At 44.9% G+C, this 72,089-nt stretch overlaps 1 protein-coding gene across 1 annotated transcript; it reads left to right on the plus strand.

Moving 5' to 3' along the window:
* Nucleotides 1-4,260: 4,260 nt before the first annotated feature.
* LOC137418108 (tetraspanin-12-like) lies at nucleotides 4,261-40,102 on the plus strand. Its single transcript, XM_078786552.1, has 7 exons — nucleotides 4,261-4,355; nucleotides 11,730-11,812; nucleotides 17,634-17,766; nucleotides 21,066-21,134; nucleotides 24,733-24,840; nucleotides 30,794-30,934; nucleotides 39,329-40,102. The coding sequence occupies exons 1-7, from the start codon at nucleotides 4,275-4,277 to the stop codon at nucleotides 39,521-39,523; spliced, it is 810 nt and encodes a 269-aa protein (XP_078642678.1). The 5' UTR covers nucleotides 4,261-4,274; the 3' UTR covers nucleotides 39,524-40,102.
* The last annotated feature ends 31,987 nt before the right edge of the window (nucleotides 40,103-72,089 follow it).

Below are 72,089 nucleotides of genomic sequence, written 5' to 3' on the forward strand. Positions count from 1 at the left end.
ATTTTTTTATGATTATTATTTATTTATTTTCATTATTAATCATTTATTTATTTTCTTTCTCATTTGGCCAATATCTCAGGCACCTTTTGAGCTGGGAAGCTAATATTTGGACATAAGTGACCAAGTGATGTGGCTATCAAGGATATTTTTGATTTATTGATTAATCATTTCATCTATTAATTATTTATTGATTAATCGATTAATTATTTATTGAGTAATCAATTAATTATTTAATTTTTTATAAATGACTTATTTAATTAAATTTCTAAAAGATACATCTTCGGATGAAGCACTAGTGGTTTAGTTATGCGATTAGCCAATTGATTATGAAAATATTTTGTGATAATCTTTTATTGATTTTAATTATACAATTAATCAATCAATTAGTGTACACCTCTCCCTCCCAATGCAGCCTTAATGAGCTGCACTGCGGTATTGCCGGGCGCCGGAGGCGCCCCGGCAATGCCGCGCTGCAGCATATTTAATTATTTGGCATGGGGCGGTGTACTTTGAATGTATGTGTACTTGTTGTACACCGCTCCTTTCCTATGCCATCTCCAGGCATTGCAAATCGTCATTGCCGGGCACCAAAGGGGGCTCGGCAGTGACGCACGCTGAAAGAGAGTACTCAGTTTTCACTCTGGTTTCTTGTTGTACACCGCTCCTTTCCTATGCCATCTCCAGGCATTGCAAATCGTCATTGCCGGGCACCAAAGGGGGCTCGGCAGTGACGCACGCTGAAAGAGAGTACTCAGTTTTCACTCTGGTTTCTTGCTTTCTTTCTTGTTTTCTTGGTTGTCCGGGCGATATCTCAGCCATCCTTTGAGCTAGGAAGCTGAAATTTTGGCACAGTAGTGAGCAAGTCCTTTGTCAAATACGGTATTTTTTGTTTTTTGAATAATCAATTAATTGAGGAGTTATTTAATTATTAGCGTTTAATTAAGTACTTATTTAATTAATTAAATTTCATTTCTCTTCTGACCATTATTAACTCAGGCACCTTTTGAGTTAGGAAGCTGATATTTGGACATGCCAATGACCAGGTGATTTGGCTGCAAATTGATATTTTTGATTTATTAATTAATCAATTAATCGATTAATTATTTAATTATTCGATTAATGACAAAAAAATTTTTTTTTTTAAAGTTACAGATTCTGATGAAATAGTGGTAGTTTATGTGTTCTCTGACCAAATTGATTAATAATTTAATTTTTTTATGATTATTATTTATTTATTTTCATTATTAATCATTTATTTATTTTCTTTCTCATTTGGCCAATATCTCAGGCACCTTTTGAGCTGGGAAGCTAATATTTGGACATGAGTGACCAAGTGATGTGGCTATCAAGGATATTTTTGATTTATTGATTAATCATTTCATCTATTAATTATTTATTGATTAATCGATTAATTATTTATTGAGTAATCAATTAATTATTTAATTTTTTATAAATGACTTATTTAATTAAATTTCTAAAAGATACATCTTCGGATGAAGCACTAGTGGTTTAGTTATGCGATTAGCCAATTGATTATGAAAATATTTTGTGATAATCTTTTATTGATTTTAATTATACAATTAATCAATCAATTAGTGTACACCTCTCCCTCCCAATGCAGCCTCAATGAGCTGCACTGCGGTATTGCCGGGCGCCGGAGGCGCCCCGGCAATGCCGCGCTGCAGCATATTTAATTATTTGGCATGGGGCGGTGTACTTTGAATGTATGTGTACTTGTTTGTTTGTTTGTTTTCTTTCTTGGTTGTCCGGACGATATCTCAGCCATCCTTTGAGCTAGGAAGCTGAAATTTCGGCACAGTAGTGAGCAAGTCCTTTGTCAAATACGGTATTTTTTGTTTTTTGAATAATCAATTAATTGAGGAGTTATTTAATTATTAGCGTTTAATTAAGTACTTATTTAATTAATTAAATTTCATTTCTCTTCTGACCATTATTAACTCAGGCACCTTTTGAGTTAGGAAGCTGATATTTGGACATGCCAATGACCAGGTGATTTGGCTGCAAAGGATATTTTTGATTTATTAATTAATCAATTAATCGATTAATTATTTAATTATTCGATTAATGACAAAAAATTTTTTTTTTTTAAAGTTACAGATTCTGATGAAATAGTGGTAGTTTATGTGTTCTCTGACCAAATTGATTAATAATTTAATTTTTTTATGATTATTATTTATTTATTTTCATTATTAATCATTTATTTATTTTCTTTCTCATTTGGCCAATATCTCAGGCACCTTTTGAGCTGGGAAGCTAATATTTGGACATGAGTGACCAAGTGATGTGGCTATCAAGGATATTTTTGATTTATTGATTAATCATTTCATCTATTAAGTATTTATTGATTAATCGATTAATTATTTATTGAGTAATCAATTAATTATTTAATTTTTTATAAATGACTTATTTAATTAAATTTCTAAAAGATACATCTTCGGATGAAGCACTACTGGTTTAGTTATGCGATTAGCCAATTGATTATGAAAATACTTTGTGATAATCTTTTATTGATTTTAATTATACAATTAATCAATCAATTAGTGTACACCTCTCCCTCCCAATGCAGCCTCAATGAGCTGCACTGCGGTATTGCCGGGCGCCGGAGGCGCCCCGGCAATGCCGCGCTGCAGCATATTTAATTATTTGGCATGGGGCGGTGTACTTTGAATGTATTTGTACTTGTTTGTTTTCTTTCTTGGTTGTCCGGACGATATCTCAGCCATCCTTTGAGCTAGGAAGCTGAAATTTCGGCACAGTAGTGAGCAAGTCCTTTGTCAAATACGGTATTTTTTGTTTTTTGAATAATCAATTAATTGAGGAGTTATTTAATTATTAGCGTTTAATTAAGTACTTATTTAATTAATTAAATTTCATTTATCTTCTGACCATTATTAACTCAGGCACCTTTTGAGTTAGGAAGCTGATATTTGGACATGCCAATGACCAGGTGATTTGGCTGCAAAGGATATTTTTGATTTATTAATTAATCAATTAATCGATTAATTATTTAATTATTCGATTAATGACAAAAAATTTTTTTTTTTTAAAGTTACAGATTCTGATGAAATAGTGGTAGTTTATGTGTTCTCTGACCAAATTGATTAATAATTTAATTTTTTTATGATTATTATTTATTTATTTTCATTATTAATCATTTATTTATTTTCTTTCTCATTTGGCCAATATCTCAGGCACCTTTTGAGCTGGGAAGCTAATATTTGGACATGAGTGACCAAGTGATGTGGCTATCAAGGATATTTTTGATTTATTGATTAATCATTTCATCTATTAAGTATTTATTGATTAATCGATTAATTATTTATTGAGTAATCAATTAATTATTTAATTTTTTATAAATGACTTATTTAATTAAATTTCTAAAAGATACATCTTCGGATGAAGCACTACTGGTTTAGTTATGCGATTAGCCAATTGATTATGAAAATATTTTGTGATAATCTTTTATTGATTTTAATTATACAATTAATCAATCAATTAGTGTACACCTCTCCCTCCCAATGCAGCCTCAATGAGCTGCACTGCGGTATTGCCGGGCGCCGGAGGCGCCCCGGCAATGCCGCGCTGCAGCATATTTAATTATTTGGCATGGGGCGGTGTACTTTGAATGTATGTGTACTTGTTTTTGGATTTTTTCGATGAAAAGGTCAAGGTTGCATAAAACCATCAGTTTTCATATTGGATTTTTAAAAATGTTTTCGTTATTTTGAGCACACAGAAGAAGAAGAAGAATAAGAGGCAGAAGAAGAAGAAGGAGAAGAAGAAGACCAAGGAGAAGAAGAAGACGTATAAATACAAACGGACGTGGACGGGCTTTGCATTTTCTATTGCCTTATCACTCATATCAAAGTGATTCTGTTAATGGAAGAAAGGATGTTGACAGCATTTGCACAAAGCATCGGAGTTTTAACACAGGGGAGGATGCCACAGGTTCTGGACTCTCCTCTCTACTCCAATTGGCCTTCAGATAAAATACAGATCACCTGACTCCAACATTGGTACCTTTCGTGCTGGCTGAAAGATTTATTGAACAGATACAGTATGGTATAAACATTTTACATTTCAGATATGAGGCAGAATTGGTTTCACTGCATCTCTGATGAATGGTGTGTGTAAGATGGAAACTTCGAGCTAGGCCTTGATCAGCCGAACACAAATAGACGTTTATCTCTTGCTGCGTATACAGTATCCACCTGGCAGGTGTAATCCCCGCCCACTTGGAGCAAACCACGCCCATGTTGTTTTGGGTGATGGCTGCTGGTGACATCGAACGGTGTGTGCAGTACTTTCTGTGCGCCATCAATTTCTTGTTCTGGGTGAGTTAAGAACCTCATTCATGAACTTGTCATTGGATACCAGTATGTATATGCATTTTCCAGTATGTATATGCATGGCATATACATGCATATACATACCAGTATGTATATGCATTTTCACATTTTGGACCATTTCAAATGCTCTCCTTTTATTGAAGGTGTGATGTCCTTATGTGTATAACTTACAATGTTGGTAGTCCTCTTAGGGATATCTAATACTGTATTTGCCAATTAGTCCTTGAGCCAACCGGCCATTTTTTGAAGTGAATGCTCCGGGGGGGGGGGGGGGGGGGGGGGAGTAATTCTCATTATGATTTTCCATTAGACCAATGTCTCAAGTGTCAGAAAAGGTGTGATGGACATCTGAGAACGGTAGCTTAGTGCCCGGATGGACGCCATCTTTGAAACCACCCAGCTCGAAAATGCCCATTTGGTGGGGTACATTGTTGCACGTGTATCTGGACTTCTATACTAGCTATCGATGTGCGGTTGACGACTAAATATACGTCCGATGTGTACCGTCTAAATAAAAAGTAATATGAAGCATTTTGTTTTAGATTAATTATTATAAAAATCAATTATCGAAAAAAAATCATATATTTTTCAATATTTTATTATTAGACTTGTACTTTTTTTAGTGAAACAACACTGGTATGATTTTCCAAATTATGCATTGTGCTACACCGTTTATCTGTCTATAAAAATAACTCAAAAACTAAAACATATCATCCACCACGAGTGTACACAAAAAATATATGAAAAGGCATGCACTTTCCACAAACCGAAACTATGTCAGTTGGAATTTCCCGCCGATAAATCAACCCACAGAACCCAGTGCCGAAAGTGACGTCAGTCTATTCTATATCTATATTCTATATTCTATATCTCAGTCTGAGATTTGTTGCGGTGACCTGATTAATTTCTGAGGGGGGGGGGGGGGGGGGGGAAACCATGGGTTCGCTGGAACCATGCGACCAGACAATCAGTTCGTGGACTGGTTTCAACATCATGACTAGAGATCGTGTTCAGGTGACGGAAGATGTAGTTGGCTACCTGCCGACTATAAACGCGCCTGCCACAGATATGGCAACAGTGCAAGAAATCCTCAGAGAAGCTCTGAACATCATGTCATCACTTCAGCTTGAGCGTATACCGGTGGTGCTAGACCAGGCACTATTTGCTAAGGCGACCGAAATAGCATGGAAAGATGTCGATCGATATGGAAGAATCGTGCTCATGATGGGGAACTTCCATACCATCTGTAACTTCATGTCGAGCATTGGGAAAATGTTTGGAGATGCAGGCCTTCGGGATGTAGCTGTTGAGTCAGGAGTAATCGCTGAAGGTTCCATCAACAGGGTTCTGGAAGGCAAGCAATACAACCGTGCTGTGCGACTCCACAAGTTGATGTACGAGGCACTAATGCGCATCATTTGGAAGGGCTTCCAGGTGTGGATAGAAAGCAATCATCCTGACAAGGAACCCCAGATTCGAAGCACTGACCTCAAAATTCGCAGCATCAAGGAGGATGTTTGCCACGAGACTCTCGCTGCTGCTCTCGATGATGATTCATGTGTACAGAGCTTTGACATGTTCGCGAAATACCTACATTTTCTGCGAACCAAACATGGAGACCTGGCTCGCTTCTGGATGATGTATATTGATATGGTAGAGACCCTGCTGGGGTTGATTCGTGTGGATAGAGAAGGCGACTGGATGCTTCACTTGGCTTGTGTCAGAAGAGTGATCCCTTGGTGTTTCGCAATGAACAAGGTGAACTATGCTAGATATCTACCAGTGTACTATGCACAGATGACGCAACTCCACGAAACATGCCCCGAGTTGTACAGGCATTTCAATCAAGGCTACTTCTCCGTACAGCTTAGACCAGGGAATCCATTTGCCAGAATCGCTGTTGATCAGACAACAGAAGAAACAGTAAACAAAGATACGCAAACAGCTGGAGGAACACGAGGTTTTAGTCTTCGACAAGGGGCTGTGTCACGATACTATCTAACTGCAGAAAATCGGGCTACTGCACTGAGGCAACTACGAGAAACTATCCTTGTGAATGGCAGCGACACATCTCACGCCAAGCACCCTGACTTGTCTACTTCTCGCATCAAACGTGATGAGTCTGGCGTCACAGCTATCTGTGATCTACTGGAAAATGACTGGACCAATCCATTCGCCGATGATCCGTCATGTCTTCTCAGTATATCTACCGGAGCGGCTGCGAGGGAGGACGTTTCTAATGACCTACTCAACACCCTGCAAAAGGGGGAAGCGGCGTATCAAAGCTTCCAGAAACGTCTTGAAGAGGGAACAGGCTTTCATGACACATTGAACAAGCTAAACTTGAAGACCTTTGGTAAGATCAAGCAGAAAGTTGTGAAGGGCACAAACAAGGAGATCGTCCTGAGAGCTGACAGACAACTGTTTGCCACCATGATACTCATCGCCAAGACAAGGAACCTCGACATGCAACTTGTCCTTTGTCACCCACTAGGGCCGTTACCATGGTCTTTGGCAAACGTTGATGGGTCAATGAAAAAAACGAACAAAGCTGCACTTGCGAAACACATGGAAGGTCTTGTGGAACCAGCCGAGAACGTTGACAAGCGAAGTGCAACAATAATTGATGCGATGGCTCTCATACAAAAGATGCATGGCGAGAACGACACGTTCGAAGAACTATCTGACCGCATCCTTGCTGCAGCGCTTCACGCTGGTCAAGGCAGTGAGCGCATCGATGTTGTCTTTGACACATACACAGAAGAATCCATCAAAGCAGCTGAGCGTGTGAACCGCGGTTCAAATGAAGGCATCAGTTTCAGCGAGATCAGACCCGCACACAAAATCATGAACTGGCGGCGTCTCCTTGCTTGCAGCCAGACAAAGAAGAAACTGGTTGTGTTTCTGGCGGAGTCGTGGAAACATGAAACAAATCGCGAAAAGCTAGGCAACAGAACACTGTATGTCACCTGTGGTGAAAAATGTCTGGTACTGACCCGCGATAGGTGGAAGTTGGTGCAAGCACTCGAATGTAGCCACGAGGAAGCAGATACGCGTATGTTTCTCCACGCAAAGCACGCCGCTACCCACTACAAGACGATCATCTTAGTGGCAGATGACACCGACGTTCTGATCATCAGTCTTCATCTCAGCAGAACCATCGATAGTCAGCTCTTCATCAGACGAGGAACAAAGGTTCGAGTCAGAATGATCGACGTTGGAAAGTTGGCTGCGGTATTGGGGTCTGGAGTTTGCAGTGCATTGCCAGGGCTTCATGCATGGAGCGGGTGTGACACTGTGAGTGCTCTGGCTAGCCAAGGAAAGATAAAGGCTTTGAAGCTTGTGCAAGCGAATGAGCTGTATCTTCAAGCATTCACAGATCTGGGATCTTCGTGGAATGTACCAACAGACGTCTTCAATAGCATTCAGGCCTTCACGTGTCAGCTGTACGCCAAGAACACGAAGATCGTCGGTGTTAATTCGCTCCGTTATCACATGTTCTGTGCAAAGAAGGGCCAGATCGAATCTGGACAATTGCCGCCTTGTGAAGACTCCTTGATGCAGCATACGCTTAGGGCCAACTATCAGGCGGCTATCTGGTGACGCAGCCTTGAAAACCTACCAGACGTCCCAACACCATCAGCAGGACATGGTTGGGAACTCGATGATGGCGGTTCGCTCACAATCCGATGGATGGCGGGTCTACCAGCTCCAGATGTCGTCTTGAATCTCATCTCATGCACATGCAGAAGGACGTGTCGACCGTCAGATTGCTCCTGCATACTGAATGGGTTGAAGTGCACTGTTGTGTGTACGCTGCAGGGATGCTCCAACATGGTGCAGGATGATGCTATCGTGGCTCAGGATGCCAATGACTCTGATGGCGACTCTGATGATTAACTTTGTGTGCACTGTATATTGTATAGCATATGTTGTTCTCTATTATAATGCAGGCCAAATTGCCTGAAAATCTTTATAGACAGATAAACGGTTTAGCAAAATGTATAATTTGGAAGATCATACCGGTGTTATTTGACTAAAACATGACATGTTCAATGATACCTCCGCTTGCTTATTAGGAATATACATCGTATGGTGTTAAAATCAGCTCCATACGTCTTTCCAAACTCTAGTAATGAATAATTAATATAATTGGCGGCCATTTTGAAATCCAAGATGGCCACCAAAGTGCAGATTTCCTATGTAACAATTTCCGCCTGCTTATTAGATATCGTATGGTGTTAAAATCCTCTCCGTACGACATTCCTAACTTGCGTTATCGTCAGAATAGATAATGCCAGCGGCGGCCTAAGTCATTTTATGCCTCTTTACATTTATTTGTTGTAAACTCGTGGTGGATGATATGTTTTAGTTTTTGAGTTATTTTTATAGACAGATAAACGGTGTAGCACAATGCATAATTTGGAAAATCATACCAGTGTTGTTTCACTAAAAAAAGTACAAGTCTAATAATAAAATATTGAAAAATATATGATTTTTTTTCGATAATTGATTTTTATAATAATTAATCTAAAACAAAATGCTTCATATTATTTTTTATTTAGACGGTACACATCGGACGTATATTTAGTCGTCAACCGCACATCGATAGCTAGTATAGAAGTCCAGATACACGTGCAACAATGTACCCCACCAAATGGGCATTTTCGAGCTGGGTGGTTTCAAAGATGGCGTCCATCCGGGCACTAAGCTACCGTTCTCAGATGTCCATCACACCTTTTCTGACACTTGAGACATTGGTCTAATGGAAAATCATAATGAGAATTACTCCCCCCGCCGGAGCATTACTTTTGGTCTGGCTCAAGGACTAAATGAAAGGTGAGATAGATCAAATACTTGTCTGATAACGTTTCATCCCAGGTCGCCATGTTTGCACACTCGACTGTGTATCTCGTAATTCAAGCGACGCTTCTTATTGTGAGGTTTGTGCCTCACTAAGCAATGATTTGGAGAACATGTTGAAGTGTGGTCATGATTGGCTGGTAACTTTCAACGCCAAGAAGACTAAATTGCTGTCCTTGTCTTGTTCGGGAGACAGATATTTTCCTCCTGTGCACATGGATCCTTTGATCCTGCTAGAAACATCAGACCTGTGTCGACTTGGTCTTGATAGCTCCCCTAATCTCAGCTGGGAGAATTTTTTTTTTTTTTTTTTTGTATACAAGATCGAGGCTCGTGTAAATGACACATTAAACACAAAAAAACATAAATGGACACATAAAACAATAAAGAAAGGGGGAAACAAGATGGGAAGAGAGAGGGAAGCACACAAGCACAACAGTAGAGAACAGGGACATCGGGAGATCTGTGGATGGGAGAGGGGAGGGGTACACGGTATAAAACAAATTGACACTACAAGGAATTTCAGGAATGAAGTCGGAGATTGAAAGAGGTGGGTTTGGGGTGTATTAACGGGAGTAGAAAGGATCAAGGTTTTGGATGGGGGAAGACAAGAGATGGTGGTGAACAGTTGTTTTAAAGACCTGGAGGGAGGAGAAGGATTGAAGGGAGTGGGGGAGTTTGTTCCAGAGGGGGAAAAAAAGGGGAATGAAGGAGTGAAGGTGAGCAGAGAGTCTTGATTTTGGCAGTTTAACCAAAAGAGGGTTGCTGGCAGATCTTATGCGACCTGTAGGAATATTTGGAGGACAGAGCACAGAGAGAGCTGGGGGAGCAAGGCCGGAGAGGAGTCGGTAGAAGACGGAAAAACCACCAACCTGCCTGCGGTGAGTAAGTGAAAGGCCCTTGGAGTTAGCTTCATCGCGGGAGATTCCAATGATTCTGAACGCTTTGGTTTCAACAGCGTGAAGACGAGCTAGGTGTGAGGCAGGAGCACCAGCCCAGAGGGGAGAGCAGTACTCCATTGAGCTGCGGATGAAAGCCTTGTATGTGGTGAGGAGCTCAGGTGTGCCAAGGAAGGACTTCGCACGACGGAGGATGCCCAGTCGGCGACTGGCTTTGGAGGCCAGATTTGAAATGTGGTTTTCCCAGGAAAGCACACACTGTTTTGCCACTGTAGATGTGACCGTTGAATTCTTTCTTCTATTAGTTTTACATCATATGCTTGGCACTGCTGCTGCGGTTGAGTATATATCAGGTATTGCAAAAAGTGGTTGTATGCGAGTTGGTTATCTCTATCGAGCCCAGAAATATCTTCCTCCGGATGCTATCCTCTATATATATAAGACAACGAGACACCCCCTTATGGAGGACTGTTGTCACATTTGGGCTGGAGCGCCAGTCTGTTACCTGTCCTTATTTGACGGGCTCCAGAAGCGTGTAGTCAATTTGATTGGAGTAGAACTCAACTCATCTCCACAAAGCACTTTCACATTTTAGGTCTTTTGCTACTCTAAGTTTATTTTACAGATATTTTCACGGTGATTGCTCTGCTGTTCTGTCCAACTTGGTACCTTCTGTCAGGGTCTTTGGTCGGGAGACTCGTCTTGCCAACACTTCACACCTACACACTCTGGCCATACCTAGGTGTAGAACGAAGAGCTACACAAGTTGCTTTTTTCCACGTTCTGCATCAATTTGGAATTATTTTCCGGTCGCTTGCTTCCCCACATCTTACAATCCATTTTCTTTCAAGAATAATATGAATTTCTACCTACTTCATCTTTGATCTTTCTCCTTTATTTTTGTATCCCGACCCATTTAGTGGCTCTCAGTCTTGTTTAGGGTGAATTTCAATTGAAAAAACCCAACACCGATTGGCTGTGTGGCGCTGCGATCCAGCCACAGTGCGGGTTGATTGTGGTTGCTCACTGATTGTGGTTATTTACTGATTGTGGCTGCTCACTGTTTGAGGTTGCTCATTGATTGTGGCTGCTCACTGATTGTGGTTGCTCACCGATTGTGGCTGCTAACGGAGTGTGGTTGCTCACTGATTGTGGTTGCTCACTGATTGTGGCTGCTCACCGATTGTGGTTGCTCACTGATTGTGGCTGCTCACGGATTGTGGTTGCTCACGGATTGTGGTTGCTCACGGATTGTGGTTGCTCATTAAGTGTAGTTGCTCACGGATTGTGGTTGCTCACTGATTGTGGCTGCTCATGGATTGTGGTTGCTCAATGCTCACTGATTGTGGTTGATCACTGATTGTGGTTGAGCCTTATTCCTTCCCCTTGTTAAAGGAAACTGTTTTAAACTAATCTCGGTCCAATCATTTTCCTGCACTTTCCACTGAGAAAAATAAAGGTGTTATCAATATTTTAATGTGAATTGTCCCCACCTCCATCATGCTCTTAACTCTCCATGTCTTAGATGAATTGTTGTGGCACATCCTGTTTTGCCACTGTAGATGTGACCGTTGAATTCTTTCTACATTGGTGTTAGATAATATGCTTGGCCCTGCTGCTGCGGTTGAGAACATCCCAGCGACTGGACGAAAGCATGATGGCTCTAACCTATGGTTCCAGGTCAGATCATTAGTATTCATCAGCCCGTCCCCCGCGCAGCGGAGACGGGGTTTTGCAATCACTTCCGTGTGTATGTCTGTCTGTCTGTCTGTCTGTCCGGGCCATAACTTTTTTTACCATTTGAGCTTTTGTCATAAGATTTTCAACAAAGCTTTATTATGAGAATATGGAGAAGGCAAATTAATAATCTAGGTCAAAGGTCAGTGTCACATGAAATCGTCAATTTTCGTTTTTGTATTTTTTTAAAACTGTTTTTCGTCATGTTTAGCTTACGGAGGAAGAAGAAGATGTCTAAATACAAAGCAGACGTGGACGGGCATTGCATTTTCAGATCCTTTCTAGTTTTTTTTTCATTTATTTTTAATTATTTATTTGAATTCTAATATTTTAATTTAATTTATTTTAATTATTTATTTATTTTAATCTAGTTTATTTTTAATTAAAAAATAAAGGGAGTGCAAGGTAAACTTGGACTTTGTTTTATAAAATCAAAAAGTACAAGGAAGTTGATGAAACTGCCTACTTCTTAAGCTATTCACCTGTTTCACACACACAATTGCCCTATCTACATGCCAGCACGTTAATTTCGTCTGCTTATAAATCTTTGCGATGTGGTAGCAAGGCCATTGCAGAACCTGTTTTCACAACCTTTTGTTTTGTTTTATTTTTTGTATACAAGTTCAAGGCTTGTGGAAGAGCAAGAACACTGAACGGATCAGGACGCAACAGAACAAAAGGAAATTCAATGAGGGGTAAGTGACCTGCTCTGGTAGAAAGAGGGGGGAAAGACCAACAGCTGGACTGAAGGACAAAATAGGGAGAGACTTGGACAAATAATGGAAGTGGGGAAGAACGAGGGGCAGGAGAGGCTACATGGGGTGGGCAAGATGGATACAGACGCGGACTCTCAGGAAGGAAAAAATGGTAATTTGGAAGGAGGTGCGCTGGACGATGGGGGTAGAAAAGATCATCGTTTTGGATAGGGCATAATCTGAGATGGTGGTGAAAAGCTGTCATGAAAGATTGGATGGAAGAATGTCACTGAAGAGAATGTGCAGAGAATATAGGAACTAATGAGTGGATGTGATCAGTGATTCAGGATTTTGGGATTTTCACCAGAGGGTGTTGAAGGTGGAATGCATGCTGATGTGAAACTATGGATAATATCTTCGTGCCGTACACGCTCCTGAGAGTGGCAGGACGAGGGGAAGCGAAGAGGGGGTGGGACAATGGGAAGCTGAGAGGGGTGGGACGAGGGGAAACTGAGAGTAGCAGGACGACGGTAAGCTGAGAGGGGGTGGGACAAGGGGAAGCTGATAGGGGGTGGGACGAGGGGAAGCTGAGAGTAGCAGGACGACGGTAAGCTGAGAGGTGTGGGACAAGGGGAAGCTGAGAGGGGGTTGGACGAGGGGAAGCTGAGAGGAGCAGGATGAGGGGAAGCTGAGAGGGGGTGGGACAAGGGGAAGCTGAGAGGGGTGGGACAAGGGGAAGCTGAGAGGGGGTGGGACGAGGGGAAGCTGAGAGGGGGTGGGACAAGGGGAAGCTGAGAGGGGTGGGACAATGGGAAGCTGAGAGGGGTGGGACAAGGGGAAGCTGAGAGGGGTGGGACAAGGGGAAGCTGAGAGGGGGTGGGACGAGGGGAAGCTGAGAGGGGTGGGACAAGGGGAAGCTGAGAGGGGGTGGGACGAGGGGAAGCTGAGAGGGGTGGGACAAGGGGAAGCTGAGAGGGGGTGGGACGAGGGGAAGCTGAGAAGGGGTGGGACGAGGGGAAGCTGAGAGGGGTGGGACAAGGGGAAGCTGAGAGGGGTGGGACGAGGGGAAGCTGAGAGGGGGTGGGACGAGGGGAAGCTGAGAGGGGTGGGACAAGGGGAAGCTGAGAGGGGGTGGGACAAGCGGAAGCTGAGAGGGGTGGGACAAGGGGAAGCTGAGAGGGGGTGGGACGAGGGGAAGCTGAGAGGGGGTGGGACGAGGGGAAGCTGAGAGGGGTGGGACAAGGGGAAGCTGAGAGGGGGTGGGACGAGGGGAAGCTGAGAGGAAGGAAGATTTTTTCCATTGAGCAGTTTGGGAGATATAGAGATGTAACGTTTTTCCAAGATGGCGTCCATATCACGTGACATATGACGTCATAATTATGAATAAAAAAATTATACACTCTGAGGCGTTCCCATGGTAAAATTTCGTGTCAACCGGAACAACGGTTGCCGAGAAAATGAATTTTAAAAATGCAGACATTCACGCCACACGTATGCACGTATGGCCGAATGCCTAACCCTGATTTTCGCTTCGCGAGCGCAGGGTAATAAATAACTACCTAATTAACCCCTTCATTAACATCCAAGTCATTTTCCTAACAATAAATACATATAAAAGTTTCAAGCAATGCTTACCCATCTTTTAGATACATTGATTGCAATATGAGCATGTTATTATTCCAATATACATGATCATTTTGATGGGATTCATTTGATTCGAAATTTGCAATGTATGATACTTCTATGGCACATATTGGACTCAGGTGATTGATCTTACAGTTGTGCGATTATCTTGTGATTTTTCATGGTATCTTTGTACTTTGAAGCAAATTACACGCTCCATATACTGTCATGCTGTGTTTATGATACTCACTGCATTTGAACAATAAATGAGTGATTTAACCATTGAACTTCTGATAAGTGGAATGCTATGACAACACATTCAATAAAACATTTGCTGTAATTACTTTGTGGAGAAAAAAACATGGCTACAACATCTGTTAAAGCTGAAATTTAGCAACATCGGTTCTTGACTTGTCCTTTTTTTTTTCTTTTTTTTTGGATACAGAATTTGTAATTTGGATATCTTGGATTCGAGGCTCGTGTAAGAGCTAACACATTGAACATGAAAAACATGCACAGACACACAAAACATGCAATGAAGGGACCGGGAGACAAGAGTGGAAGAGAGGGAAGAACACAAGCACAACAACAGAAGAGAAGAGGGACGTCGGTAGATCTGTGGAAGGGGGAGGGCTAGGGGCGGAGGGAAGGAGTACACAGTAGAAAGCAAATAAACACTACTAGGAATTTCAGGAAAGAAGTTGGGGATTGAAAGAGGTGGCTTTGGGGTGTTTTAACGGGGGTAGAAAAGATCAAGGTTTTGGAATGTTTTTTTTTTTGTCTACAAGATCGAGGCTCGTGAAAGAGCGAACATTAATCACACAGAAAGACAAACCGACACATAAAACATATAACATCGGGAGCGGTAGACAAGATGGGGAGAGAGGGGGAAGGACACAAACACAACATTCGAGAGCAGGGACCGAGAGACATGGAGACATCGAGAGATCTGTGGGAGGAAGAGGGCTTTGGGGGTGGGCATGGGAAGGGCGCGGGGGGGGGGGGGGGGGTGGGAGAGGTATAAAACATATGGACACTGCCAGGACTTCCAGGAAAGAAGTTGGAATTTCAAACAAGGTGGATCTGGGGTGAATTAGCGGGGGTAGAAAAGATCAAGGTTTTGGATGGGGGAAGATAAGAGATGGTGGTGAACAGCTGTTTTAAAGACCTGGAGGGAGGAGTGGGATTGAAGGGAGTGTGGGAGTTTGTTCCAGAGGGGGAAAAAAAGAGGAATGAAAGAGTGAAGGTGAGCAGAGAGCCGATATTTCGGCAGTTTAACCATCAGAGGGTTGCTGGCAGATCTTGTGCGACCTGTCGGAATATTAGGGGGACAGAGCACAGAGAGAGCTGGGGGAGCAAGGCCGGAGAGGAGTCTGTAGAAGACAGAAAGACCACCTACCTGCCTGCGGTTGATGGGGGAAGATAAGAGATGGGGGGAGATAAGAGATGGTGGTAAACAGCTGTTTTAAAGACCTGGAGGGAGGAGTGGGATTGAAGAGAGTGAGGGAGTTTGTTCCAGAGGCGGGAGAAAAGGGGAATGAAGGAGTGAAGGTGAGCAGAGAGTCTTGATTTTGGCAGTTTCACCAGAAGAGAGTTGCTGGCAGATCTTGTGCATCCGGCAGGAATATTTGGGGGACAGAGCACAGACAGAGCAGGGAGAGCAAGGCCGGAGAGGAGTCTGTAGAAGACAGAAAGACCACCTACCTGCTTGCCGTGAGAGAGAGAGAAAGGCCCCCAGAATCAGCTTCATAGCGGGAAATTCCAATGACTGAGAATGCTTTGCTTTCAACAGCGTGAAGCAGAGCTAGGTGTTTGGCAGGAGCACCAGCTCAGAGGGGAGAGCAGTACTCCATCAAGCTGCAGATGAAAGCTTTGTATGTGGTGAGGAGCTCAGAAGTACCCAGAAAGGACTTCGCATGACTGAGGATGCCCAGTTGGAGACTGGCTTTGGAGGCCAGCTTGGAAATGTGGTTTTCCCAGGAAAGATCATGACAGATATTGAGACCCAAAAGCTTAAGTGACAGAACTTCTTCAAGAGGATTGTTGAGAAAGTAGATGGGAGGGTTGTCCAGATGGGCTTTTCAGAGAGACAAAGTGAGAGTGTGAGATTTGTCAAGATTGAAGGACATTAGCCTTGCGGGCCCCATGACAATCATGGTTCCCTGTTTGAGGCAATGTTTTTATGGCCAGATGCTCTTCCTGACGCCAACCCTTAGTCGCCTCTTACGATGCGCAGGGATATGGTGTACCTATTCTAAACCGGGGTACACACCGTGATCATTCATCCCAGCAAACTGGTACTCAATTTGCCGACCTCGGAAGGATGACAGGCTGAGTCAACCCCCCTGACGTTAATTCAGCGATCGATCGGGATTCGAACCCAGGATCCTCGGATCCCAAACCGGCACCCTAACCGCTCAGCCAACACCAGGCACCAACACCAGGAGAGATCATTGATGAAGACCAGAAAAAGCACAGGGCCCAGAACACTGCCTTGAGGAACTTCAGCCTGAACAGGAAGGGGAGAAGAGAGAATTCCATTCAGGGCCACACATTGACTGCGACCAGAAAGGAAGTCTGCAAGCCATACGTGGAGGTTACCATGAATACCATACGAGGAGAGTTTGGTGAGCATGGCTGGGTGTCAGACCCTATCGAAGGCACGAGATATGTCAAGGGAGACAGCTCTGATTTCCTGTTTGGCATTGAGGACCTCCATCCATTGTTGAGACAGCAGAAGCAGCATGTCCAGAGTAGAATGACCTGGCTTTTGTTCACTTTTGTCCTTTTGTTCACTTTTGTCCTTTTGTTCACTTTTGTCCTTTTGTTTGCTTTTGTCCTTTTGTTGGCTTTTGTTCCTTTGTTGGCTTTTTTCATTTTGTTGGCTTTTGTCCTTTTGTTCACTTTTGTCCTTTTGTTCACTTTTGTCCTTTTGTTTGCTTTTGTCCTTTTGTTGGCTTTTGTCCCTTTGTTGGCTTTTTTCATTTTGTTGGCTTTTGTCCTTTTGTTGGCTTTTGTGCTTTTGTTGGCTTTTGTTGGCTTTTGTCCTTTTGTTGGCTTTTGTCGTTTTGTTGGCTTTTGTCCTTTTGTTCACCTTGTCCTTTTGTTGGCTTTTGTCGTTTTGTTGGCTTTTGTCCTTTTGTTCACTTTTGTCGTTTTGTTGGCTTTTGTGCTTTTGTTGGCTTTTGTCCTTTTGTTGGCTTTTGTCGTTTTGTTGGCTTTTGTCCTTTTGTTCACCTTGTCCTTTTGTTGGCTTTTGTCGTTTTGTTGGCTTTTGTCCTTTTGTTCACTTTTGTAAGGAATTGCCATTTTTAATGACACTCGACCACATCAACTTTACAATGAGATGTGAGACTGTACAATATCTTACTAAAACTGACACTTTCTATAGATTTTGAGTGAACAATTCTAAGCAATGGAGCTCGTGGTGCTTTGTGTTTCTGCAGCCTTCCTGAGGTGTGGGTTAAGAAGTCATCTCTGTACCAGCCTGTTCTGGTTGCTGTGACTGCATTTCTGGCACTGGTGGCAGGTGCAGGCATGTGGGGAGCCGCACGTGGCAGCACCATCATACTTATCTTGGTGATTTTATAGGAAATTATGTATTGTGTGAATGTGGTGTTCCTGATTTGTCGATCTGTTGTTTTCCTGATGAATGGATAGGTTGCAAAGCGTCGCATAAACACCTCAATAAGGGGGGTATCTGCATAATAGGTATATTCTCTTTACTCTTCCCTTCACCTGCCCTTCTCATCTGCCATCTCCCCCTTCTCCCTTGAATATTCTCCAACAATCATTCTAATATCCCGGTCAATTGCTGAATTAACCCCAGGAGAGTTGACTCAGCCTGTCATCCTTCCGAGGTCGGCAAATTGAGCACCAGCTTGCTGGGATGAATGATCCCGGTGTGTACCCCGGTTTAGAATAGGTACACCGTATCCCTGCGCATCGTAAGAGGCGACTAAGGGTTGGCGTCAGGAAGGGCATCCGGCCATAAAAACTGCCTCAAAAAGGGAACCATGAGGTCATGGGGCCCGCAAGGCTAACCCCCGCTTTAGCGGGGGGAAATGGCCTCAAAACGATCATTCATTTCATTCATTCAATCATTCTAATATTCTTCCATTATCTTAAACTCTAATACCCTTTCATTCATTTTATTTTTTCTCAAATTCTCCCACCAACCTTTGTGGGCATATTGTTACGTTTGTAGGGGGTAGACAATATCTTAGTCCAGGTAGAATTGCATAGGTAGTGTGGTCCGACTTTCGAGAAGAAGAAGAAACCCCCATGTATCATAAGTAGGGATCCGGTAGACCGTATGTCGTGTAAGCTCATATCTTCGTTCCCATCACGAGGGGTGGGGTTATGTTAATTAGTTATGGATTATGGGTAATTAATCCCCTGTATGTAATGGCCTCTGTTATTTTTTCCTCTGTTCCTTATGACACCAGCAGCATGCACACATAGCAAGACGTCGTGCATTTATAGCACTAAATAAAAGTGACCGGAACCGGGACATTCAACTACCGCTGGTGCCGCAGCCGTCACATCGCAACACAAGCAGGCAGGTCCGAGAGGCCACGCCCCAAAGAGCAGTGATTGGTCTGGGATTGATTGGCACAAGGGCTGCTAAGATGGGACTATTGGATTGGTGGAGCAGGCATGGATGACGTCAGATCCTTGAGTATAAAATAACGCTCTCCCCGACATTTTGGCTCTTGGCTTACTCTAATTTTCAGGATTCGACGACTAACGGTCAAAGTTCACGACTCCTCTTGGCTGTACCTCTTGACTTCCTTGCATCTTCTGGCTTTGGTGGTGAACGGTTACGATTTCATATCTCGCTCTGCTTCGGGATTTCACGGCGAGCGGTCGGAGTTTGTAGCACTCCTGCGTGAGGGGAATTCATTGACGAGCGGGGGCGAGTGGAACGGGCGTGGCCTGCTGACTTTGCTCTCGGTGGCGAGAGATGCGGACTGCACAGGAGGCCTTGTTCCCGCTTGCGGCAGCACAGCCTGTGGTTCCTGCGAAGGACGTGAGAGGCCTGTGACGAACCGGGACGATACCTGATGAGGTTCAAGAGCAGCTCAGAGCTAAGTGCCCACAAAAATATTGTGCATTCTTTGTTACCAGCATTCTTCAATAAAGCCGGTATTTTTGTACATTTTAATTTCATGTCGGTTTGACTTAATTGATTATCCAGGTGCAAAGACGTCGGGTGGAAGCCATTCGGGTAAATTCGTCATCCTCCTTTCCCTCACATGTAACGAAGGTCTGCCATTGGATTGAACGCCTTGGAGTTGAAGCTCATTTGGTCATCCATGTCGCCCTGCAGTGTTCACTACAGGGCAGACACACGACAATATGTTGATGGCCCCAATTCTTCATCTGGTTTTATCCTATGTGAATTTGAGTGGTAGATGTAAAGGATCCCACAGGGCATTCTGAAAAAGGTAGCCATTGTTTACCAGTGCCCTGGCCAAATTTCTTACTGGCAGTATACAGCTATAATTGCATTTCCTTTGGTCGGAGTACATGGTTGTGTATATGGTGCAGGGAAAATTTGCCAATTTTCTCCTGTGTTTAAGTTTCCTTGTACTTATTTTTTCTTTCTTTTTTCAATAATCTTTCAGTATTGTTTAAAAAATGGAAATGCACACTTGGAGTACAAGGAAACCTAATATCACATATACAAATAATCAATAACAATGATAACCAGAACGGCACTTGGTAAAAGAGCATACCTCCGCCAGGCTGAACTATTTACGTTTTGTATCCAACTGATAGGTCAGATCTGGATTCGCGGACCTGAACCAAAATGGAATCGGCTTATTCTTGTCACCAAACCAACACATGCACCTCGCTTTGTCATAAGTCGTCCACAACTTTTTGAGATATCGTGCTCTATATTGATTTTGGCCCTCTCACTCAATGGTGAAGAATTCTTTTTAAAATTATATTATCTGGATACGCATCCGGTTCCTCACCAAAATCTAACCATTTCGTCCTTGTCATACACCCAACCCCTCCACCAAATTTCGTCTGAATCCATCCACAACTTTTTGAGATATCCTGTTTTACATTGTTTTTGGCCCCATCTCTCTCAATGGTGAAGAATCAGTTGAAAAATTCTCGTATCATTTTTGAAAAATTATTTTTGAGATATCCTGTTCACAAACAAACAGACAGCCAAATATGAAAACATAACCTCAGTTCATCTTCAGCGGTGGAGGTAACAATCCAATGTAAGGTATTTTGTAAAAACAATGGTCAGAGTAAAATGTAGTAATAATTTTTTTTAATGAAAAATACTTTTATTCTCTCCGATATATGTTTACAATAGCTTTAATTTAGAAAACAAAGTGGTCACTTTGTGAGTACAAATATTTACTGTATTCATGTAATCAAGTGTTATAAATACGGTAAATATCTCACGGTGTCTTCAATCATGAACAACACATCCGCACCCTCAGCCAATTATTGTAATCTCAGCCAGGTGCTGCATGCAATACAAAAAGAAGAAGATGTCTTAAATGAATAGTGGGTCAGGTATTGCAGGCACCCTGGTAAATTTCCAAATTGTTGCCCTCACCAGCTCGATTCTAACGTCAGACTTTGCCAGCTGGTTCGTGAAAGACTTTGACCAATCTAGCATGTTTTATGAGCTGCATTTGAGACACATATGGTCTTTAAGAAGAAGAAGAAGAAGAAGAGATTTATACTGCAAAGTGTCAGTATATGTAGTTTCACTGCTTCACGTGGCTAGTTGAATTTCATTGGCCGTATCTCAGATTCATTAAGTAGTTTTGAACCCATGAGCAATCATTATTAAATGTTCCCTGGGTGTTTCCAGCTTGTGATGGTGCTTGTGTTTGCTGCAGTATGGGGTTTCCTTGTTCATCATGCTGTGCACGGAAGTGGCCAGTGGAGCTTGGGACCTGGAAAACAAGGTGTGGTGAGGTATCTGTATTTCTGAGTCATTGTGTGTCTGTACTTTCGGGTTCCATGGTGTTAATGTAGCCATTTATTTATTGCATATTTTATTTTACTAAAACAAACATTAAACACGTCATTTGTTTACTCGTTCATAGCAGAACAATAGTACAAATATCTATTTGTACCATTGTTACTGTATATTGATACTTTTGTTAATTTTACACAATTAAAGTAGTGATCCTCGGTTCTGCATACCCTTTCAATAATCACATACACAATAGTAGTAAAGTTAGTTACCTAGTCGATTTAATTGGCAACCTGCCCTCCGTCGGCCATATCCATGGTATACTTCAAGTCACATGTGATCGAGTGGAACATTCCCATACATACAGCATGAACATTAACCATTACAATCCATTATTCCGTGCAAGACCATGGCATTACAATTAGGGCAGTTGTGGCCAGAACTCAGCAGAAGGAAGGCCCTAAAATGTGGTGGTACAGGTGTAGCAGTGTGTGTGTTCCCTTAGCGCAAGGTCCCGCTTTGATGAAAATCCTGGGCTCCCAATCAATTTTGTCCCAAATCACCACAACAGCTCCTTTTGCTGTGCACTCCGCAATAGGGGTTCAGCCAAATCTGACCCTCCTCTTGGCCAGTTTTCTATTCCTCGTCACTTGCTGGGTTACTGGGGCAAGGCATGGCAGAGCTAAGGGGTGCTGGTTGGGCGCCCCTTTCGCCGCTGCATGTCATGGTGGGGGCCGTCGGACATCTCAGCATTTGTCAGTCATTGGTTCCAATACTTATGCTTAACTAAAATGGGATGACTGAACATAAAAAGTGCTGTTGTTCTACAATGGTAAAATATATATGCAATATGCATAGAAATAACAAGAAACAAAAGGCAACCTTCTGTAATCTTGTCTTGTATTCATATTTTCATCTCAAAAAACAAACTTATTGAGTACTGTGTATAGCAATAATAACAGATTTCACTTCACTGTTCCAATACTCACCACCATCTCTTAGCTTACCCCATCCAAAACCTTGATCTTTTCTACCCCTGTTAATCCACCCTACATCCACTTTTTTGAAATACCCACTTCTTTCCTGGAAGTCGTAGCAGTGACCATGTGTTTTATACCTCTCCCCCCCAGCCCCCGCCTTCCCGTGCCTCCTCCTCCCAAGCCCCCTCCCTCCCACAGATCTCCCGATGTCCCTGTTCTCTACTATTGTACTTGTGTGCTTCCCTCTCTCTTCCCATCTTGTCTCTCGCTCCCTTTATTATATGTTTTATGTGTCCGTTTGTTTTTTTGTGATTAATGCTAGCTCTTACACGAGCCTCGATCTTGTATACAAAAAAACAAAACAAAAATAACTTATGGAGGGAATATTGTATATGAAAAACAAAGACCCACCCACATCTCTCACCTGTGAATGGAGGGAATAACCAATTAGCTCTCACCTAATCAATTACCCCAGGTTGCTAGGTTTAAATAAATAAATCGACACCTCCCATGCTTTTCTAGCTGAAGAAAGTTGCTTAAAGCAACCATGAAGGTTACACAAGGTAAGCCCTTTGCTGTTTCAAACTCTCCCCAGAGTTCCTCCACAGCTGTAACGACATTTACACATAGTACACACAAGAGAGTCCCAACGCTACACACCCCATCAACCGCCGGACCGGTTTCATCGCTTATTGACAAATCATCAGCGACAGCGCAGATAAACGCAAACTATCGAGTCTCCCAAGCATGTACCACGTGCAAACGTCAAGCAGTCAACATATAAATGAAAAAGAAAGACCCACTTACATCTCTCACCTGGGAATGGACCGGTAATATACAGACTTGGCATTTAATATGGAGTGTTTTTTTTGTGGGGGTGAACTTACTTTTCAAGATGACTTAGAACCAAAAGTTCATTGGAATTATGTTTTAATTATTCTAGATTTTGTTAATGTGACCTTTAAAAGAAACAAAAACCACATTTGACATTTCGAAGCAAATAAATTGATCCTTGAAAGTGATGTGAACTGATATCGAACTCAATTCATGGACAGTACTGTTAAACTTCTGTACATTTTCCAGAAGTATCTCTTTATTTTGCACATTAGCCAAAAAAAATTTCAACAAAAACAAAAGCTAAATTATGACTGGGATTACGGACAGTAAAATTACAGTTCAGTACTTCGTGTAAACCCCACGAGCATTCAGGGGAGCACGTACACGTCGTGGCATGCTGTTCACGAGATTTGCCAAGGTTTGGACAGGAATCGCTTGCCATGCAGTGACAATAGCCTGCTGCAATTCACGCACAGAGGTGGGCTGCTGGTCCAAGTTGTCGATTTGATGCGTTAATTCTGCCCACAAGTTCTCTATCGGATAAATATCCGGGACATGGCAGGCCACTCCATATGCTCTACACCACGGTCAGCAAGAAAGTGTTGGATCATGCAAGCACGATGAGGCCGTGCATTGTCATCTTGGAAGACAAGGTTTCCTCGAAAGGCTGCACGAGCAAATGGAAGCAATGTTTCTTCCAGAATGGCCCTGTACTTGAACTGGTTCAGGTCTCCATTCAGAACAACCAGGTCAGTTTTGCCCCCTGCATGAAAAGCAGCCCAAACGGTCACCCCACCACCTCCAGCTTGGACTCTTGGCACTATACAATCTTCGTTCTGGGCTTCATGCACTTGTCTGCGCACTCGGACGTGGCCATCTTGACGATAGACCAGAAATCTAGACTCGTCACTGAAGGTCACATGATTCCAGTGTCCTGGCTGCCATTGGCGGTGCTCTCTGGCCCACTGCAATCGGCGCTGGCTGTGTTGTCTGGTCAGGCGTGGCTTTCTCAGGGGACGCCTGGCACGATAGGCTGCTTGAACCAGTCGTTGTTTGACTAGCCTTCTGGATACAGGCACATTTGTCAGTTGCTGCCACTCAGCCCTAAGCCGATTAGCTGACTTGGTACGAACATTGCGGACTAACCGGTGCAGCTGGCGATCATCCCTCCTTGTGGTTCTGCGGGGACGTCTGGCCTCGGTATTGGAGTAGGGACACCCCTCTGAGCATTTCGTTTCAGGATCTTTGACACCTGACCTTGAGTGATGCCATACTGCCGAGCAATAGCACGCTGTTTCATGCCGTAATTTCGTAAAGCCACCACTTCATGACAAACAGCATCGTCGAGTTGACGGACCATCTCCAGAGGAAGCGGCAATAACTTTTGTAGACGTGCAGCAGTTGTTTTCCACTAATACAGAACGCAACAACCCTTACATACCCGATTGTGAAGCCAATCGTCAAATGTACCTGTCCTTACATTTTGTCACGCCACCTGTGATATAGTCCTGTTATTGACTTCTTGCTGCGAAAGACAATCAGTGACATGGTTCTTTCAACAAAGACATCACCGAAGGGTAAAAGAAACTCACCAGATTGATATACTGAGTTCAGAAAGTAAACACAAGTCAAGAAAAAATATATATTCCATATTAAATGCCAAGTCTGTATTTATATAAAATAAAATGTACATAACAATGTGAACATGAGTGAAATTGAAGCCATTTGTATGAACTTTTTTCTCACCTTGTCTGATGTTTGCCTTGTCAGAATGGATTAACTGCTGGTGGCATTTTGAGCTTGAAAACGAGCATGAAGAATTATGTGAAAGAAAACAAGTTCACATACATGCTGGCCTGGGACTTGATTCAAAAGGAGGTGAGGCCATTTGAGTCTAACGAAATGTTTTTATTTTAAATTAAGATTTCAGTAATCATAAACTGATCGTATAAACAATATGAAACTGTCTACAACTTGTCACTTCAGTAAAATATTTACCTTTTTTTTCAGGACCATTATAAATGTGTGATCAAATGCTCTGGAAAATGTCGCATAGACTTATTCTCCGTCATGAGAATATTAAACAATGAATATTATGTAATATCATGGAATGAACGTATATACAACAAACATTTAACTGTACGAGAGGTCAATCCTAAGTTGCACAGGAGTGACAATACATTGTGGAAACCTTGCATGTGTGTGTAGTTATGTATTTTTACAGATAGGGCTTTTGGGTGATTTGATTTAGTTTAAACTAGTTATTTCAATAGTACATGTTCAGCATAAGCATACATAATAAGTGTATGACAGGTGGTGTCAGGTTTTTTTTTTTTTTTGTATACTGAATCGAGGCTCGTGAAAGAGCTAACATTTACTTCACAAACAAATCAACCAGACAAACAAAATATATAAAAAGAGGGAGCGGAAGACAAGATGGGGAGAGAAGGGGGAGCACACAAACACAACATCCGAGAGCAGGGAGATGTGTGGGAGGGAGAGGGCTTGGGGGGAGGAGGCGTGGAAGGGGGGGGGGGGGCGGGAGGGAGAAGTATAAAACACAAGGACTTCCAGGACAGAAGTTGGTATTTCAAAAAAGTGGAATTGGGGTGAAATTAGCGGGGGTAGAAAAGATCAAGGTTTTGGATGGGGGAAGATAAGAGATGGTGAGGTTGCCTTTGTCTGCCCTCCCAGCCTGTTCATGTCTACACACCCATATCCACACCTTGATGTTTATTGTGGTTTTCCCCATTGTAATTTGTCCTTGTGTGTTTTCCTTTCATAATAACTAACAGCACCAAGACTCCATGTGTCACTTGGATTAGGCAACAGGATGGTCAGGTGAATCCATGTGGCCCCTGTGGGATTTCCGCATGGAAAACCACAAGGCTGCGTGGGGTGAGGGTCCCATTTTCCCCGCAGCGCGGGTCAATGAGCGTGCCCGCAAGATCATGCACTGGTGCATGTTGGTGCTGAAAAAGAGGAGCGAGCTGGGCCCCTCACGTCTCAGGTTCTTCCTGCCTCGTTCCTCTGTCTGTCCTGTCACCTGTACGAATGAGCGAAGGACAGATAGATAAGTCTAACGTTGGCAACATGGACGCAAGGGTTTATTTTTATTCATTTGTCACAGTGGAGTGATCATGTTCGGTCATGTGTGCGGTCATGTTCTCGTCCCTTCCCACCCTATTTTTGACTATCAAATTTGTGCTTGTTAATGATAACCTGTGTCGTGGGGAATGGGAATTCCATAGCACTAGATAATCAGCACAAAGGTGTTGGATGGGCAAATTAGAGTTGTGGATTAAGGCGCCATTAAAATTGGAATAGTTGCTCGGTGTTCTGACAGCGCATTGCAGACAGCCTTGACTCCTAGCACGTACGTAAATTGAGGGCAGATGTTGGACCTCTCACCCCCCTCCCTGCCTTGTGAATGCCCGGTCTGTGAAGATCCATGCGGCCGTTACAGTATGTATATGTATTATACTAGCAGCGGTACGTGGTGTTGCCTGGTGCTGTTCTAATCCTATTGGCATTTTGAAGAAATCAAAATTTTTATGTCTCCGCCGACGAAGTCGCCGGAGGCATTATGTTTTCAGGCTGTCTGTCCGGCTGTCCGTCCGTCCGTCCGTCCGTCTGTGCTTTCTTTCGTTACTGCGATAACTTGAGAATGGCTAAAGGGATCTCAGTCAAACTTGGCACATGTATGTATAATGAGGTAAAGATATACTCATTCGATTTTGGGGTCACGAGGTCAAAGGGCAAAGATCAGAGGTCATGTTAGGTAAAAATACTGTTACCGCGATAACTTGTGAACCAGTGATGGGATTCTGACCAAATTTGGTACACTTATGTAGAATCATGTAAAGATGAACTGATTAGATTTTGGGGTCAAAGGTCAAATCCGTAATAGGTCTATAACTTGAGAACGGCTGAAGTGATCTAATTCAAACTTGGTACAGGTATGTATAATATTGTAAAGATTAAGTGATTCGATTTTGAGGGTCCCAAGGTCAAACGCCAAAGGTCAGAGGTCATGTAAGTGTAGAAATGTGAGAACTTGTGAACAGCTGAAGGGATTTAAATTAAAACTTGGTTCAGGTATGTATAATGATGTAAACATGAACTGGTTTAATTTTGCGGTCAATAGGTGAAAGGTCAGAGGTCATGGCAGGTAAAAATGTGCTAACTTGGGTACAGCTGAATGGATTTAAATCAAACTTGATACAAGTATTATAATGATGTAATAATGTGGGCAGAGGCATATCACTCGACGTCGTGACGTCGAAGAGTGCCGTTCTAGTTTTTTGCTATTTTTTGTGGGGGCCCAAAACACGTCCCTACACTCACAAAGGAATGGGGGTCAAGGATCATTTAATATTACCTTTCACATAGCTACAAAGGCTGAGGCATGATTGAGTTATTACATAAAAATTAGAAGTTGTTTTTTTCCTAAAACACTCCCTGGCACTCACTGAGGAACCTCTGAAAGTTTGACGAAGACCCGTTCGGCCATTGCCGGAAAATGGCGACACATAAACACATATAGAGACAGACATCTCTCTTAGGTATATATACCATGGGCCCGCCAGACTGCTGGTTGTCTGTGCAGGCTGAATGTGTCCTCCTCTAATGCTGGAGACGATTTTGCGTCTGTCTTGATGCCATCTCATCATCCATTTGTTGACTAACAAATCTCTGCTGAGCTTCTCTGTTTTATGCTCTAAATGTGCCAGACCATGACGGGCCGGACGCCCTCCTCAATATCTACAGGATTACATTACGGATTTTTTTTAGGTCATATCTCGATTTTCAAAGAGATGAACTTATCAAATGGGTTCTGGTGTCCAGATGTCTGTCCATCAGGTCGTCTGTCCATTAACATTTTTCTATTTTTGCTGTTCCCTTATCACCTGGTTGATTGCTCTGAAACTTGACACATGAATACAGGACAGTAGCCCACACAATCGCTCTGGCTTCGATTTTTCAATTTTGGGTCAGGGAGGTCCCAGGGGGGTTCCCCCAAATCAGCAGAAGGTTTGAACTACAACCTCAAGAGATGACCGTCAGCCCACTTTGGGGTGGAGAGGGGGGGGGGTGAGGGGGGATATTGTTAGATTTAATTGTGAACTCGGGAGACAACCGCCATGCAGAACTGACATGCTAATGCTTTTAATGTTTTTGAAACTGATCTTGAAAAACGTTGTGCTACTAGAGCAGCTACCTGGAGATAGAGGTGGCGGGTACCACGCACTGCCATGCTGCATGAACTTTGGTGGTTTCTTTTTGCCTGTGGGCTGGCGGCAGCACTGCCTCCCAACATCCCAATCAATATACACTTTATAGTGGCCTTCGGTTGCCTCAAAACGGATGGCAAGGCCAGTGTGTGGTAGCTTAAAGCCGTGCCCAGATTCTGAAGTACCTACACCCAAAATGTGGGGCATCTTGGTGGTATATTACAACATATTGTCCTGTGGACGACTCTATTAAGACAGAGCATCCACGGATGGCTAATTGAGCTGACTTCGAGGCATTATCCAATTCAATGGTAGATCATAAGCGAGCAGGGTGGGCTTGGGAGAGAATGCCGGATTACCTGGGTGGCCTCAACGATGTCTTCACCTGATGGAAAATTAACGATGTGGAAATTAACTCAACCCGAGACAGATGTAAAATGTACAAAAGGAAGATTTATTAACGGAACCCGAGAACAAAGAAACGCGACGGTAAAAACTAAACCCCCGAGGTTGGGATCCCACTCACAGCCTTCAAATACAAGACAATGGAATGATGAATAAAAGCAAACGTTGTGTGGTGCGTTTGTGTTGGCTTAGCTCTGTCTGCAGCAGGTCGGTCAGGCTCTGTCTGACGCGGCTCTGGTCGGCATGAACCGCTCGGTCCCATCTGTGGGCGTTCCACAGGTCCTACATGCGACTCGAACGGGTCGTGTGCAGCTCGCTCCTCTGGCAGTGCCCAGACACGTCCACGCGGAGTCGCCCCCTCGTCCGGAACCAAGATGAGAGGTCAGCCGGCACAGGAACGAGTAAAGGGCAACAGGAGAAGAAAGGAACGGTCTCCAATGCGGGAAGGCAGGAAGAGGCAGACAAAGGTCAAAGGGCGAAGGGCGAAGAGAGAAGAGAGAAAATGTCCGTCTCCGCTCACTTTTATCAGATCTCCTCTGACGTCAGCTCTCTATCTCCCCCAACCAGTGCGTCGCTTACTCGTAGCCTTTTGCGCCTTCTCACATCACCGGTGCTTCTCCTCCAACCAGTGCGTAGCTTCTTGGTAGTGGGTTCGCGCCTTCCGCACTGATTGGCCATGGTCTCGCACCTTTGGTGTTACGTCATCGTGTGGCAGGTCATTGTCAGTGGCCAATCAGTGTGGCACGTCCTTCATCTTCCCCACTCTCCAATTACGGGGAAGCTTTCTGTCCCTTCCCCGACCAATCACACGTCCTTCCCTACTCTGCCAATCGGTGGCCTGCTCTTTGCTCGCCCCTCCTCCCTGTCAGTCACGAGCCTTCTGAGGCGTGTCTCTCAGCCTGCCTGTTCGATATCTGCCTGCCATGGCGCCGTAGTGTGCGGTTGCTTCTGGTCTGTTCTTCCATAAGTCAATGTGGCGGCGGGGAAATTTAATTAGTGTTAGTTATGTATTACCATAAGGGACACCGGAATGATCACAGAGGTTTCACACACATGGGAATTAACATAAACCCTCAAACTATTTAACATGCCCCATTCCTCGTAATGGGGACGAAGATACACCTTAATCCGAACAACCCGCCTACATAGAACTTTTACAGGTGAGGTTCACTATCACGACAGTCGAAGCACCTACCTATGCAGATCTACCTGGATCTATGTATGCCCTACCCAACCGACATAACAATATTCAATACAATTTTATAATAGAACATAACATGTATGTCAAAAAACATCCTAACATGTAAAACATCCTAACTGGAATGGTGACTTTATTTGTTGTATTACACCAGGACTTGCTGCATGGGTTCTGACTAATAGGGGCCACCTGCCATGCACCCACCCTATATTGACATGCATTACAAACTTTACAATGACTTTTGCAGCTAGGAAGATGATCTTCTTCTTTAACGGCCACCGATATCCCACCTTTCTTGTGGGATTGGCCCGGGGAAGCTTGGCCCCAGTCTTCACGAACCAACTGGCCAGGCCTGACGTTCCACTAGTTAGGGTTGGAATTTGGCCAAGGTGTCGGCGATATGTAGCTCTCCTACACTTTGCGAAGGACACCATGGGATCTTTAAAGTCTACCAACTAATTCTGGTTTAACGTCCATGAGGGACGGCGCACCCATTGACGAATTACCCTGCCTATGATGAAAGATTATGTTACAGTTAAAATAGTTCCTTCCATCTTTTAGTTTCAGCCCATTAAAAATACAGAACTGCCCACTGCATAAAGCTGTGCCAGTTGTAACATGAATAAAGACAGCATCAGACAACCTCTACTGGCTTTAAACGCCTTTTTATTGGCAAATTTCCAGGCCACCCCTTGGGGAAAGTCCCATGTGGCATTAGATAATTATCGGGAAATTTTACCATTAATTTGCAATTGGTCACTGGCTTTGACACCAATAAAAAAAATTTATAACGGAATTGTTGCTCCCAGCTTGCTGGCTCGATCACAGAAAGACGGCATTTGCATTTTTGGTGCCTCCATCCCTACCCCGTTTAGAATCCCGTGCGGACACAGGCAACTTGTTAGTGTTCACAACACTATGTTAAAAGTGTTACCTCAAACAGGATCACCATACATACTGCACTAACGTATGGCAATTCCAATTTCCAATACAGAAGCACTGCTGTGGTGTTCGCAACTTTATGGATTGGATGGAAACAGAGCTGATGGCACCTCCTGATTCTTGTTGCAAATTTTTCTACCGAGGCTGTGGACTGGAAGCTTTGAACTACAATCCTGGTCAAGTGTTCCAGAAAGTATGAGCTCTACAGTGTCAAAACCAATAGCATCATTTCACTTTGGCCATTTCTATAAACCTTCTGTAGTTTTGCTTCATTTTAGCATTCTGTGCTTTAGTTAGCCTGGTTTACATTACTATTTATTATTTCAATTTAGCCTCATCTCACTCCCTGGCACCACAATGTGCTCTTACCTCTCCATCATTTCATTGCACTTCTCCTCCATCTTCTCCAGCTTTCCGTCTTGTTCCTGCAGTGACTCGTTCACACGACACCATATTACTTGCGCAGCCTCATTCACTTCGCCTTCAATTTTTTTTGATTTTGTTTTTATGTTGGAGGCTCCAGGCACGGACTGTATAGCCATCATCGAGGCCAGACTTTAAAAAGGCCTTGCATTTCCTCATGCAATTCCCCATTCATATTTGCTTCAATTTCCTGCATCACTTCCTTATTCCTCTTTTCACACTCCTTACTAACACCAGACATACCTTCCCCCCACCCAACCCCCTTCATCCAGTTTTCATCTTCTTCTGGATTTCCTCCAGTTGAGTTTTTTTTTTCCCTCTGCTCAATCTGCATTCCCCTAATGTCCCAGCTCACACTTTCTTTTTTATACCATGTGCCTTCTATAATTTGACCCACTTACACATATATTTCAGCCATTTGCTTCCAATTCGATTCAATTTCACTTCCAAAATCAATTCCCACCCAATTGTCGTTCCTTCAGTAAGTTCAGTCGTTTTCTATCCATTTCAATCGGACTCTCTACTGCATTTTTATTTTATCGTTCTTCCATCTCCCTCATTTGTTCTTTTATTCCCCCTATGATTTTATTTAGCTTTTCCTCCGTCCATTTGTTCTGTTTAATCTTTTCTCCCACCTTTTTTCCTTCTATCCGTTTGTTCATACTTTCAATCATCTGCAATAACTTCATCATTGTCCCTTTGCTGCCAGAGGTGCTGTAGCAACCAACAAATGTCCACCCTCACCTGGGATAGGATCCTCATCCATCCTCGTGTTATCAAATAAACAAGGAGTTGATCGTCCAAGTTCTCAGCCTTTTGGGTGGTTCACACACACAAACACACACACACACGCACACACGCACGCACACAAAACAAGCCAAGTGCCTCATAGATATCGTACACAAGCTAAGTTACCGAAATGGCTTCCATGGCAACATAATTCGGTCAAGCACGGCCATGATCTTATCAGATTGAGAAAATGTCATTGTAACATTTCAAACAAATAATTTACTCCTGAAGTGATTTTGGGTTAATTACGCAAAGGATGTGAATTACGCAAAATTACGCAAAAGCCGATATTATAAAAAATCCCTTCTCTGAAACCGCTTCACCGATCGATGTGAAACCTGTCATGGCTGGTGAAAATGTGATACTTGAAAGCAGCTGAAGGGATTTAAATCAAACTTGTTTATTTTTTAGGACAGTGAACGAGGGCATCTACCCATCGTGGGACGATGCGAAGGCATATTGGTGACACAGTTGCATTGCTCCAATTTGACATGTATTGGGGCTACTCTTGCATCTAGTTTTTAGATTTTTTAACACTCCACATATACATGAGATCAGAAAAAACTGATGAGAAAAAAATGGTAGACAAAAAAAGCTAAGATTCTCAATTGTGTGGATTTTTCTTGCTCTTACAAGCTTTTACCAGCTAATGATCAAGCCATCATGAATCCTTATTATCTTGCCAAAACGAAGTTTTTGCAAGATGTATTAGTCAGCTTGTATGTTTGTCTGTTTGTTTGTTTGTATGTTTGTTTTTTTGTTTGTGGTTAATCATTTTTTTTTCACGTTTAGATCACTCTGTAGACCACAGTTATTATTGGAAACTCCTGTAACTTCGCATATCAGAGTCCTATAGAGATACCCTTCAGCACACAAAATTTTGAAGGTCAAGGTCAAAGGTCAAGGTCACTTTGCGGTCAATCATGGAGGTCGACGAAACCCTTATTTTTTGAGTAACTTTGATCGGATCGTCTCCAAACTTCATGGGAATCTAGTATATGGTCCGGCGCTCAGCTGATTAGTTTTTGGTGGCGATCGGCCTTGACCTTCATGGTTAGCGCTGGAGGTCGAAAATTATTGACCCCAAGGTCAAATTTTGAAATCGTAGGTACCATATCGAGTAATACCTCATATGAATGCCCTTGATGAGTGCTTCCCAGATCTGTAAACAGTTTGACGCTATGACGTCATTTGATGACGTCATGACGAAAAAACGGAATTTTCATGAAAAAATTATTTCCTCAGTTCTCATCAAAATCTTTCAATATTTCATGTGCGTTGGTCATGAAGACATACTATTCACCATACGAAATTATTAAGGTCAAGGTCAAAGGTCAAGGTCACTTTGCAGTCAATCATGGAGGTCAACGAAACCCTTATTTTTTGAGTAACTTTGATCTTATGATCTCCAAACTTGGTGGGTATATAGGGTGTGGTATGGCGCTCAGCTGATTAGTTTTTGGTGTCGATCGGCCTTGACCTTCAAGGTCATTTTGAAGGTCATTCAATTTTGACCAAAAGGTAAAATAGACAGATGCAGGGGCAAGATACGGTTCACCCTGTGGGTGACATATGTTTTTATTTGTTTTTTTGTTTGTGGTTAATCATTTTTTTTTCACGTTTAGATCACTCTGTAGACCACAGTTATTATTGGAAACTCCTGTAACTTCGCATATCAGAGTCCTATAGAGATACCCTTCAGCACACAAAATTTTGAAGGTCAAGGTCAAAGGTCAAGGTCACTTTGCGGTCAATCATGGAGGTCAACGAAACCCTTATTTTTTGAGTAACTTTGATCTTATGATCTCCAAACTTGGTGGGTATATAGGGTGTGGTATGGCGCTCAGCTGATTAGTTTTTGGTGTCGATCGGCCTTGACCTTCAAGGTCATTTTGAAGGTCATTCAATTTTGACCAAAAGGTAAAATTTTCAAGTTTCAGTTACCATATCGAGTAGTACCTCAAATTGAAGCCCTTGTTGAGTGCTTTCCAAACATATAACTAGTTTGACAATGTGACGTCATTTGACGGCGTTATGACGAAAAAACTGCACTTTTCATGTATATTGTATTGCTTTAGTTCGCATTGTTTAGGTCACTCTGTAGAGCACAGTTCCCTTTGGAAACTCTTGTAAGTTCGCATATCAGAGTCTTTTAGAGATACCCTTTAGCACACAAAATTATGAAGGTCAAGGTCAAAGGTCAAGGTCACTTTGCGGCCAATCATGGAGGTCGACGAAACACTAATTTTTTGAGTAACTTTGATCGGATCGTCTCCAAACTTCATGGGAATCTAGTATATGGTCCGGCGCTCAGCTGATTAGTTTTTGGTGGCGATCGGCCTTGACCTTCATGGTTAGCGCTGGAGGTCGAAAATTATTGACCCCAAGGTCAAATTTTGAAATCGTAGGTACCATATCGAGTAATACCTCATATGAATGCCCTTGATGAGTGCTTCCCAGATCTGTAAACAGTTTGACGCTATGACGTCATTTGATGACGTCATGACGAAAAAACGGAATTTTCACATTTTGGCAAGATACGGTTCACCCTGTGGGTGATTTTTATTTTGTTTTTTTGTTTGTGGTTAATCATTTTTTTTCACGTTTAGATCACTCTGTAGACCACAGTTATTATTGGAAACTCCTGTAACTTCGCATATCAGAGTCCTATAGAGATACCCTTCAGCACACAAAATTTTGAAGGTCAAGGTCAAAGGTCAAGGTCACTTTGTGGTCAATCATGGAGGTCGACGAAACACTAATTTTTTGAGTAACTTTGATCGGATCGTCTCCAAACTTCATGGGAATCTAGTATATGGTCCGGCGCTCAGCTGATTAGTTTTTGGTGGCGATCGGCCTTGACCTTCATGGTTAGCGCTGGAGGTCGAAAATTATTGACCCCAAGGTCAAATTTTGAAATCGTAGGTACCATATCGAGTAATACCTCATATGAATGCCCTTGATGAGTGCTTCCCAGATCTGTAAACAGTTTGACGCTATGACGTCATTTGATGACGTCATGACGAAAAAACGGAATTTTCACATTTTGGCAAGATACGGTTCACCCTGTGGGTGATTTTTATTTTGTTTTTTATCTTGCCAAAACGAAGTTTTTGCAAGATGTATTAGTCAGCTTGTATGTTTGTTTTTTTGTTTGTTTTTTTGTTTTTTTGTTTTTTTGTTTGTGGTTAATCATTTTTTTTCACGTTTAGATCACTCTGTAGACCACAGTTATTATTGGAAACTCCTGTAACTTCGCATATCAGAGTCTTTTAGAGATACCCTTCAGCACACAAAATTTTGAAGGTCAAGGTCAAAGGTCAAGGTCACTTTGTGGTCAATCATGGAGGTCGACGAAACCCTTATTTTTTGAGTAACTTTGATCGGATCGTCTCCAAACTTCATGGGAATCTAGTATATGGTCCGGCGCTCAGCTGATTAGTTTTTGGTGGCGATCGGCCTTGACCTTCATGGTTAGCGCTGGAGGTCGAAAATTATTGACCCCAAGGTCAAATGTTGAAACCCTTATTTTTTGAGTAACTTTGATCGGATCGTCTCCAAACTTCATGGGAATCTAGTATATGGTCCGGCGCTCAGCTGATTAATTTTTGGTGGCGATCGGCCTTGACCTTCATGGTTAGCGCTGGAGGTCGAAAATTATTGACCCCAAGGTCAAATTTTGAAATCGTAGGTACCATATCGAGTAATACCTCATATGAATGCCCTTGATGAGTGCTTCCCAGATCTGTAAACAGTTTGACGCTATGACGTCATTTGATGACGTCATGACGAAAAAACGGAATTTTCACATTTTGGCAAGATACGGTTCACCCTGTGGGTGACATATGTTTATTATCTTGCCAAAACGAAGTCTTTGCAAGATGTATTAGTCAGCTTGTATGTTTGTCTGTTTGTTTGTTTGTATGTTTGTTTTTTTGTTTGTGGATAATCATTTTTTTTTCACGTTTAGATCACTCTGTAGACCACAGTTATTATTGGAAACTCCTGTAACTTCGCATATCAGAGTCCTATAGAGATACCCTTCAGCACACAAAATTTTGAAGGTCAAGGTCAAAGGTCAAGGTCACTTTGCGGTCAATCATGGAGGTCGACGAAACCCTTATTTTTTGAGTAACTTTGATCGGATCGTCTCCAAACTTCATGGGAATCTAGTATATGGTCCGGCGCTCAGCTGATTAGTTTTTGGTGGCGATCGGCCTTGACCTTCATGGTTAGCGCTGGAGGTCGAAAATTATTGACCCCAAGGTCAAATTTTGAAATCGTAGGTACCCTATCGAATAATACCTCATATGAATGCCCTTGATGAGTGCTTCCCAGATCTGTAAACAGTTTGACGCTATGACGTCATTTGATGACATCATGACGAAAAAACGGAATTTTCATGAAAAAATTATTTCCTCAGTTCTCATCAAAATCTTTCAATATTTCATGTGCGTTGGTCATGAAGACATACTATTCACCATACGAAATTATTAAGGTCAAGGTCAAAGGTCAAGGTCACTTTGCGGTCAATCATGGAGGTCAACGAAACCCTTATTTTTTGAGTAACTTTGATCTTATGATCTCCAAACTTGGTGGGTATATAGGGTGTGGTATGGCGCTCAGCTGATTAGTTTTTGGTGTCGATCGGCCTTGACCTTCAAGGTCATTTTGAAGGTCATTCAATTTTGACCAAAAGGTAAAATAGACAGATGCAGGGGCAAGATACGGTTCACCCTGTGGGTGACATATGTTTTTATTTGTTTTTTTGTTTGTGGTTAATCATTTTTTTTTCACGTTTAGATCACTCTGTAGACCACAGTTATTATTGGAAACTCCTGTAACTTCGCATATCAGAGTCCTATAGAGATACCCTTCAGCACACAAAATTTTGAAGGTCAAGGTCAAAGGTCAAGGTCACTTTGCGGTCAATCATGGAGGTCAACGAAACCCTTATTTTTTGAGTAACTTTGATCTTATGATCTCCAAACTTGGTGGGTATATAGGGTGTGGTATGGCGCTCAGCTGATTAGTTTTTGGTGTCGATCGGCCTTGACCTTCAAGGTCATTTTGAAGGTCATTCAATTTTGACCAAAAGGTAAAATTTTCAAGTTTCAGTTACCATATCGAGTAGTACCTCAAATTGAAGCCCTTGTTGAGTGCTTTCCAAACATATAACTAGTTTGACAATGTGACGTCATTTGACGGCGTTATGACGAAAAAACTGCACTTTTCATGTATATTGTATTGCTTTAGTTCGCATTGTTTAGGTCACTCTGTAGAGCACAGTTCCCTTTGGAAACTCTTGTAAGTTCGCATATCAGAGTCTTTTAGAGATACCCTTTAGCACACAAAATTATGAAGGTCAAGGTCAAAGGTCAAGGTCACTTTGCGGCCAATCATGGAGGTCGACGAAACACTAATTTTTTGAGTAACTTTGATCGGATCGTCTCCAAACTTCATGGGAATCTAGTATATGGTCCGGCGCTCAGCTGATTAGTTTTTGGTGGCGATCGGCCTTGACCTTCATGGTTAGCGCTGGAGGTCGAAAATTATTGACCCCAAGGTCAAATTTTGAAATCGTAGGTACCATATCGAGTAATACCTCATATGAATGCCCTTGATGAGTGCTTCCCAGATCTGTAAACAGTTTGACGCTATGACGTCATTTGATGACGTCATGACGAAAAAACGGAATTTTCACATTTTGGTAAGATACGGTTCACCCTGTGGGTGATTTTTATTTTGTTTTTTTGTTTGTGGTTAATCATTTTTTTTCACGTTTAGATCACTCTGTAGACCACAGTTATTATTGGAAACTCCTGTAACTTCGCATATCAGAGTCCTATAGAGATACCCTTCAGCACACAAAATTTTGAAGGTCAAGGTCAAAGGTCAAGGTCACTTTGTGGTCAATCATGGAGGTCGACGAAACACTAATTTTTTGAGTAACTTTGATCGGATCGTCTCCAAACTTCATGGGAATCTAGTATATGGTCCGGCGCTCAGCTGATTAGTTTTTGGTGGCGATCGGCCTTGACCTTCATGGTTAGCGCTGGAGGTCGAAAATTATTGACCCCAAGGTCAAATTTTGAAATCGTAGGTACCATATCGAGTAATACCTCATATGAATGCCCTTGATGAGTGCTTCCCAGATCTGTAAACAGTTTGACGCTATGACGTCATTTGATGACGTCATGACGAAAAAACGGAATTTTCATGAAAAATTATTTCCTCAGTTCTCATCAAAATCTTTCAATATTTCATGTGCGTTGGTCATGAAGACATACTATTCACCATACGAAATTATTAAGGTCAAGGTCAAAGGTCAAGGTCACTTTGCGGTCAATCATGGAGGTCAACGAAACCCTTATTTTTTGAGTAACTTTGATCTTATGATCTCCAAACTTGGTGGGTATATAGGGTGTGGTATGGCGCTCAGCTGATTAGTTTTTGGTGTCGATCGGCCTTGACCTTCAAGGTCATTTTGAAGGTCATTCAATTTTGACCAAAAGGTAAAATAGACAGATGCAGGGGCAAGATACGGTTCACCCTGTGGGTGACATATGTTTATTTGTTTGTGGTTAATCATTTTTTTTTCACGTTTAGATCACTCTGTAGACCACAGTTATTATTGGAAACTCCTGTAACTTCGCATATCAGAGTCCTATAGAGATACCCTTCAGCACACAAAATTTTGAAGGTCAAGGTCAAAGGTCAAGGTCACTTTGTGGTCAATCATGGAGGTCGACGAAACACTAATTTTTTGAGTAACTTTGATCGGATCGTCTCCAAACTTCATGGGAATCTAGTATATGGTCCGGCGCTCAGCTGATTAGTTTTTGGTGGCGATCGGCCTTGACCTTCATGGTTAGCGCTGGAGGTCGAAAATTATTGACCCCAAGGTCAAATTTTGAAATCGTAGGTACCATATCGAGTAATACCTCATATGAATGCCCTTGATGAGTGCTTCCCAGATCTGTAAACAGTTTGACGCTATGACGTCATTTGATGACGTCATGACGAAAAAACGGAATTTTCACATTTTGGCAAGATACGGTTCACCCTGTGGGTGACATATTTTTATTTTGCAATATTGATGATGATGACAACTCCTTTTTAAATCTTCAGATGGATAGGGCTGCCGATGCAGTTTCTTGGCTATTGGGCACAATCCTGGACGGGTCGATACTCCGGCGCAGATTTTACAATATTACAAGATTAGATATGTGAAGGAACCATTTGACAACACAAAATAAGCAAAACAAAGTTTCACATTGCATTTTAAAATATGGTATTGCTCACTTTGCTTTAACAAATGTAACGTCCATTTGTCCACCTGTTTTACCAAACACATGATTTTTGTTTTTTCCAGGGGTGCAAACAGCACATCATCAACTTTCTGCAGGAAGGGAAGATATCACAAGACCTACAAGTCCTTGGCCTGGTTCTCACCATCACCCAGATCATTGCCATTACCCTCATTTTAGCTTTCTTTGCAATTTCTGTGCATGAGAAGTGGCAGCCATCTGACAGACATGTTTACAGACAGCCTACAATTCAAGCCTGACTGACTCCATCCACTGTCAAAGGTGCACACGGTATCAATGCAAGCAAATGTATCCCTTTGTGCACTCTCGCGAAAAAACTCAGATTAAAACTGCAGGTGACACCTTGCTGTACAATCCAGTTACAAGGTGCTCAAATATACAAGTTGGCATTCATTTCTGAGATGAGCTTATATCAAGAGCATTGATCAATTTCCGATAACAATCAGTAATTTGCTTTCATGGAGACTTCTCCAAATGTGATGTTCTTCCTGATTCATCTCATTTTGCATCTGATAGCACACATTAACTGACTATCATCATGAACTGATAATTATACAAGGACTGGACATTTTACCCGTCGCTTCACTGATGGCTTTAATCAAGACACCATGTTGTATTTCACAAACATTCTGCTCTATTCACCCGATCATTTGCCCGAGATCATCTTCCATCTGCTTGGATGTCAGCTAACATCACTTTCATCAATGATCCTTGCTCTTTATATATGGTGTGAGCAAAAATCACCTCCGCTTTGCTGCGATGCTCCGTGTTGGATTCTTTGGTTTAAAATGAGTGAAATTAAACATTTTGAAAATTGAGTTATTCTCACTCAGATTTCAACATCACTGCAATGTTGTTTAATTTTCTTGATACAAGATGATTTGTAATAACCAGCTACCAATGGTGGCGCCATACGTTACACATTTACATGGAGATTATTGGGGTCTTCTCCCCACCTTGAACCCCCTCTCTTAGATATGCTACCCTGACAGAAACCATACTTGGACTACCCTTAGGCAACATACAAAATTTGGTTGGATTTGGTTCATTATTTTGTTTCTTTTTTTAGGCATATATAAATTTACTTCTTCATGCAGCTCTATGAATCAAATTGACACCCCTTTAAGTGAGCATTTCTAGAGCATTACTTGGTTCCTCCTAAGAACACAAGGGTGGTCCAGCATGCACACAAGATTTTTTGAATGTCCCTCATTTTCTAATGTTTGGCATTTTCTACAAGTTTATGGAATGTCCCTACTTTTCTATAGTTTGCAACATGGCAGTTACCATATAATGGGGGCTTTTCTATGCCCCTGGCATTATTTCCCAAGATACATTTTAAATACGAACAAAATGCATTTGTTCATCGTACAAGACTTTATTCAAGAGGATATAAAAGACTTGAAAAAGTAAGGGGAAAAATATTCAACCCAGATGGGACTCAAACCCACAATCTCCAGCTTGGGACTTTGATGCCTCAACCATTAGGCCATTGGGCCAGCACGTTCGATTTTTTGGAATAATATTTTAAAGAGGTATGAAGTGTGCATATACAGGTGCATCCAAAGCCAGCACGGGACCCGATGCAAATAACCTCAGGGCCCGCACCCTTTTATAACGTTTTAAGGAAATTTATTTAATGAAAAACCCAAAAAATTTTTTTAAACAAATGGTCGATTATAATTATATTTAGCTGTATGATCGAAAATAAAGGAGATAACAGGACGTTTGGACCAATCGAGTCAATTCGCACCCTCGACTGTTCAACACTATTTCTCCATAACATTGGCAAAAGAAATCCGTGAGAAGATGGTTCTTTTTTTTTTTTGGACAAACAGGATACAAACCCATTTATTTGTAACACACATTTCTGGTTAATAACCATTTTCTGTAAAGTTTGAAACTGCACGATTAATAACAGCGGTAAATGTTGTTTTGTTTCCAGAAAGAAAGCCGGCAAGGAAAGCAAAATCAGCTTCTGGGTTTAAATGTAACGATGAGGAAATGAGGATGAGCCGATGAGGAGTTTCAAAACAATTACAGCAGAAGCTTGGGCCCCTCAACGGACCCCGGGCTCCGAGGCAGCGACCACCCCTGACTCCCCCTCTCGACGCCCCTGTGTATATATATATATATATATATATATATATATATATATATATATATATATATATAAATATGTATATATATATATACAGTCACGTGAAAAAGTAAGTACACCCCATGTAAAGTTTTGACTTTTTCAACATATTTCAACATACAGCTATTTGATCTTCATTTCAACAATATTGACAGATAAATGTGATATAAAAAAAAAAAAAACCACCTTTAGAGGCCATTTTTCCCCGCAAGCGGGGGTTGGCCTTTTCGGGAACTGTGGTTGTTGTTGTTTTTCGGTCCCCTTTTTGAAGCAATGTTTTACGGCCGGATGCCCTTCCTGACGCCAACCCTTTTTGCCGCCTTTAACGACAAGCAGGGAATTACCAGTGAACTGGTACTCAATTGTGATATAATATAACAAATATCATGAAACATTTACATTTTGTAGTCCATTGTATAATTTAAATGAACATAAATGCAAATTTCGCATGTGCAAAAAGTAAGTACACCCTTGGCTCTAATAGGTGGTATTGGCCCCTTTGGCAGAAACAACCTCAAGTAGGCGTTTCTTATAACTGTCTACCAGGCTCTGACATCGACTGGGAGAAATTTTTTCCCACTCCACCATGCAGAATTCTTTCAGCTGTGCGATGTTTGAGGGGTTTCTTGCATGCACAGCTCGTTTCAAATCCCCCACAACATCTCGATGGGATTTAGATCCGGGCTTTGACTTGGCCATACCAGAACCCTCCATTTCTTTCTTTTCTGCCATTGCTTGGTGGATTTACTGGTATGTTTAGGGTCATTGTCATGTTGCAAGGTCCACTTTCGGTTGAGCTTCAACTTTCCGACAGATGGCCTCACATTATCCTCAAGCACCCTCTGGTACAATGAAGAATTCATAGTGGATTCTATGATGGTGAGCTGCCCAGGCCCCTGATGCAGCAAAGCTGCCCCCAAACCATAATATTTCCACCACCATGCTTTACAGTTGGTATCAGGTTCTTGTGGTCAAATGCTGTCTTTGGTTTTCGCCAAACATGTCTTCTGGTACTGTGGCCAAATAGCTCTACCTTTGACTCACCTGTCCAGAGCACATTGTTCCAGAAGTGCTGGTCTTTGCCTAGGTGTTCATTGGCAAACTTTAGTCTTGCCCTGATGTTCTTTCTGGACAGCAAAGGTTTCCTCCTGGCACACCTCCCATGTAGATCAAATTTGTGCAGCCTCTTTCTAATGGTAGACTCGTGCACTTTGACATCAACAGTGGCAAGAGCTACCTGTAGGTCCCGTGATGACATTCTGGGGTTCTTAGAGACTTCTTTCACCATCTTGCAGTCTGCTCTCGGGCTGAACTTGCTGGGGAGGCCTGGCCTGAACAAGTTGGCAGTTGTTTGGAATCTTCTCCACTTGTGGATGATCTTCCGGACAGTCGATTGACTGATTTCAAATTGTTTGGAGATCTTTTTAAATCCCTTCCCAGACTCGTAGGCATCCATAACCTTCTTTCTGAAGGCCTCAGAGAGCTCTTTTGATCTAGGCATGGTGATGCCGCACACTTCAACAACAAAGAGCAAACCAAACTAAATGTCTGAGGTTTAAATAAGACTGGTTCCTCCAAGATCCTCTCTAACGATGTTCTAATCATTTGCACCTGAGCTGGTGCACCTGATTCTAATTTTAGGTATTTGAAGTAGTGATAAATGTAGGGGTGTACTTACTTTTTCCACATGCGAAATTTGCATTTATGTTTATTTAAATTATACAATGGACTACAAAATGTAAATGTTCCATGATATTTGTTATATTATATCACCTTTGTCTATCAATATTGTTGAAATGAAGATCAAATAGCTGTATGTTGAAATATGTTGAAAAAGTCAAAACTTTACATGGGGTGTACTTACTTTTTCACGTGACTGTATATATATATATATATTGTTGTGGATATGAGAATGTTTTTTTTTTATTGTTGTGGTAAAATGTTGTTGTAAAAGGTTGTTGTAAAATATCACCCCTCCTCCCTCCGTTTGTGGTTGTATAAAGGTCAAAGGGCGTTCCCGTAGTTAGTCCATAAAACATACATGCAGGACACGATATATCTTTGTTGACAGTTATATCCTTATTATGTGTATTAGTGTAAGGCTGTGTCTTCCATTAATTGAAATACTCCATTGCACCAAGTGAAATAAGATAGATTCCCTTTCATTCCCATTCCCAAAACCTCCATTTCCAACTGCGTCATTGCCATTCGCATTGCCAACTACATTTGCCGCCATCACCCGAGGTAATCTCGGAGAAGAAAGGCATAGAGGGGAGGAGTGAGCCAGCCCCGAACAACCAACCAAGTACAAGGGGTTTGGCTTGAGAGGGCGGAGAGAGAACGCTCGGGGAGGTTCGCGAAGGTTCGAGGGTGTGGCCTATATAACCCGCGGCCCCGACGCCCCGAGTAGAGTTGAGAGTAGAGTTGAGTAAGAGATCCCTGAAAGAGCAGCTTCAGCCACCGCAGCTTCAGTCACAGCAGTTTCAGCCACCGCAGCTTCAGCCACAGCAGTTTCAGCCACCGCAGCTTCAGCCCCAGCAGCTTCGGGGCCTTGACGGCAGTTTCGAGCGGGGCCGCGAAGGAACGGTGGCTGCTAAACGCGCCGATCGAGAGAGGGCGGCGGCTGCTCATCCCCGACCCGACCGTGCTGCGGTTCCAGCTGGACCTTCCTCCCCCTCCAGCCATCCACCTCCTGCCATTCCTGTCATCATTCCCCGCGTGAGTCTGTCTTTTGTTTGTTCTGTCCCAGGGTATTAATTAAGACTGTAGGTAAGCTAGCATTGCACTGTGTCTCTGAGTTCTTCTGTAAATTATTTTATTATCTTTCCTTCTCCTTGGTTTTTTTGGTCCTGTAAATAGTAAATAAATTATATTTGTATTCCTTACCCTTTGTCTTTCTTATTCTTCACATCCTTCGCTTTAGTCTTTTCCCCATTGAATATCTGTGGCGCGATTCGGCCAACGTTCGGGAATCGGGTTAGTCGGGGTAACTGTTAGGGCCGCGGTGCCATCCGCTCGGCAAAACAACATCTTATCCGCGGTCCGTAACAATTGGTGTCAGGAGTGGGATCGGACCCGAAGCGCGCTTAACGCGCTCAAAATTACGAGCTGCCGAAATTTGTTTTGTTTTAAGAAAAACCTGAATTTTGAAATCGCGCCATGGCTAGTCAAGGCGATCGGATGCCGGTGGGGGAACTAGAAGAGGGGTTAGGAGTAACCCAGGATCAGAGGGAAGAAATAGAGGAGAGCAATGAGGTGGTTGAGGAGGTTTCAGGCGCGCAAGATGGCGCCCTCGCGAACGAGGTTGCGGGCGCGCAAAATGGCGCCTCGCACATGGCTACGGCGGCCGTGCCCGCTGCACAAGTGGGAGGGATTGACATGCAGGCCCTCATTGTGCAGCTGCAAGCAGCTGTGCAGATGAGTATGGGAAACCAAATTGGAGGTTTGGAAAACAGAATGGGGGAGCGACTAGGAAATCAAATCGGGGGGCTAGAAGCTAAATTTGAGAGTAAATTTGAGGGGTTAGACAATAATTTTAAAGGGTTAGACAATAATTTTGAGGGGTTAGACAAGAGATTTGAGGGGTTAGACAAGAAATTTGAGGGGTTAGACAAGAAATTTGAGGGGTTAGACAATGGGATAGAAGGGGTGAAACATGGGTTAACGGGGGTGGAAAATAGAATGGCTGCCCAGGAGAATCAGATAGAGGGGGTGAAAAATGGGTTAAGGGGGTTAGAAAACACAATGGACGACAAATTGCGGGAAGTAGGGGAGCAATCCGCCCGGGAAATCAAACGGATGGGGAACCAGATAGAGGAGGTGAAAATCGGGTTGGAAGGTAAATTGGATGCTCAGAGGGATGAATTGGGACAGATGAGGGCGGCATCCACAAAAGAGATGGAGGAGATGAAGGAGGAAATACGACGAGGTGTAAGCGAGGAGGTCTCGGGGGTACGCGAGGAGGTAAAGCGAGGTGAGAAGCGTATGGAGAAAGAGGTGAGAAATGGAACGGCAAAGTTACAAGGGGGCATAGAGGACCTGACGCAGGAGGTGGAACAGCTGACGGTGGGACAAAAAGAACTAGTGGATCAAGTACAAAAGAACACTGCGGTACTAGGAGGGTTAAAAGCGACACAAAAAGAAATCAAAAATGACTTGATAGCGACGAAGAGGGAATGTCAGATGGTACGTGAGGGACTGACAACGAGGTTGGACGAGGTGGCGGAGGTAATGGAGACGAAGGACCGGGAGGTGAGGACGCACATAGAAACGGTCAAGGTAGCCTTAGAGGACGAAATTGAGGAGACGCACCGGGAAATAAAAGAGGTGAAGCAAAAGTTAGAAGAAGTGGAAGAGGGGGTGAGTGAAATTAAGAAGAGACGGAGGGAAACTAAAAAGGAGATAAGGGAGGAAGTGATGGAATATGTGCAAGGTCGGTGCTCAAATCGTGATGTTGTGCTTGCTAACCAAATAAAGAGTTTGCAGGTGGCGAAGGAGGTGCGACGACGAGGTGCCAAGGTGAGTGGCGATATAATCGGCAATGTATATGGTGTGAGGGAAGCTTCAGTCGGCTTGGGGGTTGGTTTGGACCCGGGTGTTCGTGAGAGGCCGTTGGTGAAGTGTGCGACAGGTACGGAGTACGAGAGAGGAGGTGTGCGAGAATGTCCGACTCTGGGGTGTGTGAGGAAAAAGTGCGCGCCGAGGAGTGAGTGTGCTGTCGAGAGTGAGTTGGTCGTAGCGCGTGTGCGAGGAAGCACATGGAAGCGCGTAGTGGGGAGTGTTACAGAGGATGTAACGAAAGAGTGCACACCTGTGGTGAGTGTTACGGAGGATGTAACGAGAGAGTGTGCGCAAGAGGATGCACGAGAAAGGTGTGTAATGGACGGGTGCATGAGGAAAGAGTGCGCTGTCAAAAGTAAGGGTGAGTGCGCGACCGAGTGTGGAGGTGAGAGTAGTGAGAGTGACATGGAGCGTGAGTTGGTTGTGGCAGGTGAGAGAGGATGTACACCTGGAATGGAAGGATGCACACCTGGAATGGTAGAGCATGTGTGGGAATGCACACTGGAATTGGTAGTGAGGCACGTGGTTGGGTGTGCAAGTGAGAGCACACCTGTGGTTGTCACAGAGGAGGTGACCGAGGAGGGGGCGCGAAGAGGTGTGTTGGTGAGGTGTGCGAACGACGAGTGTGTGCAAAGGTGTGCGGTGGTCAGGTGTGTGACCAAGTCTGTAAGCGGAATTAGTGTACCTGGGTGTGCCAGGGAAGGTGCAATGACAAAGAGCATGGAGATAGCTGGATGTATGAGCAAGGAACGGGCTGCGGGGTGTAAGCATGCGAATGGAGCATCGACGCTCACCGGGTTAGGGTGAGCGGTTAGAGGGACGTATAGCAAAATCGGGCCTTCGGTGCAAACCGGGCAGCTTTGCGTGCCGCGGGATCCGCGGCGGTTTCGAAAGAACCGCCGTGCGAGATCCACGCCGGGCCGCGCTTTGATCGGCCGCGTCCATGCTCCACTAAGCGGAGCGGGCGACCCTGTAGGAAGGGTCGTCACGACAACCCTTTGTGGCTGAGGCGTTCCGGCAGGTCGAGATCGGGCCATTGGACGGCTCTGTGCCGAGATGGTGCGTGGGATCTCGGCCCGGGTAAGCGTCCTTCCCTGCACTGAATGCCGGACGTATCCAACCGCCGGCACCAAGCAACCCGCATTCATTGCCCGGCTTTACGAAGCCGGGCTTTGGAGATGAATTGGCGCACCGAGAGGCACTAGTGAGTAGACTGTGATGATGAGGATAGTGTTTTGGCCCCGAAATTAGAAAAACAAAATTTGAGGATTGGCAAAGGATTGGCAGAGTGATGATTGGCAGATTGGTAGTGATTGGCAAATTTTTGATTGGCTGGAATTTGGTGAGCAAAATTGGTAGGAGAAGATACCCGATGTGGTGGGATGGCAACTCTGCCATCTCTCACAGCGGGGGCAAAGGAGCACTAGTCTTATGGGGTTTATGGCAGTGAAAACTAGCCCGGGAGGGTTAGGATAAAATGATAGCGATCTAGAGAAGTTGACATTAGGTAACGTTAAGATTAGGTAGTGACAATGATACCTGTAGTGGGGACGCAGGTAGATTAGAGTGGATGATAATGACGTGGTATGTGCTTAGTTTAAAGGGAAGACGGGGAGCACTAAGTTAGCAGGGCACCAGGTAGATTAGATGATGCCGTGTGTATGGTGAACAGGTGTGATTGCACAGGTGTGCAACTGAACAGGTGTATGGAGCAGTGTTTGAGTGAGTGATGGTGATGAGTATTGTGCTGACCAAATGGTCCAGGAAGGAAGGAGGGTGCAGGTGGCACCAGGTGTGATTGCACAGGTGTGCAACAACAGGTGAATGGAGAATGGTTGTGTGAAATACATGGAATGTGGAATACAAGGAGTGTGGAATATATGGAGTATTGGAATGGATGGTCGTGGAGTGAGTATGGTGGAAACTGTGGAGTGGAGTGGATGGTGCGAAGGTGTGAATGGGGGGAAGAATGGACCCCCATCACGAATACCCGGGGAGGGTAGTGTAAGTGTTAGGTAGAGGGTATAGGTAAATTGTGGTTGGATATTGGCATCTGTGGTGCGAGGTGAAAGAATGGTATGTGGATGGGTGCATTAGTGTTGTGGAAATGGCTGGGCATGTAGCCTGTTAGTGTGTGTAGTTGGTTTGGGCACTCCACCACTGTGAGGATGTCGGCCAGGTGAGGCCGCAGGTGGGCTCTGGGAGCCGGTAGAGTTGTTGTGGATGGGGCCCGAGGATCCGGAGGACGGACCCGGGTAGCCCAGTGCCAGAGGGCACCAAGGGGTGACAGAGCCAGGAGGGGCCTTCCCCAGTTAGATAGGTTAGGGTGAGGAGCTAGGTAAGCTCGGGTGGCAACTGCAGTGGTGGAGGTGTGCAGGTGGGTAGACCTGCTGGGAGAGCTACACGCCCCAGTCCTGAAATTGTGCAAGGGCACAGGGAGATGAATCGGGGGAGTGAGACCCCAAATTGAGAAGCACCACAGTTTGGTCAATGGGAATTGGTTTTTAGAACCCATAGTGTAAGTTGGCCAATGGATTGGCAGGGAAAGACCCCGGGTAGTGTAAAGTGTGTTAATGTCATTTAGAGGATAGTTAGGATGAAAATCTCCTTGCACCATCTACATCCACTCACCTGAGGTGAGTAACTCCACACCATGCCATGTTTTATTATTTTTATTGTGTAGATGTTTGGAATGTGAGATGCATCATGACGTGGGTGTGACATTGTGCTTTGTTGTTCCATCTCATCCTCCTTATGAGGATTGATGATGAATTGGGTGATGGCAAATTTTGGTTAGAGGGATTGTGGAGACGAATTTGGTATACGGGAAATATGGGGAAGACGTGACATTAGTGATGAATTTGTAAATGTGTAGATTTTTGTACATATGGGGTAAGGGCAAGGGTAGTGTAGGTGACGGGGGGGGGGGGGGGGGGGGGTAGGGGGGGTGACGTACGGTAGGGACGAGCTTTCTCACTTCGCTCTCCATACGCACTTCGCCTTGCATTGCCTTATTGATGTGTACCCTTGAGTACCCCTCGCTCATCAGTCTTTTCCCCCTTTTGTCTCCCACATGAGGCCTGTGCACCACTGGGCGCCGAGGGGAGCCTGCGGGAGTCCGCCATTGTGCGCCCGGAACTCTCAGAACTAGCTGTCTGCATCGATGCACCACATTATGGACCACATGTCTGTGGCTGAGCACCACTTATGGACCCCATGGGTTGGGGCATGGCCCCTCTGCTGGAACCCGGCCATGAAGGCCCGAGATCTTGCTGGTGGACCTTGGTCACAGGGCACCTATGCCCCACAGGTGAACCACACTAGTCGGCCCTGTGGGCCATAAATAAATAAAAATGGACACGTTGGGTGCATTCTATTATTGCAAATAGGCCGCCAGCAAAGAAGATGACAACATCAGGAAGATAGCAATGGCCAGCAGAGGGAGCCGAAGAGGAAGACCAGCACCAGGGTTTGTTGTTTTTATTTTTTAATGAACAGTGATGACTGTGCACCGATTGGTGCTTGAGGGTGTATTGGTGCGTTTTGGGTGCTTTCATGGTGCGTCGATGCAGAGCAGACTGTCTCCCCCCCCCCCCCCCCAGAAAGAACAATCACAGGTCCTGGGTTACGTTTTGTAAATAAAGTAACGTCATTGTAAATAATGCTCCCCACCGTCAATGTATAGTTTGAAGACAATTCCGCAATTCGGTTAGCTGTGGGCGTGCGTCTGTTAGGTAGGGTGCAATGGAGCAGCGGGACATATTTATTGGTGTTTTAAAACTGTCACACTCAGGGTCAGGTTAAAAGTAGAGGGAACTACACCTACGTGCCACACTAAGGTAAAAGTTATAGGCCCGGAACGTGCCTAAGGGGAGGAGGGTGCAGTGTTGTGGATATGAGAATGTTTTTTTTTTTTTGTTGTGGTAAAATGTTGTTGTAAAAGGTTGTTGTAAAATATCACCCCTCCTCCCTCCGTTTGTGGTTGTATAAAGGTCAAAGGGCGTTCCCGTAGTTAGTCCATAAAACATACATGCAGGACATGATATATCTTTGTTGACAGTTATATCCTTATTATGTGTATTAGTGTAAGGCTGTGTCTTCCATTAATTGAAATACTCCATTGCACCAAGTGAAATAAGATAGATTCCCTTTCATTCCCATTCCCAAAACCTCCATTTCCAACTGCGTCATTGCCATTCGCATTGCCAACTACATTTGCCGCTATCACCCGAGGTAATCTCGGAGAAGAAAGGCATGTCTCCACCTCGTCATAGAGGGGAGGAGTGAGCCAGCCCCGAACAACCAACCAAGTACAAGGGGTTTGGCTTGAGAGGGCGGAGAGAGAACGCTCGGGGAGGTTCGCGAAGCTTCGAGGGTGTGGCCTATATAACCCGCGGCCCCGACGCCCCGAGTAGAGTTGAGAGTAGAGTTAAGTAAGGGATCCCTGAAAGAGCAGCTTCAGCCACCGCAGCTTCAGCCACAGCAGTTTCAGCCACCGCAGCTTCAGCCACAGCAGTTTCAGCCACCGCAGCTTCAGCCCCAGCAGCTTCGGGGCCTTGACGGCAGTTTCGAGCGGGGGCCGTGAAGGAACGGCGGCTGCTAAACGCGCCGATCGAGAGAGGGCGGCGGCTGCTCATCCCCGACCCGACCATGCTGCGGTTCCAGCTGGACCTTCCTCCCCCTCCAGCCATCCACCTCCTGCCATTCCTGTCATCATTCCCCGCGTGAGTCTGTCTTTTGTTTGTTCTGTCCTAGGGTATTAATTAAGACTGTAGGTAAGCTAGCATTGCACTGTGTCTCTGAGTTCTTCTGTAAATTATTTTATTATCTTTCCTTCTCCTTGGTTTTTTTGGTCCTGTAAATAGTAAATAAATTATATTTGTATTCCTTACCCTTTGTCTTTCTTCTTCTTCACATCCTTCGCTTTAGTCTTCTCCCCATTGAATATCAGTGGCGCGATTCGGCCAACGTTCGGGAATCGGGTTAGTCGGGGTAACTGTTAGGGCCGCGGTGCCATCCGCTCGGCAAAACAACATCTTATCCGCGGTCCCTAACAATATATATATATATATATATATATATATATATATATATATATATATATATATATATATATATATATATATATATAATGGTATCTGTAATCTGGTTCTCCAACCTAATGAGCGGACAACATGACGTCATCGCCATGCACGTCCGCCTTGCCTGCAAAGTTCCAGAGGAACCATCTAGCAGTGCGTCATTACGGATTATAAATACAGATACTGTCACAAGTGCATGCAAAACTCACAGTTACCGACCTGGTTTCGCCCTTGTTGGGGCTTCATCAGGGCAACGCAGTGAGGCTTTCCATACACTTGTAACTCTGTGACCCTTTCGGTTTTTATATCAGTCACTATGCGACCTTCATATCATCAGTGGAGCATGGCGATGACGTCATATTGTCCGCTCATTAGGTTGGAGAACCAGATTACAGATACCATTATTAGTAACTCCCAACCGCAACCAGGTCGGCTCCATATGATGAGTGGATACCAGAGATAACGTCACCACGTGCCAGGCGGTGCTTATCGCTCCCAGCAAGGTGCAGCAGCAGCTGTATGGGACACCTTGCTGGCGGTTCTCCACTGATGATATGAAGGTCGCATAGTGACTGATATATATATATATATATTGTTACGGATCGCGGTTAGATGTTATTTCGACCGAGCGGTGGTGTATTACCGCGACCTAACAGTTATTCCCCGACTCTTCCCCAACTCACCCGATTCCACCCGAACGTTGGCCAAATCGCGCTACGCTAAATCAATGATTGGAAAGGACACAACGACTGGGATAAATGAAATGACGCAAGGGGTACAGTTCTCAAGACCTCCGGAGGAGGGTATAATTAGTGGTGGAGAAAAGGGGTAGATTACAAGGTAGAGTGAGGTAAAAGACACAGAAGAGATAGGCACTTAGTTACAGTCTTATCTTAGCCCAGACAGACCACAGACAAACGGAACAAGGCTGACTTACACAGGGATTGATGGCAGGGAAGGACAGGTAGTTCGATAGCACAAGGTGCACCTTGGCTCGGGGACAGGATCAAGCACGGTCCAAGAGATGCAGGGAGGTCTCACTGCGCTCGGAAGGGACGTCTCTCTTGCTTCAAGCTCAGCGCGCATCTGAGGTCACCTCCCTCTTCCTGCGCATGCTCAGCGGGGAGTGACACGCCCTCGGCTGGTTGGCTCCGCCCCAGATGGGACCGGTCCGCCGCTTCCATTGGGTGCGGGGGTTACCGGGCTCCGCCCTTGACGAGGAGCTGACAGGGAGCCCCTATTTGGTAACCCCGTCGAGCACATGTTCGATGGCGGCTCGCTGGGAAGGCCTCATGCCCTCCCAACACCCCCTACCAACCAAGCCGGAGTGAGGACGCGCACTCCCCGTGCCCGCCGCTGCCGTTGCTGTTGTTGTTGTTGTTGTTGTTGCTGAACCGTGAGGAAGAGCTGCGGGGAGGTATTGGGAGGTCCTAAACTTCCTAACGGTGCCATACAATCACGTTCTGGTGCAACGAAGGGTCAGAATTAATGGAAACGAGTCCTTAACTGACATAGACTAAGAATAACTAGCAAGATGTCCTATAGTTGTCTTACATGAGATGCGGTGAACCTGGGCACGACATTTAATGGGGGAAATAGGGGGAGGTCGGGTCTACAGAGTGTTGTTTACAGAAAATGGGACTAGGGAATGGGGGATTGGGGATAGTTGGGAAGTATTGAGGAAATAGGGGAATATTTACAAGCGGATATGGATGGATGCAAATCCCATATCCGCAACATTGCACCCTTCTCTACCTCGGGGTGCCCCGACCCGATAAATTTTTACCTACGTTAGTGTGGCACTCAGATGTAGTTCCCTCTACTATTAACTCAACCCTGAGTGCGACAGTTTTACAGATGTTCACAAATGAGTAAATATGTCCCCCTGCGACGTTGCACCCTTCTCCTAACAGAAACACACCCACAGGATAACCGAATCGCGGAAAGCATCCTCAAACTAAACATACAGCCGGTAGGGAGCATCATTTATACAAGACTGATATTTACACTACGATCCAGGACCTGTTCTTTGAGGAACACATGCAGATGTTATGCATAGAGAGAGAGAGCACGCATGCCAGCATCGATACACCAACCCACGAGTGCCCTGTGGCCCTACGGCCTTTAATAATGTGCAGAGCACCCCGTCCAAGCACCAAAAGCACCACCCCATTATGCACAGTCAGCACCATCCGGTGCACCAATAAAGTGTTCAATAATAAATGCACAATCAAGTGTCCATGGTCACCGGTGGTGTCGCAGCCGGCCGATGTTCTGCCGCTGGTCTTGCCTTCTTGGAGTGCACTTGGCCTTCTGGCTTCTTTAGAAATAAAGAAAGGCGCCAACCGCGTCCATTTCTAAATTGTGGCCGTCAGGGGGGCCAACTAAAAGTGGTTCACCTGTATGGCATAGGTGCCACGTTGACCCAGAGGTCCATCAATGGGTGGTGCTTGCCCGCAAAAGAACTGCGGTCCATTGTGGGCGGCCACCAAAATTGCGGTCCATATGGTGTATCGATCCAGGCAGCAAGCAGCGGAAGTACAGGCCCACAACTGCGGAGCCAGCACCTCTCTCTCCTCTCTCTCTGCCCCAAAGCCAGATCCTCGGAGGTGGGAGACAAAAGAAGACAAGTGAGTAAGGTGGTAAGGGCGCAAAAGTGCACGCAATTCAAGGTAATGCACACTGGGGGCACATGGGAACCAGGTGAGACAGGTACGTTCCTACCGTACGCCCCCCCCCCCCCACCAGGTAACCTACATTGCCCCTCCCTTACCCCTTACTGTATCCACAAAACACAACACTACCCATAAACATCTACTTTACACATCAACAAACGTCCCTACTGTCTTCCCCGTTCCTCCCATCAACCAAATTCGTCTTCTCTCCCTCCTAACCAATCAAATTTGCCATTTCCAACTCTCATCAAAATTTGCCATCTCCAACTCAACATCAAAATTTGCCATCACCAATTCATCATCAGTCCCTCCTAAGGAGGGAGAGATGGAATCACCCCAATGTCTCATCCACGTCGTGATGCGTCTCACAAATCCACACAGCAATTCTCCTTTCCTGCAACACAGAACAAAGGGAACACAGGTGTGGAGTCATCATCCTCACCTCAGGTAAGTGGCTGCGTATGGTGCGACAGGCTCATCAATCCTAACTATTTCCTAAATGACTTTAACAACTTTACATTACCCGGGGTCTTTCCCTGCCAATCCATTGGCCAACTTACACTATGGGTTCTAAAAACCAATTCCCATTGACCAAACTGTGGTGCTTCTCAAGTTGGGGTCTCACTCCCCCGATTCATCACTCGGTGCCCCCGCACAATTTCGGTGGCTGGGTCGTGTGACGCTCCCAGCTGGTCCGCCCACCTGCACACCTCCACCACTGTTGTTGCCTACCGAGCTCACCTGCTCCTCACCCTAACCTAACTAACTGGGGAAGGCCCTCTCGCACTCTCACCCCCTCAGTGCCCTCTCTGGCACGGGCTGCCCGATCCACACCCAGGATCCTCAGGCACCCACTGACACTAACGGCTCCCAGAGCCCACCTGCGGCCTCACCTGGCCGACATCTAACAGTGGCGGAGTGCCCAACCATTCACACTCATACTAACAGGCCACACGACCAGCCAATTTCACCACACCAATGCACCCATCCACAATACCATTCTGCATCCGCACCACAAATGCCAATATCCAACCACAATTTACCTATACCTTCTAACTATTCTTTAAACTACCCTCCCCGGGTACTCGTGAAAAGGGGTCCACTCTTCCCCCATCCACACCTTCGCACCATGCACACCACTCCGCACCACTTACTCCAACTCTCTCCACACCACTCATTCCAATACTCCATGTATTCCACACACCTGTGCTTGCACACCTGTGCTCTCATACTTGGTGCCGCCTGCACCCTTCTCTCCCCCAAGCGCATTTGCGCTGATCCACAACACTCACTACTCATACACTGCTCCACACACCTGTCCAGTTCTCACACAGCATCATCTCATCTAACTACTCCCCTCTGAAACTTGCGCTTCCCAGTCGTCCCTTTAAACTATTGCGCTCCCTCGTCATTATCATCCACTCTAATCTACCTGCGTCCCCTCTACAGGTATCCTTGTCACTAACTAACCTTAACGTTACCTAATGTCATCTTCGCTAGATCCCTACACACAATATCCTAACCCACCCGGGCTAGTTTTCAGTCATACACCCCATAATCTATAGCGCATTTGCCCCCCTTCATGGGAAGGGTGGCAGGGATGCCACCCTTACCCACCGGGCCCATCGCTCATCAATCCCCCAGTCCTCTGGCACTAATAAGCCCCCCTTATTCAGAGGTACTGGGTCCCGCCTCGGCATCTAAGGCCGAGGCAATCCACGGGGGCGCCTGCTCGCCGGTGTAAGGCCTTCTAGTTTCCCGGGGTCTGGCGGGGGGGTGTCTGGGGTCGGCTAACCCGCTCCCCCCTGGGCGGAGTTAAGGACCTCAACCGCCGGGGATCATCCCGGCGCGTGGCTCGACAGTGCCGCGCCAGGTGACCCAGACGGTTGCAAGTATAGCACCTCACCTGATAAGGTGCTTGTCTCCGGAATTCCAAATTTCCCCCCCTGAAGGTCCGAATTGGATTACCCGCTCGTGGTCCACCGCGGGCCACCTCCGGGGCCGCCTGCCATGGTCCAGGTCCCGCCAGGCGCTGGTCCAGCAGCCTCCGGACCATGCCCGCCAGGTCAGGACTCACGTCGGGGGCAGGCCCCCTAAGGGGTCCGCCCTCCATCGGAGGTCCCACCTGGCGGACCGCCATTGCGTGACGCTCGCTCCCCCAGGCCAGGGGCCTCGCTGCTTCCCAACGGGCTGCAGCGTCAGCCGCCTGGCTCAGAGTCTGCGGGCGCCACATGGCGAGCTGTTGCCGGAGCTCAATATCCGGGAGGGCCTGGATAAAATGGTCCAGCGCCAGGCTTTCCCGGGAATCCGCTGCCATGTTAGCATGTGCGATCCCCACTGCGCGGCGAATGTCGTGGGCAAGTTCCCCGATGGCTTCCTGGGGCTTGCGTTTTCGCAGCGCGAGCTGAGCTTTAACAAGCTCGCTCTGCTGTTCAATGCCGAATCGATTAATTAGGGCGTCGCGGAGGGCTGGCAGGGTGAGAGCACCCGGTGGTAATGCCGTCAGCACCTCCGCCGCCGCGCCGCGCAATGCGGCCACCAGGTGGACTCCACCTTCGTCCTCACCCCAACCGTTGCCCTTACACACACAGTCAAACTGCGCCAGGTACACGCGTAGATCACTCTTGCCGTCATACGGCGCGAGTGGGACCTTGTGGGACCACCTCGTATGCGAGTCGTTGCCCGCCTGCCGGACCCCGTGCGTCGCCCCTTGCGGGGTCAGCGCGGGGCCGAACCGGCCGGGCCCCCACAGTACATTACCCCCAAGGGGCTCCCGTGCCTCCCCTGTCCCTCTAAAAACTACCCCTGTTGGTGTCGATGCATGGGTCACACTTCCGCAACCCGCTACCCATTCCATCCCACCACAACCTTGCTCACTCACACCTCGCACCTCTCCCATCACCGGATCCTCTCGCTCGCACCTTCGTTCCATACCCTCCGGACCAGCCATACACCTCACTCTTGGCCTCTCACGAACATCCGGGTCCATCTCGACCCCCAAGCTTATTAAATCACCTGGCGCATCATACGCACGACCATATTGGTCACCACTTACACCGGGTCGTCTTTCTCTTCGCTTCTCCTCCATCACCTGCGAATCCCTCATCCGGTTAATGAGCACATCATCACGATCCGAACACAGACTTTGGACCAATTCTTTTACTTCCTCCTTTATCTCTTTCTTATCCTCTCTCCGTCGCTTCTTCATTTCGCTCACCCCTTCTTCCACTTCTTCAAATTTCTGCTTCACCTCCTTCATCTCCTCGTGCGCCCCCTTAAGTTCTTCCTCTAACTCCATCTTATTTTTTTCTATGTGCTCCCGCACCTCCCGCTCTTTAACCTCCATCACCTCTACCACCTTGTTCATTTTCCTCGTCAGGTCCTCATGTACCGTCTGACACTCTTTTTTAATTACCCCTACGTACTTTTTCATCTCCTTCTGTGTCGATTTTAAACCCTCTATTACCGCTGTGTTCTTCTTTACCTGGTCCCCCAACTCCTTTTGTCCCACTGTCAGTTGTTCTACTCCCAGCGTCAACTCCTCTATACCACCTTGCAATTTTACAGTCCCCTTTCTCACCTCCTTCTCCATGCGCTCCTTACAGTGCCTCACCTCCTCGCGCACTCCTCCGACCTCCTCACTCACACCTCTTCTGATCTCCTCTCCCATCACTTGCATCTCCTGCCCAGATGCCACCCTCATCTGCTCCATTTCCTCCCTGTGAGCATCCAATTTAGTTTCTACCCCCATTCTGACCCCCTCTATCTGCTGCCCCATTTTTTAAACTTCCCTTTCCGCTTGGTCCCTCATGTCCCTCAATTTGCCTTCCATACTGTTTTCTAACTCCTCTAACCCATTTTTCACTCCTTCCATTTGATTCTCTTGAGCGGCCATTCTGTTTTCTACCCCCGTTAACCCCTCCTGTATTTCCCCTAATCTATTGTCTAATCCCTCTATTCTACTCCCTAACCCTCCGATCTGGGTCCCCATGTCATCCCTCAATTTCTCGCTATTGGACCCCATCCTTTGTTCTAACCGTTCCCCCATTTCTCCCATTTTGCCCCCCATTCTGCCCCCCAATCGCTCACTATCAGCCCTCATTTGCTCACTATCAGCCCTCATTTGCTCACTCTGAGCATCCATCCGATTCCCCAATTGCTGACTATTAGCCCTCATCTCGTCCTTCTGCAGGTTGAGGGACGCCTGCATTTGTACCATAAATTGCTCCATGAGGGCCTGCATTTGGGCCATCCCTCCCACTTGTGCAGCGGGTGCGGCCGCCGTAGCCATGTGCGAGGTGCCATTTTGCGCGCCCGCAACCTCGTGCGCGAGTGCGCCATCTTGCGAACCTGCCGCCCTCACTGCTTCGCTCTCCTCATGTCCCTCAATTTGGTCCTGGATCGACCCTGCCTCACTCTCCTCTACCGGAACCCAGCCGTTTTGATCTGCCATAGCGCGACTTTCAAAATTCGGGTTTTTTGTAAAACAAAATCAAATTTCGGTGTCTTTATAATTTTGACCAAATTTTTTCCTAGATGTTTAAAAAAAAATTTGGTTCGGGCCTCGAATCTCACTCCTCGACACCAATTGTTACGGATCGCGGTTAGATGTTATTTCGACCGAGCGGTGGTGTATTACCGCGACCTAACAGTTATTCCCCGACTCTTCCCCAACTCACCCGATTCCACCCGAACGTTGGCCAAATCGCACTACGCTAAATCAATGATTGGAAAGGACACAACGACTGGGATAAATGAAACGACGCAAGGGGTACAGTTCTCAAGACCTCCGGAGGAGGGTATAATTAGTGGTGGAGAAAAGGGGTAGATTACAAGGTAGAGTGAGGTAAAAGACACAGAAGAGATAGGCACTTAGTTACAGTCTTATCTTAGCCCAGACAGACCACAGACAAACGGAACAAGGCTGACTTACACAGGGATTGATGACAGGGAAGGACAGGTAGTTCGATAGCACAAGGTGCACCTTGGCTCGGGGACAGGATCAAGCACGGTCCAAGAGATGCAGGGAGGTCTCACTGCGCTCGGAAGGGACGTCTCTCTTGCTTCAAGCTCAGCGCGCATCTGACGTCACCTCCCTCTTCCTGCGCATGCTCAGCGGGGAGTGACACGCCCTCGGCTGGTTGGCTCCGCCCCAGATGGGACCGGTCCGCCGCTTCCATTGGGTGCGGGGGTTACCGGGCTCCGCCCTTGACGAGGAGCTGACAGGGAGCCCCTATTTGGTAACCCCGTCGAGCACATGTTCGATGGCGGCTCGCTGGGAAGGCCTCATGCCCTCCCAACACCCCCTACCAACCAAGCCGGAGTGAGGACGCGCACTCCCCGCGCCCGCCGCTGCCGTTGCTGTTGTTGTTGTTGTTGTTGTTGCTGAACCGTGAGGAAGAGCTGCGGGGAGGTATTGGGAGGTCCTAAACTTCCTAACGGTGCCATACAATCACGTTCTGGTGCAACGAAGGGTCAGAATTAATGGAAACGAGTCCTTAACTGACATAGACTAAGAATAACTAGCAAGATGTCCTATAGTTGTCTTACATGAGATGCGGTGAACCTGGGCACGACATTTAATGGGGGAAATAGGGGGAGGTCGGGTCTACAGAGTGTTGTTTACAGAAAATGGGACTAGGGAATGGGGGATTGGGGATAGTTGGGAAGTATTGAGGAAATAGGGGAATATTTACAAGCGGATATGGATGGATGCAAATCCCATATCCGCAACATTATATATATATATATATATATATATATATATATATATATATATATATATATATATATATATATATATATTGTTGCGGATATGAGGATTGAGTTTTTTTTGATTGTGTTGTATTGTATAGTAAATGGCTGTGAATTATTGTTTTAGTCTGAGCCCTCCTTGCTCCAGTGTGTATGAAGGTCAAAGGGCGTTCCGGTAGTTAATTCCATAAAGCATACATTGAAGGACACTATAATATCCCTGTTCAGTAGTTTATTTCCTTATTCTGTGTATTAGGTTAAGGCGTTGTCTTCCATTAAAATGACACTCCATTGCACCAAGTGAAATAAGATAGATTCCCTTCATTCTTCATTCCCATTCCCAAAACCTCCATTTCCCCTTTCGTCATGGCCAAGCCTCGATTGCCAATATTACATCCCCTCCAAAACCACCATTGAACATGTGCTCGGGTCGGGGAAGAAAGGCGTGCCCGCCCGTGGTCATCAAAGGCGGAGCCAGAGGGTCGCGCGACCAACCAGGGCCGAGGTGAGCACACCGATGGGCGTGTCCTAAAGGCCGGCGGCTTGATCGCCGGAGGCGTTATAAAAGCGCGCGCGCAAGGTACTGCGTAAGAAGATCCAGATGAGCTTTGGAGAGAGAGAAGGTTCAAGGTCAATGACAAGCAGTTGCGCCAGAGACGGCAGACGCGTCCTGAGGTGAGCCAGAGAAGCAGCTTTGGCTCCACAAGCAGCGTTGACTCCACCAGGCAGCTTCAACCCGTACCCCGTGGGAACCAGATAGCGGTGGCATCGGTGGCCGTCGAGGTCCAGCCGACGTCCCGTGCGGGATCAAGCCCGAACCATCTACCCCAGCTGAACCTTCCCAATCCTCCTTCCAGCATTCATTCCTGCCATTCCATCCTTCTTGTGTACGTGAGTTTGTTCTGTTTGTTCTGTCCTGGGTATTTAATTAAGTTTGTATAAGCTAGTATTTTCACTGTGTCACCTGCTTTTTCCATGTTCCCTGTATATAACTTTGACTGCTCCTTTTGCTTGTGTGTGTAAATAATAAATCCCGTTACTCTTCTGTACGTCTTCTTCTTCCTCTTTACATTCGGTCGCTTTTGAGGTTTCCAAATTGAATATCTGTGGCGCGATCCGGCCAACGTTCGGGAATCGGGTTTAGTCGGGGAAATCTGTTCGGCCGCGGTGCCTCCGCTCGGCAAACAACATCCTTATCCGCGGACCGTAACTATATATATATATATATATATATATATATATATATATATATATATATATATATATATATATATATATATATATATATATATATATAATATATATATATATATATATATATATATTATATATATATATATATATATATATATATATATATATATATATATATATATATATATAATATATATATATATATATATATATATATATATATATATATATCGCAACAATAATTGAATGAACCGATCGCAACAATAATTTGGGTGGGTAATCCTGGGATCTCCAGGAGTAAAATCGGCCATTTCGTTTTTCCAATTTCATCTTTGGTCTCCAGCATTCTCAGGTTTGGACTCTCGCGTAACATTCGCGTTCGCATAACGTTCATTGTGACGATGTTTTCATTGTGACGATGTTGTTTTCCGATCGGACTCGGTGACCTCGGACAAAGACCTTTTATAAGGACACGGGTTGAATCCCTGCTTGAGAGAATTCAAACCCCCTCTCCGCCATCACGGCCGTCTCTCCAACTCACAATCCCACGAGATATGCGGAAAGGACGACCCAAAACCAATATAAACATCATTAAACATAATTCGTATATAAACATAATTAAAAGTAGATAATGACCTCGGCCAAATTTCAAACGACGTTTAATCTCTACATGATAGAATTCCACATAGCTAATTGGGCGGTGTATACGCTGTCAGTTAGCGAGATCTGTCAGTTAGATCTGTCACTGTCAGTTAGAGGCCTTGGCAAGATCGATGGAGACAGCGATCTGTTAGTGGCTAACAGATCGCTGTCTCCATCGATCTTGCCAAGGCCGTAATGGCGTAACACCTATTGGCTCAAAATCATTTTAACTGTTGATTTGGTAGTTTTTACAATGAAGGAAACAAGTATCGGGAGGACATACGACATCGGGAGTACTAACTGCATGCGTCTTCAGTATCAAGCTTAAATCTCTCATGGCGGATCTGAAGAGCGGAATGCTTGGAGAAGTGGTGGGCCTTGTATATTGACGTCATTATTATTGTTATTATTTTTAGGATATTGTTGTTATGGTATCAGGTCTACATCTACTTGTTTGTACCATACTTATATCTTTGTGCTGTCTCATGCAGAGCTACAGTACGGTACAAAAGTTTGAGTCCATTCAAATCAATAGACTGATGTAGGGATTATGACTAAATTTGGTGGATGAGTTGGAAAGGCGACACGAACAAGCCATTGGATTTTGGTTTAGGTCTGAATCCAGATCTGGTCCATCAATGGATATGAAGCGTAAGCTGTTCGGTCAGGTGGAGGTATGTGTGTTCTGACCTAGTGACGTTCTAGTTACCTCCACCACCAAAGGTGGATGGAGGTTAAGTTTTCACCTCTGTCTGTTTGTCTGTCCGTTTGTTTGTTTGTTTGTGAACAAAATATCTCAAAAAGATGTGGATGGATTCGGACGAAACTTGTTGGACAGGTTGTGTGTGTGACAAGGACGAAATGATTAGATTTTGGCGAAGATCCGGATCCGGATCCAGCTAGTAGAATTTTTAAAGTGATTCTTCACCATTGAGTGATATGGCCAACCAGATGGAGGTATGTGTGCTCTCTACTTATAGTCCAGTATTTTTAGGCGAGTTATATAAGAAAACCCAAGGAAAAAGGTTATAGTTTTCACCCCTCAGCCCAAATTGGGTTAAGGGGTATTGTCGTTACGGGCGTCGTCCGGGCGTCCAGGCGTCCGGGCATCCGTCAACTTTTGGTTTCCATCAATTTCAAGGAGAACGGCTTGTCCGATGAAATCCATTTTTGCAGTGTGTGTTGGGGTTGAGTAGAGGAAGGTTCCTTTCGAAAATGGGCACGCTGCGATTTTCAATATGGCCGTCACGGCAGCCATCTTGAAATTGATTTCCGTCAATTTCGAGCAGAATGGCTTGTCCGATTAAATTCATTTTTGCAGTGTGTGTTAGGGTTGAGTAGAGGAAGGTTCCTTTCGAAAATGGGCGCGCTGCGATTTTCAATATGGCCGCCACGGTAGCCATCTTGAAATTGGTTTCCGTCAATTTCGAGCAGAATGGCTTGTCCGATTAAATCCATGTTTGCAGTGTGTGTTGTGGTTGAGTAGAGGAAGGTTCCTTTCGAAAATGGGCGCGCTGCGATTTTCAATATGGCCGCCACGGCAGCCATCCTAAAATTGGTTTCCATCAATTTCGAGCAGAACGGCTTGTCCGATTAAATCCATTTTTGCAGTGTGTGTTGGGGTTGAGTCGAGGAAGGTTCATGGCCGCGCTGCGATTTTCAATATGGCCGCCACGGCAGCCATCTTGAAATTGGTTTCCGTCAATTTCAAGCAGAACGGCGTGTCCGATTAAATCCATTTTTTCAGCGTGTGTTGGGGTTGAGTAGAGGAAGGTTCCTTTCGAAAATGGACGCGCTGCGATTGTCAATATGGCCGCCACGGCAGCCATCTTGAAATTGGTTTCCACAATGCATGGGCTGACGGGTTACGCCCGCTTCGCGGTGCTATTTATTATACTTTGCACACATACAGTATAATCATCATTGCTTACTGTCTGAAAGTTCCTGAAAAATCCAATGTCAGCAACTTTGTCAAATGTCACACAAAACATGCCTACCCTTTTAACAACTGTGGCAGAATAATTTTTGGGGGTAGGTTTGCTGGGAAACAAATATTGTTAATTGTTATTGCCTTTTTTGTGCGTTCGCAAGTTTGAAAAATGGCAGAAGATTGCTTGTTCTGTGGTGAAAGTTTAAACCAGGGTTCCACTTGTGCTGTTTCAAGAGGACTTCAAACCATTATTGAGAAAAGTTTAGAGTATGGAGATGGGCTGCATACTAAGCTCACAGACTGTTCCTCAATTGTTGTGCATACAGACTGTCGGAAGGATTATACCCGACCAGGATCCAAAAAGAAACCTTCCAGCACAGACAAACCAACATCAGAAACACCCGGTCTACGTTCTGCCAGGCGAGAATTTGATTTCAAGACTGACTGTGTCTTCTGTGGCGAGGAAGCCAGCACAAGGGGTGAAAAGAACAAAGGAGCTAAATTTCGGAGGGAAATCTATGAAGTCACAACCATTGAAATGAGAGACAAAGTGATTGCCCGAGCTCTTCAAAGAGGGGATGAGTGGGGTGAGGCTGTTCTAGCCCAGGCAGAGAGTGTCATAGATTTTGTGGCAGCTGAAGCAAAGTACCACAACAAGTGCTATTCAAGATACTTTTCTGACAAGATCTCTGATAAAAGTCAAGGTCGTCCAGAGGATGAAGAAAAGCAGTATGCGTTCAACAAGCTTTGTGCATATCTGTATGAGAATGATGAATGTCAATATTCTATTGCCGAGCTTCAAGAAAGAGTGAATGAAGAAGGCAACCAGGCATACAGCAGGAAACATTTTAAAGAAAAACTACTGGCAAACTTTGGAGACAATCTCACCATAACTGAGTTACCAGGGAAGAATGGAGTGGTGAGTTTCAGAGACAATGCACAGAAGATCCTTCATAACAAGTGGTACACAGATAAAGCGTCTGACACAATGACTGAACGAAAACGGATAGTTGAGACGGCAGCAGCAATTGTCCGAGAGGATGTCAGGTCGTACATCTTCGATGGTGATACCTATCCAGCAGCGAATTCTTTGGAAGAAACAGCTGGTAAGATGGTCCCAGAAACGCTGAAATGCTGCGTTGATGGTGTCACTCAACCACGCAAAGGAAGAAACAAATACTCAGACAGAAAGTCAGCAACTATCCAGCATGCTAACATGTTTGCAAGCCGCCCAAGATCCTTTGTGTCACCAATTCTGTTGAGTGTTGCGGTGTTCATACATTGTAAATATGGCCATAAGGATCTCATCAATCTGCTGCATAATACTGGATTAGCAGAGAGTTACGCTGAAGCACTCCGATACGAAAATTCCCTTGTCCTGGACTCATCAACTCCTGACAACACATTGATAGAGGGATTCATGCAATTTGCATTGGACAATGCTGATTTCAACACCAACACCCTTGATGGTCATAACACATTTCACACAATGGGGGGGTATTGAGTGCATCACCCCTGCCATGAACACTGGAAGGAACACACCAGTGCCAAGGTGCAAGGAAAATTTACTTGCAGGTGTCATTGGCACTTTTGGAGACGTACCCATCAGGACATACAAAAAGCCAGAAACACCTGGATTGCAACGAATCGCAGTCAGAAGCCTGTCTCTGTGTCCTGAGGAAGCATCTCGATCCTTGATGAGGGCCATGAAGTTGGACTCTTTGTGGATGGCAGGCTGTGCCATGGACTTACTACCAAGACCATCATGGGCTGGTTTCATGGAGGAAGCAATGCAAAATTCAGGACTGTATGCAGTCAGTTCGGTTGATGCACTTCCATTCATAAACCTTGACCCAACCAAACCAAGTGCCATCTATACAGCTCTGATGTTTCCTGTTGATGAGTGCAAGAAGAACAACAAAGCCTGGTGCGTCGTGACGTTTGATCAACCATTGTATCAAAAAGCTTCAGAAATCGTCGCAGCATCATCAGAAGACCTCGGAAATGTCATTGTGAGGCTCGGAGGTTTCCATCTGTTGGTGACTTTCATGGGCGCAGTTGGCAATATAATGGCTGGGAGTGGACTTGAGCAACTGTGGAGCACTGTGTATGCTCCTTCATCTGTATCACACATGGTCACAGGCCACGCATACTTGCGACCACTCAGAGCGCACTTTCTGACTCAAGAAGCATTGGCAACTATTCCTCTGAAGACCTCAAATCTACTTGATGACACTTGCAAAGAGAGTCTTCATCAACTGTATGCAGGTCTTTTGGAAGGTTCTGATCTTGAAGAAGCCTTCTCCTCTGAAGACGTTGCAAAACTGTTTGATCACATACAACAAATCTGCAATCAAATGAAGGATAGCAACCGAACAGGTAAACTGTGGATTCAGTACTTCGAGCTTGTGCAGATCATGAGACTGTTTGTCCATGCAGAGCAAACAGGGGACTGGCATCTTCATCTCCACACCGTCAAACAGATGCTTCCCAACCTGCATGCTGCAGGACATTTTGCCTATGCCAAGTCTGCTCACCTGTACGTGCAGCAGATGGAAGAGCTCAATCCAGAGGTCCAACACTTGTTCATGGAGTCTGGCTACTTTGCAATCCGCCGGACAGACAAACTTTGGGGTGGGGTGTGGTCTGGCATGACCATAGAACAGGTGTTGATGAGGGCCATGAAAACATCTGGAGGATTCACTCGAGGAAGAGGGATATCTGACAGCACCCTTGCCCGGTGGACAAAAGCACTACCTTTGACAGTTGCGCTCTGCAACAGCCTTGAAGACTTTGCAGGTGTTGTTCATGAAACATCAGAACAACACAAAGAGCTTCGACCCTCAGGGACAAACCAAAGACAATAACGACGTGCACTGCTTCATCCAATGGTTAACTTCTCATTCACCCTTTGAAGCCAAGCCTGCCAACATGCTGGACAGTTTGTCAACAGGAGTGATCGCTGATGAATCTGTCAACTGTGACAATGCACTCAGAGTGGGGATTGGTTCCCCAGAGGGCGTGATCGGCAAAACTTATGCTGAAGTGAAACTGCAACGTAAAAGCAGAGGCAAATCCCTTGCCTCCATGAACAACTCAGTGAAGATCCGAGGGAAAAAAGTGGTTGTTCAGCCATAACAGATGCTGAATCGTATCCTCTCAATTCTGGACTCAGAATCAAATTTAGCAACATACATGAAGCATGAGCTTGTGCCCCGACCACCATCTCTGTTTGATGACAATTCATTGAGACGACCCTCAAAAGCTACATTAGCATCACTTCTGTTGTCACTTCTTCCACCTGGGCCTGCTGACGTGCCTCACGACCCACTTTATGTCATTGACGGAGGTCACCTTCTTCACCGTGTTGTATGGCCGTGCCCAGCGACGTATGCAGAGATCTGTCAGACATACGTGAGGCATGTTCTCACTCACTATGGAATGGCTGCAACTGTGGTTTTTAATGGTTATGCTGGCCCTCCCTCCACAAAGTCAGAGGAGCAGAGGAGACGAGCAGCAAAGCGCACATCTGCTGACATTGACGTAGCTGGTCATATTAAAGCGACTGTGTGCCAGGCTGATTTTCTTGGGAATCCACACAACAAGAAAGGACTCATAAAAACTCTCAGTGAATGTCTTCAAGCTGCTGGCATTGATGTGAAACAAGCAGTCAGCGATGCAGACACTCTGATTGTGTCCACAGCCCTCCATCACACGACAGAGGGCCAGCCAGTGGTAGTCACAGGAACTGACACTGACCTCCTTGTGATCCTCGTGGCCAGAGCACCTTCTGATTGCAACATCTGTCAGGTCAATCCTGGGCACAGTGAAGCCCCACAGAAAGTATTCAGTGTGCCTGCCATCCAGCAAGCTCTTGGAAACTTGAAGGACAACTTACTGTTTCTTCATGCTGTAACAGAGGACATTGCAAAGGCTGACGAATAATTTTTGCTGCCACTGTATGGTCGTTCACCTTTCAACAATTTTTTTTTTTTTTTGGATACAGAGTCGAGGCTCGTGAAAGAGCTAACATTTATCAAACAAACAAATCAAACAAACAAGCAAACAAAGTATATAAAAAGGGAGCGGTCGACAAGATGGGGAGAGAAGGGGAGGAGGCACACAAACACAACATTTGAGAGCAGGGACATCGGGAGATGTGTGGGAGGGAGAGGGCCTGGGGGGAGGCAGGATAGGTATAAAACGCAAGGACACCAAGGACTTCCAGGAAAGAAGTCAAAAGTCACCTCAAAAAAGTGGCTTTGGGGTGAAATTAGCGGGGGTAGAAAAGATCAAGGTTTTGGATTGGGGAAGATAAGAGATGGTGGTGAACAGCCGTTTTAAAGACCTGGAGGGAGGAGTGGGATTGAAGAGAGTGAGGGAGTTTGTTCCAGAGGCAGGAGAAAAGAGGAATGAAGGAGTGAAGGTGAGCAGAGAGTCTTGATTTTGGCAGTTTAACCATAAGAGGGTTGCAGGCAGATCTTGTGCGACCTGTAGGAATATTTGGGGAACAGAGCCCAGAGAGAGCTGGGGGAGCAAGGCCGGAGAGGAGTCGGTAGAAGACGGAAAGACCACCAACCTGCCTGCGGTGAGTAAGTGAAAGGCACTCGGAGATAGCGTCATCGCGGGAGATTCCAATGATTCTGAACGCTTTGGTTTCAACAGCGTGAAGACGAGCTAGGTGTGAGGCAGGAGCACCAGCCCAGAGGGGAGAGCAGTACTCCATTGAGCTGCGGATGAAAGCCTTGTATGTGGTGAGGAGCTCAGGTGTGCCAAGGAAGGACTTCACACGACGGAGGATGCCCAGTCGGCGACTGACTTTGGAGGCCAGCTTGGAAATGTGGTTTTCCCAGGAAAGATCATGGCAGATAGTGAGACCCAAAAGCTTGAGTGACAGAACTTCTTGGAGAGGATTGTTCAGAAAGTAGATGTGAGGGTTGTCCAGTCGGTCTTTTCGGAGAGACATCGTAAGAGTGAGATTTGTCAGGATTGAAAGACATGTTCCACTTGTTTGCCCAGTCTGTGATTTTGTCCAGGGCTGCAGAGAGGGAGGAGGCTGCAGACTGCCGATCTGAGGGATGAGGAATGGAGCGGCAGAGAGTGGAGTCATCAGCAAAGAGATAGAGAGGATTTTCAAGAGAGTCAGAGAGATCATTGATGAAGACCAGAAAAAGCACAGGGCCCAGAACACTGCCTTGGGGAACTCCAGCCTGAACAGGAAGAGGAGATGAGAGAAACCCATTCAGGGCCACACGTCGACTACGACTAGAAGGGAAGTCCGCCAGCCATGTGTGGAGATTTCCATGGATACCAAAGGAGGAGAGTTTGGTGAGCAGAGCGGGGTGCCAGACCGTATCGAAGGCACGTGATATGTCGAGGGAGACAGCTCTAATTTCCTGTTTGGCATTGAGGACCTCCATCCATTGTTGAGACAGCAGAAGCAGCATGTCCAGAGTAGAGTGACCTGGTCTGAAACCAAATTGATGATCAGAGATCAAGCCATTGGAGATGAGGAAAGATTTCATATCCGAAGCAATGATGGATTCCATGACTTTGCTGATAATTGGGAGAAGGCTGATTAGTCTGTAGTTGCTAGAATCTGTTTTTGCACCTTTTTTGTGCAAAGCGGTGATGTTGGCTGATTTCCAAGATGATGGCAGTTGACCTTGAGCAAAAGAGAGGGTGAAGAGAACAGAGAGAGGGAGAGAAAGAGCAGAAGAACAGGATTTTAGGACCCGTGGGCTGATGCCGTCAGGTCCAGTTGCAGAATCAGAGTCGAGGGTTGACAGAAACTTTTCCACCTTGTCAGGAGGAAAGGACACGGAGTCCAGGAGCAGCTGGGTACGACTGGGTATGGTGGGTACAGAGAGGGATGGGTTTGGGACACAAGATTTAGAGGCAAACACAGAGTTGAGGCATTCAGCTTTTTCACAAGCGGTGATGTGGTTTGTTGAGTTGAGCAGTTGTTGAGTTTTAGTAAGAAAAACCTCGAATTCACGTTGGTGTCTGTCGGTGCGTCCTTACGTCTGTCCGTCCGTCCAAAATGTGTTAGCGCTCATATCTCAAAGGCTATACATTGAAACTAGCTGAATCTTGGAATATTCATCGGCAAATACATCTAATTAATGGCTTTCAAAACAGATACAAAATCTGTGCTCATTAATGAAGTCTTCAGGCGGGGTGCGGTTTGAAACCGCCCAAAAATAGGTTTGTGCTCTCTTCTCCAAAACTACATACACATTTTGATGAAACTTGGCTAAAAGTTGCATTTCTGATGTCAAACGAAGATGTATTGACCGCATCAAAATCTGCATTCATTAAGGGGTTTACCGTGGAGAGAGGGTCTGATCCCCCCCCCCCCCAAATAGGTATTTGCTCTCTTCTCTGGAACTACACACACAATTTTGATGAAATTTGGATACAAGCTTCATATTTGATGCCTAACCAAGGTGTATTGACCGCATAAAAATCTGAGCACATTATAGGGGTTTACGGGGGAGGAGTTTGACCCCCAAAATAGGTATTTGCTCTTTTCTCCGAAACTACACGCACAATTTCAATGGAACTTGATCACAACCGTCATCGCCCATGATGTACCAGAGTTTGTTCATGGCATTAAAAATATCAGGGTCTGAAGGGGTCTGTGTGGGGGGGGGGGGGGGGGGGTTCAGTGACTGTTACTCTTTTAGTGACTGTTACTCTTGATCCAGGTGAGCCTCAGGACCCGCGGTCTAATTTTTGCTTGGATCATCCCCAAAAAGTTGGACATAGAAAAATTTCGACTCCCGTCGTAATTCTTGTGGGAAATGCCAGGGCATAGAAAAGGCCCCTTTATATGGTATGTGACATGTGGCAAAGTATATAAAAGGAGGGACATTCCATCGTTTGTATAAAATGCCAAACTATAGAAAAGAAGGGATATTAAAAGAAATCTCATGCGCATGCTACGAAGAATACAAGGGTAGTGCAGCATGCACACGAGATTTTCAAAATCATTTTATATATCGTTCTTGGCCCCATCCTTCAATGGTGAACAATCACAAAAATGAAAAAAAGCTCTCAAATTCAGATCGTTACCAAAATCGAATCAATTCGCCTTTATCACACACTCATTCTGTCCACCAAGTTTTGTCCGAATCCGTCCACAACTTTTTGAGATATTGTGATATATATCGGTTTGAGCTTGATCATCACTCAATGGCGAGGAATCGCTTTAAAAAAATCTCGGATCCAGATGCGGATCCGGATCTTGACCAAAATCGAATCATTGCATCCTTGTCAAACGTTTAGAGAAACTGTCCACTAAGTTTCATCCGAATCTGTCCACAACTTTTTGAGATATCGTGATATATATTATTTTTTTCCCCCTATCTCTCTTTGGTAAAGAATCGCTGCAAAATTCTGCTATCCAGATCCGAATCCGGATCTTCACCAAAATCTAATCATTTCGTCCTTGTCGCATACCCAACCTCTCCACCAACTCTCGTCTGAATCCATCCACAAGTTTTTGAGATACGTGCATTATGTTGTTTTTGCCCCATCTCCCAATGATGGAGAATCTATTCAAAATTCTCCGATCCAGATCTTCACCAAAATCTTCACCAATGCGGAGAACCACGTCAATGTGGGTTCATGGTGCCGAGATTCCTCCATGAGGCTTCATTTTTCTGTTTTTATTTTAATAAATGTTGGGGGGAGGGGCGAAGGGGATGAGGAGGGGTAGGGCATGAGGAGGGGTAGGGCATGAGGAGGGGTAGGGGGTGAGAGGTAAGGCTCATAGGAAAGGAAGAAGGAAATCCTGTCTGTACTCCCATGTCTCTACTACTACACGAGCCTGGGAGGGAGCGGACTGTTCCCAGACCTCACCAAATATATATATATATATCCTTGGGCGATGAAGGAGTTTTATTGTGGAGAAAATAATAACCAAAATGTTCTCTTTTTACATTGACAACTTTGCATCTTGAACAACAAGAAAGCGAAAGCATAAACGGACGGGAGACATTATGGGGCCACTTCCCTATAAGAGTATCAGGGGTGCCATCAATCAAATAGCAGGATGTCCTTTGCCTTGGAGTGGACGTATGTTGTCCGACTGTAGTTTATTTCTGTGCAAAGAGAGATAGACACCTCCAAAGCGGCTACTTCGACATTCTCCTGTATTTTGAGTTGATCCTAATTGTGCCTCTTCTGTTCTTCTGGCCCCGTTTGCTTGTCAGTTGTTCTTCGAGAAATCCAGGTGCAGTCAACATTAGGTATAGCAAATGGGCCTTGCATATTGACGTCATTATTATTGTTATTATTTTTAGGATATTGTTGTTATGGTATCAGGTCTACTCGTTCGTACCACGCTCATATATTTGTGCTGTCTCATGCAGAGCTACAGTACGGTACAAAAGTCTGAGTCCATTCAAATAAATCGACTGATGTCGGGATTATGACTAAATTTGGTGGATGAGTTGGAAAGGCGACACGAACAAGCCATTGGATTTTGGTTTAGGTCTGAATCCAGATCTGGTCCAAAAATGGATATGAAGCGTAAACTGTTTGGTCAGGTGGAGGTATGTGTGCTCTGTACCGAGTGACGTTCAGGTTACCTCCGCCACCAAAGGTGGATGGAGGTTATGTTTTCACCCCTGTCTGTTTGTCTGTCCGTTTGTTTGTTTGTGAACAAAATATCTCAAAAAGTTGTGGACGGATTCGGACGAAACGGATCGGGCTGAAATGTAATACCAACCTGGCCCTTGGGGTACGGATGCTGCAGGTCAAGTTTGATCAGAATCGGTTGATATTTGTGGACGCTGGAGTGTTAAGGTCGAAAAGCTAACA

Source organism: Myxine glutinosa, chromosome 11 (assembly GCF_964187855.1).
Source record: "Myxine glutinosa chromosome 11, kmMyxGlut1.1, whole genome shotgun sequence".
In the NCBI taxonomy this organism is placed as follows: Eukaryota; Metazoa; Chordata; class Myxini; order Myxiniformes; family Myxinidae; genus Myxine; species Myxine glutinosa.

Bases quoted from the DNA above. Each gene is read 5' to 3' on its own strand.
- LOC137418108 (XM_078786552.1), top strand. From the start codon at position 4,275: ATGTTGTTTTGGGTGATGGCTGCTGGTGACATCGAACGGTGTGTGCAG. The intron at 4,356-11,729 runs GTGAGTTAAGAA...CATTGGTGTTAG, and splicing joins CCATCAATTTCTTGTTCTGG to ATAATATGCTTGGCCCTGCT. The intron at 17,767-21,065 runs GTGATTTTATAG...TGTTTGCTGCAG, and splicing joins GCACCATCATACTTATCTTG to TATGGGGTTTCCTTGTTCAT.